A 72,089-nucleotide genomic window follows, 5' to 3' on the forward strand; every position below is an offset into this window, starting at 1 on the left:
TCGGCGTCGAGGAAGGAGCTCCACTCCGGCGAACTCCCATGGCGGCGGTGGTTCCTGTAGGGCGGCGTCACTGATGAAGAGCAGAGAGAGGAAGAAATGGAGGGAGAAGAAACAAGCGAGGAAGAGGAGCGACCGGGAGCGCTTGACCTGGCGGGGAATTGGCAAGGCTCGTCGGCGGTGCGAGCTTCGGTGGCCGGGGCTCCTCTCCTGTTGGGTTCGAGCGAGGCAACGAGGAGGAGGCAGGTGCGAGGCCTCCTGTTTGTCTGCTGCGGCTGGAAGGACGAGGAGGAGGGCACGCAAGGTGGAGCTCAGGCGCGCTGGATCGGGGAAAAGGAGGAGGTTGGTTGGGTGGATCAGACAGGGGAGATCCCGAGGAGGATTTGGAAAACGACAGCGGGCGACGGGACACATCTCCTAGATTTTAGGGTTTGTCCAAAATGACTAAGGGAGACTATATATACCTCACAGATTAGGTTAGGGGCTACCTCGTCCCTCCGATCGTAATCGGACGGTCGCGAATAAATAGCTAGGGAGTCTAATTAACAAAACGGAGATGTTTTGTAGATGTTTGGGGATGATCCGGACACAACGGTGGCGACAGTCCGGGTCGGGTTCGGGACAACTTTCGGACGCGCGCGCGAGGAGGGCCGCGGGCTGACGAGAGAGGTTAGGTAGGGCCTGAAGGTGTGTGGTAGTGGGCTGTGCAGAAGGCCTCAGGCTGAGAGAAGAGAAAAGAGAGAGGCCCGGCGGCTGTTTCCGGAGACCGAAAACGTCCGACGTTAGACCGACTATATTGTCGCTATAGTTAACCGTTGAGGCGTCAAATGGACTCCGAACGCAATGAAATTTGACAGGCGGTCTACCTACACTAAAATAATACCGCACGCCAACTTTCAACCCATTCCGAGAACATTTTCCGGCCACTTATAAAATAATATTTCGGACGTGCCGCGGGCGCGTGCAAGTGAGGTTGGGCTCAGAACGAACAACAGACGGAACGAGGAGGCAGGGACGGATGCAAGTTTTGAAAACATGATGATGCAATGCACATGATGACATGACAAGATGCAACATGCAAGCGAATGACAAGACAACAACAACAAATAACCGGAAGACACCTGGCGCATCGGTCTCGGGGCGTCACACAAACTTAGCAGGAGGGATTTCAGCTTTATCATATCTATAGAGAGAATTTACCTTTACTACCTGTGTCGGGTTATCGAGACCATGTGTTTCTTCAACAGGCGACAAATTATGACCATGTATTTCTTCTATAGGAGGTAAATTCTTAACATCTTTAGCTTTAATACCTTTTTCTTTCATAGATTTCTTTGCCTCTTGCATATCTTCAGGACCGAGGAATAGAATACCCCTTTTCTTCGGAGTTGGCTCAGGAGTTGGTTCAGGAAGTGTCCAATTATTTTAATTAGTCAACATATTATTCAATAGAATTTCAGCTTGATCAATAGTTCTTTCCCTGAAAACACAACCAGCACAACTATCCAAGTAATCTCTGGAAGCATCGGTTAGTCCATTATAAAAGATATCAAGTATTTCATTTTTCTTGAGAGGATGATCAGGCAAAGCATTAAGTAATTGGAGAAGCCTCCCCCAAGCTTGTGGGAGACTCTCTTCTTCAATTTGCACAAAATTATATATTTCCCTTAAAGCAGCTTGTTTCTTATGAGCCGGGAAATATTTAGCAGAAAAGTAGTAAATCATATCCTGGGGACTACGCACACAACCAGGATCAAGAGAATTAAACCATATCTTAGCATGACCCTTTAATGAGAACGGAAATATTTTAAGGATATAGTAGTAGTGAGTTTTCTCATCATTAGGTGAACAGGGTGGCTATATCATTTAATTTAGTAAGATGTGCCACAACATTTTCAGATTCATAGCCATAAAAAGGATCATATTCAACCAAAGTAATTAACTCAGGATCAACAGAGAAATCATAATCCTTATCAGTAATAAAGATAGGTGAAGTAGCATAAGCAGGATCATATTTCATTCTAGCATTCAGAGTTTTTTCTTTAAGCTTAGCTAATAGTTTCTTAAGATCACTTCTATCATTGCAGGCAAGAAAGTCTCTAGCAGTTTCTTCATCCATAACTTAACCGTCAGGAACAAAAGGCAATTCATATCTAGGGGGAGACTTCATCATCACTTTCATCAATATTATTAGTTTCAATAATTTCAGTCTCTCTAGCCCTAGCAAGTTGTTCATCAAGAAATTCACCAAGTGGCACAGTAGTATCAAGCATAGAAGTAGTTTCATCATAGGTATCATGCATAGCAGAAGTGGCATCATCAATAACAAGCGACATATCAGAATTAATAGCAGAAGCAGGTTTAGGTGTCACAAGCTTACTCAAAACAAAAGGTGAATCAAGTGCAGAGCTAGATGGAAGTTCCTTACCTCCCCTCGTAGTTGAGTGAAAAATCCTGGTTCTTTGATCTTTCAAGTTCTTCATAATGATAAGCACATATAAATCCCAAGTGACTCAAAGAATAGAGCTATGCTCCCCGACAACTGAGGGAGTCCTGTATTAGGGGGTCTCCGGACAGCCAGACTATCTCCATTAGCCGGACTGTTAGACTATGAAGATACAAGATTGAAGACTTCGTCTCATGTCCGGATGGGACTCTACTTGGCGTGGAAGGCAAGCTAGGCAATACGTATATGGATATCTCCTCCTTTGAAACCGACCTTGTGTAAACCTAACCCTCTCCGGTGTCTATATAAACCGGAGGGTTTTAGTCTGTAGGAAAACAGCCATAACATACAATCATACCATAGGCTAGCTTCTAGGGTTTAGCCTCTCCGATCTCATGGTAGATCTACTCTTGTACTACCCATATCATCAATATTAATCAAGCAGGACGTAGGGTTTTACCTCCATCGAGAGGGCCCGAACCTGGGTAAAACATCGTATCCCCTGCCTCCTGTTACCATCCGGCCTAGACGCACAGTTCGGGACCCCCTACCCGAGATCCGCCGGTTTTGACACCGACATTGGTGCTTTCATTGAGAGTTCCTCTGTGTCGTCGCTGTTAGGCTTGATGGCTCCTACTATCATCGATAGCGATGCGGTCCAGGGTGAGACTTTTCTCCCCGGACAGATCTTCGTATTCGGCGGCTTTGCACTATGGGCTAATTCGCTTGGCCATCTGGAGCAGACTGAAAGCTACGCCCCTGGCCATCATGTCAGATTTGGAAGTTTGAATTACACGGCCGACATCCGCGGAGACTTGATCTTCGATGAATTCGAGCCACAGCCAGGCGCGCCGCACTATCGTGATGGGTATGACCTAGCTCTGCCGCCAAACAGTACCCAGAGGCCGCGCCCGCATCAGCTCCGACCCTTAGCTCGGAGCCAACTATGCCAGTCGAGGACGGGTGGTTAGACACCGCCTCAGGGGCTGCAGTCTCAACGGCGATCAAGCCGAACACCAGCCTAACAGTCTGCGCAGCCCGTGAGTCCAAGGTGCCAGACTCTTTTCCGGACTCTGAACCATCCGCGCCCCTGCCAATCGAATCCGATTGGGCGCCAATCATGGATTTCACCGCCACGGATATCTTTCAGCACTCGCCCTTCGGCGACATTCTGAATTCACTAAGGTCTCTCTCTTTGTCAGGAGAGCCCTGGCCGGATTATGGCCAACAGGATTGGGATGCGGACGACGAAGAAATTCGATGTCCACCCACCACCCACTTAATAGCCAATGTCGATGACTCAACCGACATGCTCGACTTCGACTCCGAAGACATTGACGGTATGGACGACGATGCGGGAGGCGAAGAGGAACCACCGCCCACAGGGCGCTGGACGTCCACCTCATCATATGACGTATACACGGTGGACACACCAAAAGAAGACGACGGCGAGGAACGGAAAGACACGCCGAAGGCTCGTTCCCTCGAGAAGTAGTCAAAGCGGCGGCGCAAGCGCCGCCCCAAATCCCGCCTCGGCAGAAATAACGATCATACAGACCCAGCGTTGGAGCAGGGCGAACCACTGCCGGACTACGGCAATACGGAAAATCAAACCAAACAAACTAATTCTGTCAAAGATAATAGTCCGGACGATATAACGCCGGCAGGCACCCGGAGCAGCATAATGCACGTCAAAGGCTTGTTGCCACCATGAGGAGTCTGAAAAAGCAGAAGCGAAGGCTCAAGGCTGCGCAGGACACACTCCAAATCAGATGGAGTAAAGTACTCAACACAGCAGCAAAGTACGGCGACAATCGCCCCACCAAGAGCTACCCAAAGCGGAAATTGCTACCTAAATTCGATGAGGAGGCCTCAGACCCCCCACAACCAAAAATCAAAACAGCCACCTGGCCGGATAGACGACCTCACGGCTAACGTCGAGCAGCAAACAACGCCACTCACAAGCCAATACACGATCCACGCGAGGGCTCGCACCAAAACGACGGCGCAACCAGATCCATCTATGGACCACGCAAGCGCGCCCCAGCATACAATGCAACACAACAAACATCCGAACAACGCGATACACCCAGATATAGGGGTGCCGCACACCCCGTATGTTTCACCGATGAGGTGCTGGACCATGAATTTCCAGAGGGATTCAAACCCGTAAACATAGAGGCATACGACGGAACAACATACCCTGGGGTCTGGATTGAGGACTATATCCTCCATATCCATATGGCTCGAGGAGATGATCTCCATGCCATCAAGTACTTACCCCTCAAACTCAAAGGGCCAGCTCGTCACTGCCTTAAAAGCCTCCCCGAAAACTCCATTGAAAGCTAGGAAGAGCTCAAAGACGCTTTTCGGGCAAATTTTCAAGGGACTTATGTCAGACCTTTGGACGTGGACGATTTGAGTCATATAACTCAACAGCCCGGAGAGTCAGACCAAAAACTTTGTAACAGGTTTCTTACTAAAAAGAACCAAATTGTCGACTGTCCGGACACCGAAGCCTTGGCAGCTTTTAAGCATAGCGTCTGTGACGAATGGCTCGCCAGACACCTCGGCCAAGAAAAGCCGAGAACAATGGCAGCATTAACAAGCCTCATGACTCGCTTTTGCGCGGGTGAGGATAGCTGGCTAGCCAGATGCAGCACCAGCGACCCCAGTACATCAGAAGTTAGAGATGGAAACGGGAAATCACGGCGCAACAACAATAACAAACGCCGGAATAAAGAAGACAGCACGAAGAGCACGGCAGTAAACGCCGGATTCAAAGGCTCTCGGCCAGGTCAGCAAAAACCGCCCTCTAAAGGCGCCAGAGACAAACTGACCAGCCTAAACAAAATTCTGGACCAAATATGTCAGACCCATAGCACCCTTGGTAAACCCGCTAATCATACCCACAGAGAATGTTGGGTCTTCAAGCAGTCCGGCAAGCTCAACACCGTACACAAGGGGGAGGATACACCAAGCGAAGACGAGGATGAGCCTCTCAAGCAAGACACGGGGGAACAAAAGAACTTTCCACCAGAAGTCAAAATAGTAAACGTGTTACACGTGATCAAAGGAAGAAACAAAATGGCACTCCCAGAAAAATATGCCCAAGGGCCTATCACCGTGGAGTCCTGCCACTGGTCGTGTCAACCGATCACTTTCGACCATCGTGATTACTCAGCAAGTATCCGGCGTGCAGGATGGGCTGCCCTGGTATTAGACCCAATAATTGACGGATACCACTTCACACGAGTCCTGATGGACGGTGGCAACAGTCTAAACCTGATATATCAGGATACAATCCGCGAAATGGGGATAGACCCAACAAAAATTTGTCATAGCAATACTACCTTTAAAGGAGTAACGCCAGGCCTAGGGGCTCATTGCACGGGCTCCCTGCTACTAAAAGTTATATTCGGCTCCCCCGATAACTTCCGTAGCGAACATTTAACCTTCCACATCGCTCCGTTCCAAAGTGGCTATCACGCACTACTCAGATGCGAAGCTTTTGCTCGCTTTAATGCAATACCTCACACTCAACATGCCCGGCCCACGTGGCATCATTACAGTAAACGGAAGTATTAAGTGATCTTTGCGCGCCGAAGAGAGTGCGGCTGCCTTGGCAGCCGCACACTAAAAACGGCCTCACCAACTAAAGCATTTAACAGGTCGTCAAGACCTCGGACATGGTTAGTCGAGTCCGGCGCAGCTATATGTAATTTATACCGGATCAATGGTCACACCCCTATTACAAATACAAGGGGCTCAATGCACGCAGACAAGTGGCAATTTTTACTCATCTTGAATTATATATGGTTTCTTTAAAAACTATCTTTTCGCACGACAACTTTTTCACCTAAGTTCCTCTCTTTTACAGATGATCATCGTGCTACACCCGTCCAGGATACGGCACAATGGAGACACAGGCGCAGACGTGCAGCAAGGACCCGCTCCAAGGATTCTTTTTAGATTAAGACCCTGCGTAAACCTTTTTTACCGTCTCTTGTTGATACATATCCACCGCATTCTCAGCGCAGTTGAGAAGGATGCTGACGTCTTGGCATGTGGCCACGTCAGAATAATGCACGTACCTGGACACAAGGGGCTTCTTACGAAGGGCATTATTTAGGCCCGGTTTATACCATAAAGAACGAGTACCTTAGGGAGTGTTCGGCGTCGCGAGTTTGGCCTTATATGCATCAGCTCCGAATCACTGTCTTTGGCCAAATGTTGGGTTTGCCCGGCTCCTGTGTTTTGGTGCCTTACGTTCCGCTTTAGTGGCTAAGGTAGCACCAGGAGAACTACTGTGATTGTGCCCTGGTTCATCCGGATGAGCACCTCAGTAGAGAAAGCCGAAAACTGACTGTCATGATATAGCGTGAGACTGGTCAACCACTCGATGACCTATCGGAATGGTAGAATTCCTCCGCCTTAACGAAGGGCCATTTTTCGGCCAGGCATGTACGCACCCTGCGATCGGGAGAGTGCGGAGCCACTAGGGGCTATCTAGTAGCCCCACTGTCAAACTCCTATGGCTAAGTGAAAGTGTTAAAGCATTATAGTCCGGTTGCCTCGCTTGCTACACTATCACCTCCTTAATAGGACCAAGACGTTGGGTTAAGTGTGAACACGTGTTTTTTGCGAGCACCTCCGCATTATATGCGTGGGGGTTGAAGCCAACGGCTGCAATCTTTCAGGTTATACACATGTATACATAAACGGCCACACAGGAGGCATCATACTACTTTCAGGCAAAAGTATAAACATAGCCTTATAAAAACTTCATAAAAGCATTGTGTTTACAATGAGAATACATATCACTCAAACATAATATTCTTCGAGCACTGGGCCTCTATCAAACGAGCACCCTTGAGAACCTCCTCGAAATAGTGCTCGGCAGCCACTCGGCCTATGGCCGAACCCTGCGCCACAACAGTGGTAGCGTCCATCTCCGCCCAGTATGCTTTAACACGGGCAAGGGCCATCCACGACCCTTCTATGCACGCCGACCTCTTCATTGCATTAATGCGCGGCACCGGACCAAGGAACTGCTGCACTAAGCTGAAATAGCTGTTCGGCTTTGGCTTTTTCGGCCATAGCCGATCCACAACAGACCTCATGGCGAGTCCGGACAACCTATTCAGTTCGGCTCATTCGGCTAGCTGGTCAGTCAATGAAAGCGGGCGCTCTAGAACGTGGAATTGCGACCAGAACAGCTTGTCCACTTCACGATCTGTCTGACCTTGGAAGTACTTGGCCGCGTCGGCACCGCTCGCCGCCAAATCCATATACGCATCTGCCGAACTCCAGAGTCGATCCATAGGGGCATACCGTGGATCTCCGAACTTCCTCCGTAACATGAAGGGTTTCCCAGCCGCAATATCCCCGGCTTCCCGCAACTCCTCTTTCTTCGCTCTCATAGCAGAACGGGTGTCTTTGTCCGCCGCCGTGGCCTTCTCAAGGTCCGTTGCCTTCGCTCAGTTTTCTTTTTCAAGGACCCGGCAACGGTCGGCAGTGTCTTTTAATTCTATGCCCATCTTGGCCATCTTCTCTTGGCTCTCGCAATGTGCGGCCTTCTCGGCTTTCAACTCTTTGGCCGCCTTTAAAGCAGCGGCATTACTAATCCTCGCTTGTTCCTTGGCTCGGGCAAGTTCTGCCCGCAAGGTTTCCACGGTGGCAGCTCCATCTGCAGTCACACCATATTAAAGATACTGGCATCATGCTGCTCTTACTATGTGGCGTTCACCAAGATAATAATACTTACCATGTGCCTCGTCAAGCCTCTTGTTAACAAGCTCGATGTCGGCGTCTGCCGCATCCAGTTGCCGTTTTAATTTGGCAAACTCACTAGTCCGGCTAGCCACCGGAGCTTCCACCACCTGCACATAGGGGCAGTCTGGTTATTGCCTGGGAATATGATCCTCTGTTCGCCGCCATTCTCGACGACAACCAGAGTCTCAGGGGCTACTATCTACACAGGGCACACCTAACATGTGCAGTACTATCACATATTATCTCACGTACCTCAAAGCCTGTCAGTAGACTCATAAAGGCTTCATGTAATCCGCTTTCGACGGACGAGATTCTCTCCATCACCATACCCATCAGCATACGGTGTTCTTCTGAGATGGCCGCTCGCCCCACCAACTCGCTTAGAATGTCCGACCGCACACCAGACGGTGCCGGACTCTTTTGTCTGCTCTCTTCAGGAGCCGGACACAGCTGGGGACTTGGGGGTTCTATGGGATTATCTTCTAGCCTCACCGGATCCGGAGAGGCCCTCCGTGACGACACTTCGGGGTCGCTCGCTTCTGGAGCGGAGGAGTCCGGGGGAGGCGTTTCGCTCTCCATCATCTCTGGAAGAAGATCCCCCGAAGACGAGCTCATCTGAGAGGGGCTAAGGCCCGAACTGCAAGATATATGCGGTGGTTATTTTCTCAGAGAAAAAAGATAGCATACCTTTAATATTAAAGTATTTTGGATCACTTACGACTTGTTGGAGGGCTGATCCCCCCATGGACTTTGTGTGGCAAAAGCACCCCCCGAGGCAGGACCCTCTGTGGGAGACTTCTTCTCCTGTTTGGAGGCTTCGGCTTCCGGATCCTCGGAAGCAGTCCTTTTCCTCCCCCGGTCGTCCTCCTTCATGGAGACGCTCGTTCCCTCGGTTGGAACGGGCAGCGATGGGGGCCCGCGTCCGCCCGTATTACCCCCCCGGTATCTTCCTTCAAGGGCTCCAGGCAAGGTGCGACCTCGAGCATCTTTTCCAATACCGGATTTTCCAAACCCTTAGGGAGGGGGGCCAAACACCGAATCTGTTGGGGAACGTTGCAGAAAATTAAAATTTTTCCTACGGTTTCACCAAGATCCATCTATGAGTTCATCTAAGCAACGAGTCTAGGGAGAGAGTTTGCATCTACATACCACTTGTAGATCGCGTGCGGAAGCTTGCAAGGTGATGATGTAGTCGTACTCGACGTGATCCAAATCACCGATGACCTGCGCCGAACGGACGGCACCTCCGCGTTCAACACACGTACGGATCAGCCACGTCTCCTCCTTCTTGATCCAGCAAGGAAGGGAGGAGAGGTTGAGGGAGATGGCACCAGCAGCAGCACGACGGCGTGGTGTTGGTGGAGCTGCAGTACTCCGGCAGAGCTTCGCTAAGCGCTATGGAGTTGGAGGAGGTGTTGGGGAGAGAGAAGGAGGCAACCAAAGGCCAGGGCACAAGGTATGAAGTCCCTCCTCTCCCCCCACTATATATAGGGGTGCCAAGGGGGGGTGGCCGGCCCTAGGAGATCCAATCTCCTAGGGGGTGCGGCGGCCTAGGGAGGTTTCCCTCCCCCCCAAGGCACCTAGGAGGTGCCTTCCACTAGTAGGACTCCTCCCCCTTGGAAACCCTAGGCGCATGGGCCTTGTGGGGCTGGTGCCCTTGGCCCATGTAGGCCAAGGCGCACCCCCTACAGCCCATGTGGCCCCCGGGGATGGGTGGCCCACCCGGTGGGCCCCCGGGACCCCTCCGGTGGTCCCGGTACAATACCGATAACCCCGAAACTTGTCCCGATGCCCGAAACAGGACTTCCCATATATAAATCTTTACCTCCGGACCATTCCGGAACTCCTCGTGACGTCCGGGATCTCATCCGGGACTCCGAACAACATTCGGGTTACTGCATATACATATCCCTACAACCCTAGCGTGACTGAACCTTAAGTGTGTAGACCCTACGGGTTCGGGAGACATGTAGACATGACCGAGACTCTCTTAGTCAATAACCATCAGCGGGATCTGGATACCCATGATGGCTCCCACATGCTCCTCGATGTTGTCATCGGATGAACCACTATGTCGAGGATTCGATCAAAACCCTGTATGCAATTCCCTTTGTCAATCGGTACGTTACTTGCCCGAGACTTGATCGTCGGTATCCCAATACCTTGTTCAGTCTCGTTACCGGCAAGTCACTTTACTCATACCGTAATGCATGATCCCGTGTCCAACACCTTGGTCACATTGAGCTCATTATGATGATGCATTACCGAGTGGGCCCAGAGATACCTCTCCGTCATACGGAGTGACAAATCCCAGTCTCGATCCGTGTCAACCCAACAGCTACTTTCGGAGATACCTGTAATGTACCTTTATAGTCACCCAGTTACGTTGTGACGTTTGGTACACCCAAGGCATTCTTACGGTATCCGGGAGTTACACGATCTCATGGTCGAAGGAAGAGATACTTGACACTTGCAAAGCTCTAGCAAAACAAACTACACGATCTTTTATGCTATGCTTAGGATTGGGTCTTGTCCATCACATCATTCTCCTAATGATGTGATCCCGTTATCAACGACATCCAATGTCCATAGTCAGGAAACCATGACTATCTGTTGATCACAACGAGCTGGTCAACTAGAGGCTTACCAGGGACATAGTGTGGTCTAAGTATTCACACGTGTATTACGATTTCCGGATAATACAGTTATAGCATGAATACAAGACAATTATCATGAACAATGAAATATAATAATACTTTTATTATTGCCTCTAGGGCATATTTCCAACAGAATCATCTTCGCCTTTGTTACCCAGTCCTGGTCAAAAAGCAAACTCTCAGAAATAACTTCGAATAAAAGACAATGTGTTCAGCTAGAAGATTTCTTACTTGTCCAGCGGCGCGGTTACTGCTCAGGCCCACGTCCTCGGTAATATCTGGACATTCTACTTGAGGTCCGAAGAATGACTTGTACATCTCCTCGTGCGTCAGGACGAGGAAACTTTGAATGGCACGTGGTCCCTCTGGGTTGAACTCCCACAAGCGAAGGGGCCGGCGTTTGCAAGGCTGGACTTGACGAACCAGCATAACTTGTATTACCGCAACCAAATTAAAATCTCCCTCGAAGAGATCTCGGATACGGCTTTGCAGTATAGGCACGTCCTTGGCTGGACCCCAGCTCAGACCTCTGCTAATCCACGACATCAGTTGTGGTGGGGGCCCGAGCGGAAAGCGGGGGCAGCCGCCCACTTGGCACTTGTGGGAGCCGTGACGTAAAACCACTCCCGTTGCCATAATTCGGACACCTCTGGAAAGGAACCTTTCGGCCATGGAGCTCCTGCCATCTTGCCTATTGATGCACCTCCGCACGCTGCATGTTGCCCTTCGACCATCTTCGGCTTTACTTCAAAGGTCTTGAGCAACAGGCCGAAGTGAGGGGTAACGCGGAGGAAGGCCTCACACACGACAATAAATGTCGAGATGTGGAGAAAGGAGTCCGGAGCTAGATCATGGAAATCTAGCTCGTAATAGAACATCGAACCCCTGAAGAAGGGATCCAGAGTGAGGCCTAGACCTCGGAGGAAGTGGGAGACGAAAACGGCATTCTCGTTGGGTTCGGGAGTAGGGACGATCTGCCCTCGAGCAGGCAGCCGATGCGAAACCTTGGCGGTCAGGTATCTGGCCTCTCTCAACTTCTTGATGTCCTCTTCCGGAACAGAGGAGGGCATCCATCGGCCTTGAAGGCTGGATCCGGACATGATTGAAGATCCGGAGCGCCTAACCTGGGCTTTGGGTGTTAGAACTCGAGGCGGGGGAAGGGTTCGATTGAGCACGAGAGGGAAAAAGCGAAAACCTTGTCCCCTTATAAAGAGGGTGAATATCAAGTGTCCTCTCCGTAGCCGTTTGGGACTTGCCTATAATCTAGGAGTCCTAGACACGGTTGGGTTACCCACGACCGCATTAATGAGAATCCCGTAATTGGGGGAACACGGTCTCCGCTTCGACAAGACGTGTCAAGAAACCGCCCCGCGTTATGTGTGAAGCTGGTTAAAAGAAACGGTTCGAATAATCACCGGGCCATGACATAACGTCATGCTGCCAAAACAAGCCATCAAATTAGATCTGCGAAAATATTATTCTCTCTACGGTGGAATGTGGAACTTATTTTGCAGGGTCGGACACTATCCTCGTATTCAAATTCTTCTGTGATGTATTCGGAGAAGGAACCCGCCTTGCAATGCCGAAGATAATACTGCACGCCGGACTCATCGTTATTGAAGCCTGGTTCAGGGGCTACTGAGGGAGTCCTATATTAGGGGGTCTACGGACAGCCGGACTATCTCCATTAGCCGGACTGTTAGACTATGAAGATACAAGATTGAAGACTTCGTCTCGTGTCCGGATGGGACTCTACTTGGCGTGGAAGGCAAGCTAGGCGATACGTATATGGATATCTCCTCCTTTGTAACCGACCTTGTGTAAACCTAACCCTCTCCGGTGTCTATATAAACCAGAGGGTTTTAGTCCGTAGGACAACAGCCATAACATACAATCATACCATAGGCTAGTTTCTAGGGTTTAGCCTCTCCGATCTCGTGGTAGATCTACTCTTGTACTACCCATATCATGAATATTAATCAAGCAGGACGTAGGGTTTTACCTCCATCGAGAGGGCCCGAACTTGGGTAAAACATCGTGTCCCCTGCCTCCTGTTACTATCCGACCTAGACACACAGTTCGGGACCCACTATCCGAGATCCGCCGGTTTTGACACCAACAACAATGGTGCCAGAAAGTAGTCTTGATAACCCACAAGTATAGGGGATCGCAACAGTTTTCGAGGGTAGAGTATTCAACCCAAATTTATTGATTCGACACAAGGGGAGCCAAAGAATATTCTCAAGTATTAGCAGCTGAGTTGTCAATTCAACCACACCTGGAAACTTAATATCTGCAGCAAAGTGTTTAGTAGCAAGTAATATGATAGTAGTGTGCTACCTCTTGAGCACTGCATTGGTTTTCTCCAAAGAGGAAGGGATGATGCAGCAAAGTAGTGTAAGTATTTCCCTCAGTTTTTGAGAACCAAGGTATCAATCCAGTAGGAGGCTACGCGCAAGTCCCTCGTACCTGCACAAAACAAATAAATCCTCGCAACCAACGCAAATAGGGGTTGTCAATCCCTATGAGGCCACTTACGAGAGTGAGATCTGATAGATATGATAAAGATAATATTTTTTGGTATTTTTATGATAAAGATGCAAAGTAAAATAAAGGCAAAGTAAATAGCAAAGTAGTAGGCGAACAATATGATAAAGATAGACCCGGGGGCCATAGGTTTCACTAGTGTCTTCTCTCGAGAGCATAAGTATTCTACGGTGGGTGAACAAATTACTGTTGAGCAATTGACAGAATTGAGCATAATTATGAGAATATCTAGGCATGATCATGTATATAGGCAGCACGTCTGAGACAAGTAGACTGACTCCTGCCTGCATCTACTACTATTACTCCACTCATCGACTGCTATCCAGCATGCATCTAGAGTATTAAGTTAAAAGGGACAATTGCAAGTTTGCCCCTAGTTGGAACCCACCCACGGGGTTTGCCCTTAATTTTCCACCTTACTCAGTTTTGCCCTTAGATTTGTCCCAGGGCTCGCTCGAATGCCCTTCCGTGACGCCCCTATGTGGTCAGCGCCGTTTGACCACGGTTTTGCGCCGTTTTGGACAGCACATGCCCCTGACCTTTCCTTACAGGTGGGACCCGCGTATGTATCGCATCTCATTTCCCCTCTCTACCAAATCTGTCTCTAGAACCCTAGCACAGCGGCGACCCAGGCGAACCCTAACCCTAGCTTTTGGCGGCGCGCATCCGAGCCTGGCCCGTGGTTTGGTCGATGTCGTGAGAGATCCAGACCACATCTTCATCGGCTACGATGGTGAAGAGCCGTAGCTCACGCGGCGACGAAGGCGAAATGGAGGGCGCGGCATCAAGACAGAGGACTCCAATGTCGACGGAGGAGACGAGCCAACAGATCCCAGATGGGTAAGTTCATCTGCTTTTTATCACTAGTTCTTACTTTATTTTTAGGTAGATCTTCCGTGCGTGATGTTTTCCGGACATTTTCTTGCATTCGTAGGATGGATCCAGAGCGCGCATTTTCTCTGTCCATTAGAATGGAAATGACTCTTTTAGCAAGGTTTGGTACTAAGGATCAAGGCATAGGCTTCACTTTTCCTCTTGCGATCGATGCTACAAGCACATTCACCTCTTTCAGGGGTGCAGTATACAGAAAATATCCGTGGGGTTTGTACGATGCTGTTGAGTTTAGATTTTGGGACCAGGATAAATTTGCATGGATCCCTCTGCAGTGTGATGATGAGCGAGCCCAGATGTTTGCAGCCAATGCACTATTGAAAAGTGGCAAAATTGAAGCCACTGTCATACAGAGAGCCAGACCAGATGCAGCTCCTAGTACAGCAAAGCCCCCTGTCCCAGGAAACAAATCAAAAACTGCCAGCAACTGTAATCAAATTGAAGAACCAGATCATCCAGAAATTGTAATGCCTTCTCCAGATCATCCAGCAACTGTGCAGCCTTCTCCAGAGCAGCCAACAACTATGCAGCCTTCACCAGAGCAGCCAGCAACTGTGCAGCCTTCTCCAGAGCAGCCAGCAACTGTGCAGCCTTCTCCAGAGCAGCCAGCTAGTGAAGATGATGTATCACAAGAACCTGCTACACAAGCTTCTACTGTTGCCAGTGCAGATCTATGGTTTGTACTATTTGCAATGTTTCTCCTTTTACTTATTTGACTGCAACTAACTAACTTTATTCCTTTTTCCAGCACTCCTAAGAAGAATTGGAAAAGGCCAGCTATGAGAGGACCATCTCCCTGCAAGAAGAGGAAGATGAGCACTACTTCTACAGTAGCAGGCACACATGGGTCAGTGACTGGCAGCAATATGCATGAGAAAACTGCTGCAACTCAAGAGGAAGTGCAGGCTGATGTGCCCCAAATCCCAGCAAAAGTGACTAGAAGCAGATCTAAGGAGATGCCAAACCCAGCAGGAAACACTAGGAGCAAAAGGGCCAAATCATGAGTGTTGTCATGTGTGGAACTATCAGTTTGGGATGATCTCTTATGTCATGTTTGAACTATCTGTAGTTGATATCTATCTGCACTGTGTTGGGTTTCGTAGTAATTTCAAAAAATTTCCTACGCACACACAAGATCATGTGATGCATAGCAACGAGAGGGGAGAGTGTTGTCTACGTACCCACGCAGACCGACTGCGGAAGCATTGACACAACATAGAGGAAGTAGTCGTACGTCTTCACGATCCAACCGATCTAGCACCGAAACTACGGCACCTCCGAGTTCGAGCACACGTTCAGCTCGATGACGATCCCCGGACTCCGATCCAGCAAAGTGTCGGGGAAGAGTTCCGTCAGCACAACGGCGTGGTGACGATCTTGATGTACTACAGCAGCAGGGCTTCGCCTAAACTCCACTACAGTATTATCGAGGACTATGGTAGCTGGGGGCACCGCACACGGCTAAGGAATAGATCACGTGGATCAACTTGTGTGTTTCTGGGGTGCCTCTGCCTCAGTATATAAAGGAGCCAAGGGGGAGGGGGCCGCCGGCCAGGAGGAGGGCGCAGGAGGAGTCCTACTCCTCCCGGGAGTAGGACTCCTCCCCCAATCCTAGTTGGACTAGGATTCCCCGAGGGGCAGAGAGAGAGAGAGGGAGGCCGGCCACCTCTCCTAGTCCTAATAGGACTAGGGGAGGGGGGAGGCGCGCGGCCACCTTGGGCTGCCCCTTTCTCCTTTCCACTAAAGCCCATTAAGGCCCATATGGCTCCCGGGGGGTTCCGGTAACCTCCCGGTACTCCGGTAAAATCCCGATTTCACCCGGAACACTTCCGATGTCCAAATATAGGCTTCCAATATATCAATCTTTATGTCTCGACCATTTCGAGACTCCTTGTCATGTCCGTGATCACATCCGGGACTCCGAACAACCTTCGGTACATCAAAATGCATAAACTCATAATATAACTGTCATCGTAACCTTAAACGTGCGGACCCTACGGGTTCAAGAACAATGTAGACATGACCGAGACATGTCTCCGGTCAATAACCAATAGCGGGACCTGGATGCCCATATTGGCTCCTACATATTCTACGAAGATCTTTATCGGTCAGACCGCATAACAACATACGTTGTTCCCTTTGTCATCGGTATGTTACTTGCCCGAGATTCGATCGTCGGTATTCCAATACCTAGTTCAATCTCGTTATCGGCAAGTCTCTTTACTCGTTTTGTAATACATCATCCCGCAACTAACTCATTTAGTTGCAATCCTTGCAAGGCTTAAGTGATATGCATTACCGAGAGGGCCCAGAGATACCTAATCTCGAAATATGCCAACCCAACATGTACCTTTGGAGACACCTGTAGTACTCCTTTATAATCACCCAGTTACATTGTGACGTTTGGTAGTACCCAAAGTGTTCCTCCGGTAAACAGGAGTTGCATAATCTCATAGTTATAGGAACATGTATAAGTCATGAAGAAAGCAATAGCAACATACTAAACGATCGGGCGCTAAGCTAATGGAATGGGTCATGTCAATCAGATCATTCTCTTAATGATGTGATCCCGTTAATCAAATAACAACTCATTGTTCATGGTTAGGAAACATAACCATCTTTGATTAACGAGCTAGTCAAGTAGAGGCATACTAGTGACACTTTGTTTGTCTATGTATTCACACATGTATTATGTTTCCGGTTAATACAATTCTAGCATGAATAATAAACATTTATCATGATTATAAGGAAATAAATAATAACTTTATTATTGCCTCTAGGGCATATTTCCTTCACACTGTGCACTCTAGTTGTATGAAGTACTATGTTGTCATGTGTGAAACTATCAGTTTGTGAACCTGAATTTAGTACTATGTTGTATAAGTACTATGCAACTGAATTTGGTAGTTTGTTGTGTGAAGTAGTATGCAACTGGAGTGGGTGGTTTGCTACTGAATTTGAAACTATGTTGTCTCCTAACATCTTCACATAGAACATATCAGTGCATAACTTATGAGGCATTCATACATCACTGCATTCATGGATCACAAACTGCAAATAGATCATAAACTTCATAGATCATAAACTGCAAATACATCAGTGCATTCATACATGATTGCACTCATACATCAGTGCATTCATGAGCTAGCATACAAACTTTAGTGTGCATTTTGTGCACACACAGACATTGCGATAGCTAGTATACAAATTGTAACTATAGGGAAAAACATTGTCCAAACGCGCATCATTTCCTTTCTTTCCTTCAATTCTTTGATCAGCGCACGATTTATCTTCGCCAGATCAACTGCTTGCTTCTCCAACTTATGACTTTTGATCGAGCTAGCTTCAAGCATTGCATGCAAATCTTCTAAAGCTAGTCCAACTCTTGCTGGAGGTGCAGGGTCAACCCAAACCACCCACTCACATTCATCTGGCAACTGCATGAACAATTTTCGATTAGATCTGATGTCGACTGCTTCGTCATGGATTCAAACCCAAGAATATAAAATGCAGTTCAAATACTTACATCCATGGGGCAACCCAAAAATCGACGACCGGTGCTAGCTCCACCCCATGAGACACGACGAGCAGGGATTAGGCCATGCCCTGGACAACGATGCTTCGAGCGATACTCTAGGCCGGAGAAAGTGGAGTCTGGCAAGTAAAACTCCGAGCTATGCTGCACAATTCCTACCCCATCCACCTAATTTGACCAGAACCACATAAATCACCCAAAATTTGAGCTAACCCTAGAAAATGGGGAAATTTTACTCTACCTATTACAAATTACCTCTTCAGCGGGGGCCGGCGACGAGCTCTCCGACGACATACCCGACATCTCCATGGCCGTGGGCGAGCCTGCACGACGCCCCCTCCAACAGCTCCTTCCTTCCGCCCCCTTTTCCTTCCGCCCCTTCCGCCCCCTTTCCTCTGTCTAGCGCGAGGTAGCAGACGACTAAAAGTCTAGGGATATCGACTCAGGGGTAAAAATGTCCAAAACGACGCAAAATCGTGGTCAAACGGCGCTGACCACACGGGGCAGTCACGGAAGGGCATTCGAGCGAGCCCTGGGACAAATCCAAGGGCAAAACTGAGCAAGGTGGAAAATTAAGGGCAAACCCTGTGGGTGGGTTCCAACTAGGGGCATAAACTTATTTGTCCCAAGTTAAAAACAGAGTAACGCCTTAAGCAAGATGACATGATGTAGAGGGATAGACTCATGCAATATGTAGAAAACCCCATCTTGTTATTCTCGATGGCAACAATACAATACGTGCCTTGCTGCCCTTACTATCACCAGGAAAGGACACCGCAAGATTGAACCCAAAGCTAAGCACTTCTCCCATTGCAAGAAAGATCAATCTAGTAGGCCAAACCAAACTGATAATTCGAAGAGACTTGCAAATATAACCAATCATACATAAAAGAATTCAGAGAAGATTCAAATATTGTTCATAGATAGACTTGATCATAAACCCACAATTCGTCGGTCTCAGCAAACACACCGCAAAAAGAAGATTACATCGAATAGATCTCCACAAGAGAGGGGAGAACATTGTATTAAGATCAAAAAGAGAGAAGAAGCCATCTAGCTACTAACTATGGACCCGTAGGTCTGAGATGAACTACTCACACTTCATCGGAGGGGCTATGGTGTTGATGTAGAAACCCTCCATGATCGATGCCCCCTCCGGTGGAGCTCCGGAATAGGCCCCAAGATGGGATCTCGTGGATACAGAAAGTTATGGCGATGGAATTAGGGTTTTGGTTCATGTTCTGATCGTTTGGGGGTACGTGGATATATATAGGAGGAAGAAGTACGTCGATGGAGCAACAGGGGGCCCACGAGGGTGGGGGGAGCGCCTAGTAGGGTAGGGCGCGCCCCCCTTCCTCGTGGCCTCCTGTTACCTGCCTTGGCGTAGGGTCCAAGTCTCCCGGGTCTTATTTGCTGAGAAAATCACGTTCCCGAAGGTTTCATTCCATTTGGACTCCGTTTGATATTCCTTTTCTTCGAAACCCTAAAACAGGTAAAAAACAGCAATTCCGGGCTGGGCCTCCGGTCAATAGGTTAGTCCCAAAAATAATATAAAAGTGGATAATAAAGCCCAATAATCTCTATAACAGTAGATAATATAGCATGGAGCAATCAAAAATTATAGATACGTTGGAGACGTATCAAGCATCCACAAGCTTAATTCCTGCTCGTCCTCGAGAGGTAAATGATAAAAACAGATTTTTTGATGCGGAGTGCTACTTGGCGTAATATTATTGTAATTCTTCTTAATTGTGGTATGAATATTCAGATCCGAAAGATTCAAGACAAAAGTTCATATTGACATAAAAATAATAATACTTCAAGCATACTAACTAAGCAATTATGTCTTCTCAAAATAACATGGTCAAAGAAAGTTCATCCCTACAAAATCATATGGTTTAGTCATGTTTCATTTTCGTCACACAAGAATGCTCTCATCATGCACAACCCCGATGACAGGCCAAGCAATCGTTTCATACTTTAGTAATCTCAAACCTATAAAATTTCACGCAATATATGAGCGCGAGCCATGGACATATCACTATAGGTGGAACAGAATATAATGAGGGGGGTTATGTGGAGAAGACAAAAGAGGAGAAAGTCTCGCATCAACAAGGCTAATCAATGGGCTATGGATATGCCCACCGATTGATGTTAATGCAAGGAGTAGGGATTGCCATGCAACGGATGCACTAGAGCTATAAATGTATGAAAGCTCAACAAAAGAAACTAGTGGGTGCGCATCCAACTTGCTTGCTCACAAAGACCTAGGGCACTTGAGGAGGCCCATTGTTGGATTATACAAGCCAAGTTCTATAATGAAAATTCCCACTAGTATATGAAAGTGACAAAACAAGAGACTCTCTACCATGAAGATTATGGTGCTACTTTGAAGCACACGTGTGGCAAAGGATAGTAACATTGTCCCTTCTCTCTTTTTCTCTCATTTTTTATATATGGCCTTTTTATGGCCTTTCTCTCTTTTTTTATATTCCTCACTTGGGACAATGCTCTAGAAAATGATGATCATCACAGTTCTATTTATTTACAACTCAATGATTACAACTCGATACTAGAACAAAAGATGACTCTATATGAATGCCTCCGGCGGTGTACCGGGATATGCAATGGACCAAGAGTGACATGTATGAAAGAATTATGAACGGTGGCTTTGCCACAAATACTATGTCAACTAAATGATCATGCTAAGCAATATGACAATGATGAATGTGTCATGATGAACGGAATGATGGAAAGTTGCATGGCAATATATCTCGGAATGGCTATGGAAATGCCATAATAGGTAGGTATGGTGGCTGTTTTGAGGAAGATATAAGGAGGTTTATGTGTGAAAGAGTGTATCATATCACGGGATTTGGATGCACCAGCGAAGTTTGCGCCAACTCTCAATGTGAGAAAGGGTAATGCACGGTACCGAAGAGGCTAGCAAGGATGGAAGGGTGAGAGTGCGTATAATCCATGGACTCAACATTAGTCATAAAGAACTCACATACTTATTGCAAAAATCTACAAGTCATCAAAAACATCGGTACTACGCGCATGCTCCTAGGGGGATAGATTGGTAGGAAAAGACCATCGCTCGTCCCCGACCGCCACTCATAAGGAGGACAATCAAATAACACCTTATGTTTCAAATTTGTTACATAACGTTTACCATACGTGCATGCTACGGGACTTGCAAACCTCAACACAAGTATTTCTCAATTTCACAACTACTCAACTAGCACGACTTTGATATTATTACCTCCATATCTCAAAACAATTATCAAGCATCAAACTTCTCTTAGTATTCAAAACACTCTTAAGAAAATTTTACTGATCTTGAATACCTAGCATATTATGATTTTAAGCAAATTACCATGCTATTAAGACTCTCAAAATAATCTAAGTGAAGCATGAGAGATCAATAGTTTCTATAAAACAAATCCACCACCGTGCTCTAAAAGATATAAGTGAAGTACTAGAGCAAAACTATGTAACTCAAAAGATATAAGCGAAGCACATAGAGTATTCTAACAAATTCCAAATTATGTATGGCTCTCTCAAAAGGTGTGTAAAACAAGGATGATTGTGGTAAACTAACAAGCAAATACTCAAATCATACAAGACGCTCCAAGCAAAACACATATCATGTGGCGAATAAAAATATAGCTCCAAGTAAAGTTACCGATAGAAGCAGATGAAAGAGGGGATGCCTTCCGGGGCATCCCCAAGCTTTGGCTTTTAGGTGTCCTTATATTATATTAGGGGTGCCATGGGCATCCCCAAGCTTAGGCTCTTTCCACTCCTTGTTCCATAATCCATCAAATCTTTACCCAAAACTTGAAAACTTCACAACACAAAACTTAAAGTAGAAAATCTCGTGAGCTCCGTTAGCGAAAGAAAACAAAAGACCACTTCAAGGTACTGTAATGAACTCATTCTTTATTTATATTTGTGTTATACCTACTGTATTCCAACTTCTCTATGGTTTATAAACTATTTTACTAGCCATAGATTCATCAAAATAAGCAAACAACACACGAAGAACAGAATCTGTCAAAAACAGAATAGTCTGTAGTAATCTGTAGCTAGCGCAAGATCGGGAACCCCAAAAATTCTAAAATAAATTTATGGACGTGAGTAATTTATATATTAATCATCTGAAAAATAATTAACTAAATATCACTCTCCAAATAAAAATAGAAGCAGTTCTTGTGAGCGTTAAAGTTTCTGTTTTTTACAGCAAGTTCAACAAGACTTTCCCCAAGTCTTCCCAACGGTTCTACTTGGCACAAACACTAATTAAACACAAAAAGACACTACCAAAACATAGGCTAGATAATTTATTTATTAATAAACAGTAGCAAAAATCAAGTAATAAAAATAAAATTGGGTTGCCTTCCAACAAGCGCTATCGTTTAACGCCCTAGCTAGTCATAACAAGCAAGAATAGATCTAGGTATTGCCATCTTTGGTTGGCAATCCATAAGTGGCTCTCATAATAGATTCATAAGGTAATTTAATATTCTTTCTAGGAAAGTTTTCCATGCCTTTCCTTAATGGAAATTGGAATCTAATATTTCCTTCCTTCATATCAATAATTGCACCAATCGTTCTAAGGAAAGGTCTACCAAGAATAATAGGACATGAAGGATTGCAATCTATGTCAAGAACAATAAAATCTACGGGCACATAATTCCTATTTGAAACAATAAGAACATCATTAACTCTTCCCATAGGTTTCTTAATAGTGGAATCTGCAAGGTGCAAGTTTAGAGAGCAATCATCAAAATCACGGAAACCTAACAAATCACACAAAGTCTTTGGAATCGTGGAAACACTAGCACCCAAATCACATAAAGCATAGCATTCATGATCTTTAATTTTAATTCTAATAGTTGGTTCCCACTCATCATAAAGTTTTCTAGGGATAGAAACTTCCAATTCAAGTTTTTCTTCATAAGATTGCATCAAGGCATCAACGATATGTTTAGTAAACGCTTTATTTTGACTATAAGCGTGAGGAGAATTTAGCACGGATTGCAACAAGGAAATACACTCAATCAAAGAGCAATTTTCATAGTTAAATTCCTTGAAATCCATAATAGTGGGTTTAGCAACATCTAGGGTTTTAATTTCTTCAATCCCACTTTATCAATTTTAGCATGAAGATCAACAAATTCCGAATTCTTGGAACGCCTTCTAGGTAAAGGTGGATCATATTCAGTCCCATCATTATAAAGATTCATATTGCAAAACAAAGATTTAATAGGGGACACATCAATAACTTTTAGATCTTCATCATTATTTTCATAGGAACTAGAAGAACACACTCTTACAAAGGCATCTTTCTTAGCACGCATCCTAGCGGTTCCTTCTTTGCACTCACCAATGGAAATTCTCATGGCTTTGAGAGTCTCATTGGTATCATGCTTAGGTGGAATAGATCTAAGTTTCAAAGAATCAACATCAAGAGAAATTCCATCAACGTTCCTAGCCAACTCATCAATCTTAAGCAATTTTTCTTCAATCATAGCATGAAAATTCTTTTGCGAAGTAATAAATTCTTTAATATTAGATTCAAAATCAGAGGGCATCTTATTATAATTTCCATAAGAATTGTTGTAGGAATTACCATAATTATTAGAGGAATTACTAGGATAAGGCCTAGGATTAAAATTTCCTCTATGCGCGTTGTTACCAAAATTGTTCCTACCAACAAAATTCACATCCATAGATTCATTATTATTCTCAATCAAAGTAGACAAGGGCATATCATTAGGATCATAAGAAACACTCTTATTAGCAAATAATTTCATAAGTTCATCCATCTTTCCACTCAAAACATTAATTTCTTCTATCGCATGCACCTTTTTATTAGTAGATCTTTCAGTGTGCCATTGAGAATAATTAACCATAATATTATCTAGGAGATTAGTAGCTTCTCCTAAAGTGATTTCCATAAAAGTGCCTCCCGCGGCCGAATCTAAAAGATTTCTAGAAGCAAAATTCAATCCGGCATAAATTTTTTGAACAATCATCCACAAATTTAAACCATGAGTAGGGCAATTACGTATCATTAATTTCATTCTCTCCCAAGCTTGTGCAACATGTTCATGATCAAGTTGCTTAAAGTTCATAATATCATTTCTAAGAGAGATGATCTTAGCGGGAGGAAAATACTTGAGATAAAAGCATCTTTACACTTGTTCCCTGAATCAATACTATTTTTAGGCAAAGACAAAAACCAAGCTTTAGCACGATCTCTAAGCGAAAAAGGAAATAGCTTCAATTTAACAATATCATTATCCACATCTTTCTTCTTTTGCATGTCACACAAATCAACGAAGCTATTAAGATGGGTAGCGGCATCTTCACTAGGAAAGCCGGAAAACGGATCTTTCATGACAAGATTCAGCAAAGCAGTATTAATTTCACAAGATTCAGCATCGGTAAGAGGAGCAATCGGAGTGCTAATAAAATCATTGTTGTTGGTATTGGTGAAGTCACACAATTTAGTATTATCTTGAGCCATCATGACAAGCAAACAAACTAACACACAAGCAAACAGAGAGGCAAACGGGTAAAAAGAGGCAAATAGAGAAAGAGAGGGAGGATAGAGAGAGAGAGGGCGAATAAAACAGCAAGGGTGAAGTGGGGGAGAGGAAAACGAGAGGAAAATGGCAAATAATGTAATGCGGGAGATAAGGGTATGTGATGGGTACTTGGTATGTTGACTTTTGCGAAGACCTACCCGGCAACGACGCCAGAAATCCTTCTTGCTACCTCTTGAGAACTACGTTGGTTTTCCCCGAAGAGGAAGGGATGATGCAGCAAAGTAGCGTAAGTATTTCCCTCGGTTATTGAGAACCAAGGTATCAATCCAGTAGGAGGCTACGCGCAAGTCCCTCGTACCTACATAAAACAAATAAATACTCGCAACCAATGCAAATAGGGGTTGTCAATCCCTATGAGGCCACTTACGAGAGTGAGATCTGATAGATATGATAAAGATAATATTTTTGGTATTTTTATGATAAAGATGCAAAGTAAAATAAAGGCAAAGTAAATTGCAAAGTAGTAGGAGAATAATATGATAAAGATAGACCCGGGGGCCATAGGTTTCACTAGTGGCTTCTCTCGGGAGCATAAGTATTCTATTCTACGGTGGGTGAACAAATTATTGTTGAGAAATTGACAGAATTGAGCATAATTATGAGAATATCTAGGCATGATCATGTATATAGGCATCACGTCCGAGACAAGTAGACGGACTCCTGCCTGCATCTACTACTATTACTCCATTCATCGACCGCTATCCAGCATGCATCTAGAGTATTAAGTTAAAAACAGAGTAACACCTTAAGCAAGATGACATGATGTAGAGGGATAAACTCATGCAATATGAAGAAAACCCCATCTTGTTATCCTCGATGGCAACAATACAATAGGTGCCTTGCTGCCCTTACTGTCACCGGGAAAGGGCACCACAAGATTGAACCCAAAGTTAAGCACTTCTCCCATTGCAAGAAAGATCAATCTAGTAGGCCAAACCAAACTGATAATTCGAAGAGACTTGCAAATATAACCAATCATACATAAAAGAATTCAGAGAAGATTCAAATATTGTTCATAGATAGACTTGATCATAAACCCACAATTTGTCGGTCTCAGCAAACACACCGCAAAAAGAAGATTACATCGAATAGATCTCCACAAGAGAGGGGGAGAACATTGTATTGAGATCCAAAAAGAGAGAAGAAGCCATCTAGCTACTAACTTTGGACACGTAGGTCTGAGATGAACTACTCACACTTCATCGGAGGGTCTATGGTGTTGATGTAGAAGCCCTCCGTGATCGATGCCCCGTCCGGCGGAGCTCCGGAACAGGCCCCAAGATGGGATCTCCTGGATACAGAAAGTTATGGCGCTGGAATTAGGGTTTTGGCTCCTGTTCTGATCGTTTGGGGGTATATGGATATATATAGGAGGAAGAAGTACGTCGGTGGAGCAACAGGGGTCCCACGAGGGTGGGGGCGCGCCTGGTAGGGTAGGGCGCGCCCCCTACCTCGTGGCCTCCTGTTATGTGCCTTGGCATAGGGTCCAAGTCTCCCGGGTCTTATCTGTTTGGAAAATCACGTTCCCGAAGGTTTCATTCCGTTTGGACTCCGTTTGATATTCCTTTTCTTCGAAACCCTAAACAGGCAAAAAACAACAATTCTGGGCTGGGCCTCCGGTTAATAGGTTAGTCCCAAAAATAATATAAAAGTGGATAATAAAGCCCAATAATGTCTAAAACAGTAGATAATATAGCATGGAGCAATCAAAAATTATAGATACGTTGGAGATGTATCATAGTGGTAACGGTAGCAAAAGGTAACGGTAGCAAAAGTAATATTTTGGGGTTTTATAGTGATGATAACAATAGCAGCGGAAAAGTAAATAAGCGAAGAACAATATAGGAAAAGCTCGTAGGCATTGGATCGGTGGTGGAGAATTATGCCGGATGCGATCGATCATGTAACAGTCATAACCTAGGGTGACATAGAACTAGCTCCAGTTCATCAATGTAATGTAGGCACGTATTCCGAATATAGTCATACGTGCTTATGGAAAAAACTTGCATGACATCTTTTGTCCTACCCTCCCATGGCAGCGGGGTCCTATTGGAAACTAAGGGATATTAAGGCCTCCTTTTAATAGAGTACCGGGCCAAAGCATTAACACATAGTGAATACATGAACTCCTCAAACTATGGCCATCACCGGGAGTGGTCCCGATTATTGTCACTTCGGGGTTGCCGTATCATAACACATAGTAGTTTACTATAGACTTGCAAGATAGGATCAAGAACTCTCATATATTGATGAAAACATAATAGGTTCAGATCTGAAATCATGGCACTCGGGCCCTAGTGACAAGCATTAAGCATAGCAAAGTCATAGCAACATCAATCTCAGAACATAGTGGATACTAGGGATCAAACCCTAACAAAACTAACTTGATTACATGATAAATCTCATCCAACCCATCACCGTCCGGCAAGCCTACAATGGAATTACTCACGCACGGCGGTGAGCATCATGAAATTGGTGATGGAGGAAGGTTGATGATGACGATGGCGACGGATTCCCCTCTCCGGAGCCCCGAACGGACTCCAGATCAGCCCTCCCGAGAGAGTTTAGGGCTTGGCGGCGGCTCCGTATCATAAAACGCGATGAATCCTTCTCTCTGATTTTTTTTCTTCCCGAAAGTGAATATATGGAGTCAAGGTTGAGGTCGGTGGACCGTTAGGGGGCCCACGAGGCAGGGGGCGCGCCTAGGGGGGGTAGGGCGCGCCCCCACCCTCGTGGACAGGTGGTGGCCTCCCTGACGTAGATCTTTCTTCCAGTATTTTTTATATATTCCTAAATAATTCTTCGTTGATTTTCAGGTCATTCTGAGAACTTTTATTTCTGCACAAAAATAACACCATGGCAATTCTGCTGAAAACAACGTCAGTCTGGGTTAGTTCCATTCAAATCATGCAAGTTAGAGTCCAAATCAAGGGCAAAAGTGTTTGGAAAAGTAGATACGACGGAGACGTATCAACTCCCCCAAGCTTAAACCTTTGCTTGTCCTCAAGCAATTCAGTTGATAAACTGAAAGTGATAAAGAAATTTTTTTACAAACTCTGTTTGCTCTTGTTGTTGTAAATATGTAAAGCCAGCATTCAGGTTTTCAGCAAAGATTATGAACTAACCATTTTCACAATAACACTTAAGTCTCGTGTTTACTCATGCCAATGGCATAACCAACTAGTGAGCAATAATAATAAATCTTGGATGACAACACTTTCTCAAAACAATCATGATATGATATGACAAGATGGTATCTCGCTAGCCCTTTCTGAGACCGCAAAACATAAATGCGGAGCACCTTTAAATATCAAGGACTGACTAGACATTGTAATTCATGGTAAAAGAGATCCAGTCATAGTCATACTCAATGTAAACTAATAGTAATAGATGCAAATGATAGAGGTGCTCTCCAACTGGTGCTTTTTAATAAGAGGATGATGACTCCACATAAAAGTAAATAGATAGGCCCTTCGCAGAGGGAAGCAGAGATTTGTAGAGGTGCCAGAGCTCGGTTTTGAAATAGATATGGATAATATTTTGAGCGGTATACTTTCATTGTCAATATAACAACCGAGAGATCTCGATATCTTCCATGCTACACACATTATAGGCGGTTCCCAAACAGAATGGTAAAGTTTATACTCTTCCTCCACCAACAAGCATCAATCCATGGCTTGCTCGAAACAACGAGTGCCTCCAACTAACAAGAGTCCCGAGAGAGTTTTGTTTGCAGTTCATGCACGCATGGGCCATTATGTCACTTCTCAATGAAATAGGTGGAACTTATGCGAAGTTATTTGTTGTTGGACACAGGAAGCAAGCTTGATCGTGCTGACCTTCCGACAGTGCTAGCTGGTTTCGGCTAGGTGTATGTATCCTTAACCTTAAACATGGTTGATCCCTCGAGAAGATCAGTTAATGGTCCATTTTAACACCAACCTTAAAGATAGGAAATGTTTAGCCGCCAGTACTTTTGTGAGTAGTGTTACAATTGGTTTTCATATAGTACTCAAGATAAGAGCATTTGCATTCTTTTCTGTGTCGTCCCTCGGCCAACTTCAACACGACCATTTTTAGAGATATAGCAAAATTAAGCAAATGCTAGAGCCCCACTAAAGATAGTAAACACATGAAGTTGTAGTAGTATCTATCTCGCGAGAGATGAACCACATCATCAGGAGAACATGCTTAGCTAGAAAATGGACCATGGACCGATATTCTCGAGAGATCAACCATGTTTTAGGTTGAGCATACACCTGGCCGAAAGCCCGAAACCAGCACCGGCGGAAGTTCAGCTCGAGCACGCTTGCCTTCTGCTTTCAACAACAAAGAATATCACAAAAGTTTCATCTGTTTCATTGAAGTGATATGAAGGCCCATGTGTGCATGAGAACCACCCTAAAATTTCTGAAATTCCAAAACGATTCCCAACATAAGGTTCAGTCACACATTGCTAAAGCAAGGAGGTAGAGATCAACTTATAAGCTAGGTGGCCAGGTGGGTCTCATATCATGTTGTAAAATACTAAAAACACATGTTTCAAAAAATAATAGTACAAACCCACATAGCATTGAACCACGTACACATAGTGTGTGTGCTCGCCTGAATTGCAACATGTATAGTCATTATGTTTTTGGCGTGCATGCACGTGTCCTACCCAATAACATTGAGAAAGTCATCAGTAACGTCTCCAATCTTTGGTTCCAGCTTGCCTTGCATCCATCCTATCGTCCTTCAAGGTTTGTGATGGTCAGCTCGACGTTGCCGGATGTTTCCTCCTGCACGTTGAGAAGGTCCGCAAGAGTGCTCACGGGCATGCAGACCACCGGTCGAAGTGGCCGTTCCAATGCCTTTTGGTGCGACATCATGGGTATTATGGCAGCCATTTGCGGTCGTTGGCTCGGGCTCTCCTGAACGCACAGTAGACCTACTTGGATGCACGTCGCCGCCTGCTCTAGCTCCGCTAGGCTGCAGCCATCACGCACGACTGGGTCAAGGAGCTCGAGGCTCTTGTTTTCCTCGAATAGCATCCATGCCTGCAAAAGGATTATTGTGCTTGTGCTTGTCAATGCGATTTGTGGGGTTCAATGTGATTCTATCATGGTGTATTTCTTGGTTCAAACAAATTGGTTGGGACTTTGGCCGTCTAGGCACGCTATTTCGAGTTTGTGTTAAATTTATAAAATCACACAAAACTCATTTTGGCTGTTTGAATTCAGTTGCAGGAGGTAATTCACTTACGTGAGCTATGAGGTTGGAACTTCGTTGGTTCCTCCTCCCATTGATGATCTCTAGCAACAGCACACCGAAGCTGTACACATCTTGCATGAACGAAACCATTCCGTCCATGGCGTACTCTGGTGACATGTAACCGCTGCGCCACACATGGGCATCATGCAAAATCAGTCAAGAAATCGGGAGAGGATACACTTGAAAAGAAAAGGAAAAAGTCAAGGTAACTATATAGTACTTCTCCACCGTTTGTGTTATGCAAGGTTTGCAGTTCTTACTATGTCACAACAATCCTTTCTGTGACCTGATGGTCGCCGATGCTGCTGAACAACTTGGCGATTCCAAAATCCGATATCTTGGCCACCATCTCCCTATCGAGGAGAACGTTAGCCGCCTTGAGATCTCGGTGGATCATCGTGTGCCTCGAGTCCTGGTGAAGGTAGAGAAGCCCTCTTGCAACACCGAAGATGATGTCCATCCTAGTTCTCCAGCTCAAGCCAGTGTGCCTCCTTGGATTTGTTGGCAAATTTACACAATTCAATTTCTCGTCATAAATGGTACTCCCTCCATTCCACAATGTAGTGCTTCCTCTATCCTCGTGCTTCAACTTTGACCGTAAATTTAACTACCAAGACCGATTGCGGCGGGAGCAAAAGTTATGTCAGTGAATTCGTATTCGAAAGAAGTTTTCAATTATTCAATTTTTTCTCCCGCCGCAGTCGGTCTCGTTGGTTAAATTTATGGTCAAAGTTGGACCTCGAGAAGCGCGGGCGCACTATATTTTGGAATGGATGGAGTAGTAACTGGTATATTGCAGTTAGCCAGACACGTCATACATACCAAAAATGAAAGTGTCCAAGCTCTTGTTGCTCATGTACTCATAGACCAGTATCCTCTCGGAGCAGCAGTGGATGCAGCAACCGAGCAGGCGTACGAGGTTACGGTGTTGCAGCTTGGCGATCAGGTCCACCTCATTCTTGAACTCCTTCAGACCTTGCACACTGTTTCCTGCTGATAGCTTCTTCACTGCGACTTCCTGGCCATCTTCCATTTGACCCTGTCAAAGAAAATTCAGGTAATTAATTAGACATTTGTCATATAAGTACAACATGGCGAGCACTACCCGCATGTTGTCCATACGAGCATAGGAAATTTTCAGTCTGATTTCACATGAATTTTACAAGCATTATCACCTTGTAAACAATGCCAAAGCCGCCGCGCCCTATTTCATTTTTGGGGCAGAATCCGTCGATGGCGTCTCTAAGGGTTTCGAGATGGTACGTCGGACACTCACCTCAAACCATGTCATCAAACTTGATAACTAAAAAATGGAGAAGGAAGCAACAAATACATGAGCAGCTGATAGAGCAAGTAGTAGTTTCAGGTTATCCTCCTGAAACAAACTCACCAAGGAAGGCGACTCACCTTGCTTACTGCGTTGCCGGATCTTTATCCAGATCACAAGGCCAAGCGATAGCAGAGGCAATGAAAATTATGTTACCACCGTGGCGATGATCACGACGAGCTTGCTGGTCTTTGTTGTCTCTAATATTAAGATGCATGTGCAGTGTAAACGCACAAAAATTGTGTATTCCTTAAGCCATTATACTAGTATAAGGTGCATCGTAATGTGTGAGCTTGGCATGTTTGCCATGGCATAGGATTGACAAGGTCCTTACCTCCAGGAACTAAAAATATCATTCTGTTAATGAACAAAAAGTCTGATCTCTTGACTTCAACCAAAAGTTACAACATGAATTGTTTTTGTGTAACTGGTAACTCCAAAAGTCTGATTTCATGACTTCAATCGAAAGTTACAACATGAATTATTTTTGTCTAACTGGTAACTCAAAAAGTCTGATTTCATGACTCAATTGAAAGTTACAACATAAATTATTTTTGTCTAATTGGTAACTGAAGTCAAGCTAAAGGAGTCATAATATCTTATTAGTAGTCGATGATGGTATGTCTGGCATCCATCTTTTTTGTCTTTCTGGCCATCATATCTATATCTAGCGTATGCAGAATAAGTTGTGCCATTTTTGTAACTCCATATTTGAAAAAAAAATTAAACCTTAGTCTATCCAGACGTGCCCATCCTTCCCCTACCTCATCCAAACAGATAAGATGAATTCATCATGTAAAAAAAAGGGATTTTGTGAATACAAATTGGGTGAAACATAACATAAGCAATAGTGATATATACGGAAATTAAGGTGATCTTGTTTCAAGTTTGTGATTATCCATACGAATCTCTGCGTAAAATCAATGACTTAGGACTTAGATGTGCAATACTTATGACACATCTAAAAAATGTGCTTTAGCAAAACTGTAGTTTTATTTTGGATTTTGGATCCGAAGCAAAGAGAGTGTAATGTGTTTATAATTACCTAGGTGAAGGTCAGACATTGCCAGCCTGATGAATAGATCCTGGCCGTGGTCGACGAAGCGCGTGTCCATGAGCTCGCCGAACCATTGTATGCACCCGGTCCCGCCCCCACGTACGGATGTCCGACGCGGCGTACGCCGTGCAGGAGCAGTTGGACGAGCACCTCCGGCCGCACTCCAAGAGCGATGCGCCGGCGTCCACGCTGCTGCCGTGCGTCTCCGGCAGTTTCACGCCGCGCAGGGTATAGAACCCGTCGCCGCCACTGCACTGCAGCACCGTGCTGCGGGCGCACCCGCCGGACGCGTTTCGCATGCGCCACTCCGCCGGCGAACTCGGGATGAACCCCCTGATGCAGCCGCACATCACGGCGCCGACCGCGTTGCACACACCGAACGGGCCGCACGCGCCGTAGAAGTCGCACTGGTCCCTCGGCCCCGACCTGAAGACCCTCCACACGAGCGCCGCGCGGTCCCAGACCATGCTTTGCATCGCGCCGGACTCGTTCAGGACCAGCCGGGACACCGGCGAGCCGACGCGGTCGCTGTACACGAAGGAGACCTCGTCGGCGGTGTGGGTGAACCGGAACTCCACCAGATCCTCGAAGGTGGTCATGTCCGGGCAGCCGCTGAACCGCAGCCCGTTCCACGGGCCCGTCCGGTACCTCTTGCGTCCGTTCCTCCAGACGTGCAGCTCCGGCGAGCCCCGCGTGTCCATCACGTACCGGAAGTCGCCGGGCGACGGGTCGTCGGCGCTGCGCCACGACGAGGCGAACGTGCTGGTCGGGTGGTCGAAGCTTTGCCACACCGCGACGCCGGCCGCGTCCGCGAGCACCAGGTTGCCGTCGTCGTGGAGCTGCGCCACCGACGCCGCCGAGGAGCTGGACGAGGACCAGATGGTTTCGTTACCACTGGCGGCGTCGAGGAGCACGAGGTCCCCTCGGCTGCTGAGCACGACTACGCCGGAGGATGAGGCGTTGAGCGGGCGGTCACGGTTGGCGACCCAGACGACGGCGCCCGGGGAGGCGGTGAGCCATATGCCGAGAAACCACTTGGTGTTGTTGGCGACGGAGAAGAGGCCGTCCGCTGCGTCAAGGTGCTGTCGGCGACGGCCGAGGCCGTGAGAAGCAGCCGAGACAAAAAAAGCGAGCAAGCACCGGTGGCGGCTCTGGCTGGGCCTCATGATCTTGCGCGCGCGGGGCTTCGCCGAGAGTAGAGGAATGCAGCAATCAAGAAATCGCTCAGGGAGGAGCTTATCGGAACTTATCTGGACCCGCACCGCTCGATCCCCTCCTCGCCTCGCGTACCGCATCGCCCCACGCCGCTCGTTCGCCTCGTACCGCATCGCCCCCTCGGTTCCCCTCGTCGCCTCGCTCGCGTCGCACTAATCGCCGCCGCCGCCGGCAGCTTCAACAGCCGCCGCCATGGCCGACGAGGAAGACGAGATCCCCTTCTTCTCTCAATTCCCCTCGTCTCAGGAGGCACCCGAAGGCTCATCCGCCGATGGAAATCTCGGGAGGGGAATGGGTTTCTTGGATCTCAACAACAACACGGACGTCTTCCCGGAGTTGGGCTCGTACCAGCAACTTCTCTTTCACCAGTCGGCCGGTCATGGCCTTCCTCCGGTTGGACGTGGACGTGGTCATACCAGCAACTTCTCAATTCCCCTCTGTAATTCGTTTGTATGAAAAATGATTATCAACTTATAAGTCCCTGTAAACAAACAGGCAGGGACTCGGAATTTATAAGTCGATGTAAACAAACAGGCAGGGACTTATGACTTATAAATTGAGACTTAAAAAAGTCCTGGGACTTATGAAACAAACAGGCCCTGAAGCTTGGTGATATTGTGATTTGACCATTTCACGCTGGTACTGGTCCGGCTGCCAACTTCCACACACGATCGTAAATAGTCATCCATTTTATTCGGATTCTGTTCATTTACATTGGTAAAAGGAACAAAAGTGTCTGTTTGCGGTCGTCCACGGTTATCACATTAAATTCACGCCGAACTGTCCATATGCATTAAACTTAAAACATTAAAAAAAGCAGACTTAAACTCCAAAGGAAACCTTAGAACGGTTGTCACCGCCGTTCTGGCCCCCGTCTTCACTGGATGCCGTCGCTGCCGTCTTCCTCGTCCGCGCTGAGGTCGATGAAGGGAGGCGGCTGCCATAGGTGGGCTGGTGGCGCCTGCAGCGGCTGCACTGCAGAGGGCGTTGGTGGCACGCGGGTGATGACCATGTATCTGTCTCAACCCACACGGGCGTACACAAAGCCATATAGATAAACTATAATTTTTAAAACAATTGTGGCGGATAACTGGTCTTAACCGCCACAGCTAAAGGCGGTCTAATGGCGGCCGCGGGCTTGCACTCGTCACAAGTGGGATCTTCCAAATAAGCCCACGGAATGAAATGTGTAGTGGTGAGCGGAAGTTAGAGCCTGCCACTGCTCTCTCATAAGTCAGTGGCGGACATTGTCATATGCCCGCCACAACTACATTTTGGCAAGCCAAGCCAAATAAATCCAAATTTTGAAAGAAAAAAATACAGTGGCAACAAGGTGCCCTGCCAGCGCCTTGCAATTTTGCCCACCTTAGGTGCTTAGGCGTCAGGGCGGTGCATGCTGGCCTTTCTGCCTTAAGAATAACAAGTTTAAACCCAATCATCCAAATCAAGTGCTCCAGCAAAATTGTAAACTTAGACATGGGGATTCCATGTTGTGACCATTTTATGAAAAATGGTTTAGCTACACCAAAAATTAGCAACAAGCTGGGACATATAGTTGTAGACAGAAGTGCTGATCCCACATGATATCATGGCTCACAACTAATCACTTTCAGTGTTAGGCGCTGTGTAAAATTATGAGGTCGTATACAGTTTTATTTGGCCACTTCTTATGGTCTTGACTCTTAATTATTGGAACAGCTCTAACATTTTTTTTCCGTTTCCATATACGTATATCCTATTATTGACTACTTTATGATGAAATGGTACAGGTGTACCCAAAGATTCAGGAGTCAGATGAGGTATTGTTTCTTCTATAGTCTTAATATCTGCAATGCTGTCATGTTCACTTAAATTTGGTATTTCTCGACATTGGTAGGAGGATTACCTTTAAATGTAAACCGACGCGCCATCATGCCGCCGTGCCGCCGAGGAGCGCCGGGCTACCGCGGCGTCCGCCAGCGCCCCAACGGCTGGTACTCCGCTGAGATTCGGTCCGGTGACGTCCGGCTCGGCCTCGGTACGTTCCGGACCTCGCACGAGGCCGCACGCGCCTACGACGCGGCAGCGTGGCGCCTGGACAGGCCGCGCCAGCAGATGAACTTCCAAGATGTCCAAACACGCCAGCAGGCGCAGGACGTCGCCCCTCCGCCTCGTCTTATCACGGACCAGGACCGTGTGGAGCACGCTCGGCGGCAGCGCCCCCTCCTCGTCGCCGAGGAGGACGAGCGGGCCATGGCGGAGTGGCGCCGGCGCCACCCGGAGGACGTCGTCAACGAGGAAGCCTTCTGGGCAAGGCGTCGCGAGGAGACGGCAAGGCGCCGCGCGGAGCGGTTGGCCAGACGTCAGCGGAAGGCCCTTGCGTTATCGCAGTGCGAAATCGTTGAAAATGGTGGGCAGTCGATCTTTTTGTCTAATGATGACCGTTGGGAAGACATGTGGCTCGATACCTCGGACCAGACCAGCGAGGATGGCGATGATGATAATGATGATGACTGGGAGTACGCTGTAGTTGCACTATCTAGTAGTTTTTTAAAAAAATCGTTGCACCGTAGTTTTTTATCTATCTATGCTATGGAACTATATAAAATATCTATGTATCGTTTTGATCTATGAATTTTATTTATCGTTTTATTAAAAGAATGTACGCAATGTTTAGCGCGCGCTGCATTTTAGCGCGGCCGCTGGTGCTACGCGCGCGCGCTCAGTTTTAGCGCGGCTGCTGGAACTAGCGCTGCCGGCCGCGCCAAACCAGGCGAAGGGCGTGCGGCAAATGAGTTTTTAGCGCGTGGCGCGTTGCGCGGCTGTTGTAGATGCTCTTAGTAGCTAAGCTTGACTGGCACAATTGAAGACCGGGAGAATTCTTTTTTCTTCGGAGCCGACACCACAAGATAGAACACCCCGTTTTACCCACGATTTTTCTAGAAACATCGAATACAACTACACACGCATACAGTAACACCATCACACGAATGCACTCACACAACGCCTAGTGAAGACCTAGTGATACACGGTTATGCCGACGAACCCAGAAACAACTCCATCACCTACACTTCATTGCTAGGGAATTCGACGAGAAAACCACAATTTAGTCCATCTTAGGATGATGGTGGAGAAACCCGTTCCCCGGGTGCCTCCCATCCTTAAGCTACCATGAGCAAATGAAGACGATGGAAACATTAGGTGATGTGACTCTCGTCTCTCTTATTGCGATCATCATTTTTTTTTCTTTAGTTGTGTTTCGCTTTTGCTCTCCTTTTCTTATTGTTCTGCTGCTGCATGTTTGGATGCGTTATATAGTGAAGATGGGGATATATAGAGGTAGGAAAGTGGAAAATTAGGTGCCAAGCAATCAATACTGTATTGACATTAGTCGTACACATAGTAGACGGTATTATTGCTTAGCTATAGCACCAGCAGGTGTTCCTGACGACGAGGTGGCCGATGAGCCGCGATGGCAAGACCTCTTCGATCTCGAAGTCAAGGGCATGGAGCAGTGGGTCCAGCTCCGCCATCTTGGTGCTCGCCAAGGCCGAGGTCATGGCAACCCCCCAGGCTGACTAGCTGAGGCGTGGTAGGGGGAAGCTTAGGTGCGCGTTCCGCACACGGACCGTGTGCGTGTGGTCGCTGGTGGGAATGGACCAGCGCCGTTTTTTGGAAGTTATTGGTATAGCTGAGTGTGACTGGCACAATAGAGCGGGGAATTTGGCGAGAGACGTGAAGCAATAAGGGGTTGTTTGGTTCCTAGTCATGTCTTGACACACTATGTCACATTTTAAGTTAGGTACTTTCATCAACTTAGCTAGTAGTATGTGTTTGATTTTAACCGTATTTAAGCGAAGATTCTTTTTGTGAGACATAAGCCAATATGTCATACACATAAAAGGTGTGGCAAAATTCCCTTAAGAAAGCAATAGTGTGGCTAAGATTCTAAACAATTAAGGTAAGACAAGTAAAGCAAAAATAGTATGGTAAACAATGTAAAATTTAGTCACCAACCAAATAAGTCCTTACTACTTATTTTATATTTTGGAGCCAATGCCACCAGATAGTCAGAGAACACCCGGATGTACCTACAATTCAGTGATTCTTTGCTGTAAAGTCGAATCCAATAAACACAAAAAACTATATCGACTATGTTGCATTGCTACCCGCGAAAAAGAAAACCACAATACTGCATTGCTAGGGAATCTGGTGTCTATTTTCTCTTAGAGAAAACCACAAGTTAGTCTAGCTTAGGATAACAATGCAAGAATCATTTCCTTGATGCCTTTCATCCTTAAGCCGGCCTGGATAAATGAAGACAACAGAAACATTAGGTGATGCTACTCGGGTCTCTCTTATTGTGATCGTCGATTTTTCTCTATGTGTGTTTCTCTCCTGTTCTCTTTTTCTTATAGGTCTGATGCTTCATCTTTGGACACTTTATATAGCAAAGGTGGGACTATATAGGCATAGAAAATAGGAAAAATAGGTGCCAAGCAAGAAATATTGTATTCGTACATAGTAGGTGGTATTATTGCTTAGGGATGGCATGTGAGTTAATGCAAATAAAAAGAAAAGAAATAAAACAAAATAATACGTGACTTGAAAAATATTTATTGACTTCCGCTTTATAGTGTTATAGGACCTCTTTGGACCACATGCTTGAGAAACGTGGGATTATACAATCACATGAATCTGACAAAGTTTGCAAGTGCAAAACAAGAAATTGTGAAAGAGCAATATTTTGCAATATTTGTCGTTTCGATGGATCACCAAGGAAAAGAAACACATAAAAATGTGTCGATCCTACGTTAACATGTTAAAGAATTTTGGGTGGATGTTTAAATTCCTATGCAATTGAGGCATACAAAACCAGTCCACAGAAGAAAACATATGCATGGGAGGAGGAAGAAGGGAAAACTGACCGGAAAGAATTGGCGAGTCGGCGATGACAACGAGAGTGCAATCCATAGATTTTATTAGACAGACAACTCATATTTGTGAATATTAACAAGCCAAATATTACTAGTTTTGAGAACATTCACAGTGCTTAGAGGCTTGCTTGCCTCTATGCCGAGCCCCACAGCCAGCCTCTAAGTTTATCCCAAAACTCTGCGATATGCCATTCCTCTATTATGGACTTCATAAGAACCTAAAAACGTTTCTAATGCTTCTCTTTCATCACTTTTCCTGGTACACTTGATTAGGCACGCGCTAAAATGCGGTATCAGAAGTTGCAAATTTAAGACGTTGGATTGCACGCTTTTCATAATTTACACTGCATGTTTTTTGGACGTGGATTTTTGGGCATCTGCTAAACTAATGTTGAGTCTAGCGTGCTAAAAGTGCTATAATAACGCGCTAAAACTATTTTAGCGCGTGAAACTTTTATAAGGGTGAAGGAGACGATGCAAGAGCGATCCTAATCTATAAGCCCAGCCCATAACTGCTCTTTGTATAAAACGTGAGCACAGATCAACTCCACCATTGCTGCAATCCCCTACTCTCGGTGAAGCGGCGGTATTCAATTCACCGGGCGCGCGCTCAAGATCATGAGCCAGAGCCTCAGCCACCACCGGCTCTTGCTCGCTTTTCTGTCTGTGCTGCTGCTCACAGCCTCGGCCGTCACCGACAGCACGTTGACGCAGAGGAGGGCCATCGGCGGCGACCAGAGGCTGGCCTCGCCCGGCGGCGCCTTCCTGCTCGGCCTCTTCTCCGTCGCCAACAACACCAAATGGTTTCTCGGCATCTGGTTCACCGCCTCCCCGGACGCCGTCGTCTGGGTGGCCAACCGCGATCGCCCGCTCGACACCTCGTCCTCCGGCGTAGTCACGCTCAGCAGCCGAGGGGACCTCGTACTCCTCGACGTCGCCAGCAATAACGAGACCATCTGGTGGTCCAACTCCTCGGCCGCGGTGGTAGCGCAGCTCCGCGACGACGGCAACCTGGTGCTCGCGGACGCGGCCGGCGTCGTGGTGTGGCAAAGCTTCGACCACCCGACCAACACGTTCCTCTCAGGGTTGTGGGCCGGGCAGGACCTCCGGACCGGCGCGGTGTGGTCCGCCTCGTCGTGGCGCGGCGCCGATGACCCGTCGACCGGCGACTTCCGTTACGTGATGGACACGCGGGGCTCGCCGGAGCTGCACGTCTGGAGGAAGGGGCGCAAGACGTACCGGACGGGCCCGTGGAACGGGGTGCGGTTCAGCGGCTGCCCAGGCATGACCACCTTCGAGGACCTTGTCGAATTCCAGTTCACCCACACCGCCGACGAGGTGTCGTACGTGTACCGCGACCGCGTCGGCTCGCCGGTGTCCCGCATGGTCCTGACCGAGTCCGGCGAGGTGCAGCGCATGGTCTGGAACCCCGCGACGCTCGCGTGGAGCGTTTTCTGGTCGGTGCCGAGGGACCAGTGCGACGTCTACGGCGCGTGCGGCCCGTTCGGCGTGTGCAACGCCGTCGGCGCCGTGGTGTGCGGATGCATCAGGGGGTTCCTGCCGAGGTCGCCGGCGGAGTGGCGCATGCGGAACTCGTCCGGCGGGTGCGCCCGCAGCACGCCGCTTCAGTGCGGCGATGACGGTTTCTACGTTCTGCGCGGTGTGAAGCTGCCGGAGACGCACAACAGCAGCGTGGACGCCGGCGCCTCGCTCGCGGAGTGCGGCCGGAGGTGCCTGTCCAACTGCTACTGCACGGCGTACGCCGCGTCGGACATCCGTGGCGGCGGGACCGGGTGCATACAGTGGTTCGGCGAGCTCATGGACACGCGCTTAGGCGACGACGGCCAGGATCTGTTCGTCAAGCTGGCAATGTCTGAACTTGGCCTAGGTAATTAAACACTCTACACTCCTCAGCATGGATCGCTAGAACCAGATCAATTTCATCCAAATTTTATTCACCTTATCTGTTTTTTTTTTCAACAATTTACCTGTTCTGATGAGGTAGGGGAGTGGTTGGGTGCCTTTTTATAAAAGAAATGCAATAGCTTATTTCACATGCTCAGAATGATGGATGACAGACACACTATCAGCACAAACTGCTAGGATTAGAGACAACTTCTTCTTTACCTTGACTTGAGTTACCAATTAGACAAAACAAAACATGTTGTATCTTTCAGTTGAAGTCAAGAAATCAGACTTTTTGAGCTACCAGTTAAACAAAAAACAATTCATCTCATAACTATTGGTTGAAATCATGAAATCTGGCTTTTTTGTTCATGAACGGAATGTTATTTTGTAAGTGTTGATTCGAGTTCCAGAATCATGGCATTCGCATTATCTTTTTTTTTACATCAATTTATATTATCTATCAGGATGAGGTGGGGTTAGACTTAGGGGTTTTCTGCAAATGTGGAGTGGAGTGGAGTGGGGTCTTTCTATAAAGATGGCACAACTTATTTCACATACATTTGGTCAGAAACGACGGATAATACCATCACCACGAACTGGTCGGAGTAGGGATATTCTAACTCCTTTGGCGCGACTTCAGATACCAATTAGACAAAAATAATTCATGCTGTAACTTTCAATTGAAGTCATGAAATCAGACTTTTTGAGTCACCAGTTAAACAAAAAAAATCATGTTGTAATTTTTGGTTGAAGTCAAGAAATCAGACTTTTTGTTCATTAACATATTGATATTTCTGTCCCTGGAGGTAAGGACCTTGTCAAGCCTATACCAAGACAAACATGTTAAGCTCACACATTATGATGCACCATACACTAGTACAATGGCTTAAGGAGTACACAATTTTCGCGCGTTTACACTACTCCTGCATCTTAATTCAGGGACAACCAAGACCAACAAGCTCGTCATGGTCGTCGCCGCGGTGATAACAACATTTGCATTGCTTCTGCTATCACTTGGCCTCCTGATCTGGAGAAAGATCCGGCAGCGCAATAAGCAAAGTGAGTCAAGAGTCCATGGTGAATTCGTTTCAGGAGGATAACCTGAAACTACTACTTGCTCGATCTACTGCTCATGCGTTATGGCTTCTTGCTCCATTTTCCAGTCACCGAGTTTGATCACATCGTGAGAGGCGAGTGTCCAGCGTACCATCTCGAAACCTTTAAAGCCGCCACCGACGGATTCTGCGCCAAAAATGAAATAGGGTGTGGTGGCTTCGGCACTGTATACAAGGTGATAATGCTTGTAAAACCCATGTGAAATCAGACTGAAAATTTCCTATGCTCGCATAGACAACATGTGGATTGATTAACTGGATTTCTTTATCAGGGTCAAATGGTAGATGGCCAAGAAGTTGCAGTGAAGAAGCTGTCAGCAGGGAATAGAGTGCAAGGTCTGAAGGAGTTCAGGAACGAGGTGAACCTGATCGCCAAGCTACAGCACCGCAACCTCGTACGCCTGCTCGGCTACTGCATCCACCAGTCTGAGAGGATACTGGTCTACGAGTACATGAGCAACAAGAGCTTGGACACCTTCATTTTTGGTACGTATGACATGTCTTGACTGGCTGTAGTATACCAGTTACTACCATTTATGATGATAAATACAATTGTGTGAATTCGCCAACAGATCCAAGGAGACACGCCACCTTGAGCTAGAAGACTAGGATGGACATCATCTTCGGCATTGCCAGAGGGCTTCTCTACCTTCACCAGGACTCGAGGCACACGATGATCCACCGAGATCTCAAGGCGGCCAACGTTCTCCTCGACCGGGAGATGGTGGCCAAGATATCGGATTTTGGAATCGCCAAGCTGTTCAGCAGCATCAGCGACCATCAGGTCACGGAAAGGATTGTTGGGACATAGTAAGAACTGCAAACTTTATATAACACAAACAGTGGACAAGTATTTATAGTTACATCGACTCTTTGTTTCTTTTCTAGTGTACCCACGATGGGTTCCTTAACTGATTTTGTATGCTGCCCATGTGTGGCTGCAGTGGTTACATGTCACCTGAGTATGCGATGGACGGCATGGTATCGTTCATGCAGGACGTGTATAGCTTCGGTGTGCTGTTGCTGGAGATCATTAGTAGCAGGAGGAACCAACGAAGTTTCAACCTCATTGCTCATGTAAGAAGTCAATTGCCTCTTGCAACTGTACAAAATAGTAAAAGTGAGTTTTGTGTGATTTTATAAATTTCATCCGAACTCAAAATACCATGCCAAGACGGCCAAAGTCCCAACCACGTTTGTTTGAATCCCACAATGGCATTGACAAGCATAATAATCTTTTTGCAGGCATGGGGGCTATTTGAAGAAAACAAGAGCCTCGAGCTCCTTGACCCAGCCGTGCGGGGCGGTTGTAGCCCGACCGAGCTAGAGCAGGCCGCGACGTGCATCCAGGTAGGGCTACTGTGCGTTCAGGAGAGCCCGACCTAACGACCGCAAATGGTTGCCATAATATCCATGTTGTCGCACCAACAACTGCCGGGACGGCCGCTTCGGCCGGTGGTTTGCATGCCTGTGAGCTCTCTGACGGACCTTCTGGACGTGCAGGAGGACACATCCGGCAACGCCGAGCTGACCATCACAAACCCTGAAGGTCGGTAGGATGGCTACTGGGCAAGGTAGAACCAAAGATTGGAGACGTTACTCTTACCAAAAACATAACGTGCATGCACACCAAAAACATAATGATTGTACAAGTCGCAGTTCACGCGAGCACACACGCTATGTGTATATATTTCAATGTTATGTGGCTTTGTAACTTTTTTTAAACCTGTGTTTGTAGTACTTCACAACATCACATGAGACCTGCCTGGCCACCTTATAAGTTGATCTCTACTGTAAGATTGAATAGAACTATGTTTATTGATAATTGCAGCCACATACATGAGATTATACTAGCAAAAGAGCCCGTGTGTTGCAACGGGAGAGAAAACATAACACACACTCTTAATTCAACAACCATCATTCAAGACCACAATAGGTCCATCTCCTTTATTTTTGCGAGGCATCATATTTGTGTTGCCGCTTATCCTCCTTCTCACCCTCGCCGGCGATGGCCTCGGTGTCCACACAAAACAACAAAAAACGTGTGTTGAATATGGTTAATCCTAAGGCGTCTCTCTCTCCCTCTCTCCTCCCTCTCCCTCTCGCTCGCTTTCTCTCACTCTCGCGATGAGAAATCTGTTGTTTTTCCCTGCGACATTTTTCAGAGGTATGCATGTGTAGTTATCGATGTTCTCTTTTCTGTATATGGTTATAGTTGGGTGTTTATTTACAATCCAGATCGCCACCGGTATGAAAAAAACGAATCTTGCGCTATAAATTATAAGTTTGCTTTCATAATAATATTTAAAAAATATTTAACAGGTAAAATTAACATCATATTTAGATTCCACACATTTTTCTAATAAAATTTCATATATAATATGTTAAAATCGAAGTTACGGTTTAAAAGATACAGATAATTTAGAAAATCATTTTGTTTGACTCAAATATATTTCAAAATAATATTTAAAAATAATTAACAGGTAAAAATAATCTCATATTCATATTCTACATATTTTTCTAATCAAATTTCGTATATAACATGTTCAAATCGGAGTTACGGTTTAAAAGATATGGATGATTTTAAAAAGCATTTGGTTGACTTAAATATGATCCGCGGGTTGATTTCAAGAAAAGAAAGAGACTTTTGTGTAAAATACAAAATAACTATGCGTTTTAACTTAAAATAGGACTGCGGGTTGAATTCTCTGAAATAGAAGGACTTTTCAAAAAAAATGCCATGACGAACGAAAGAAACCCAATTTGCTTTATTATTAGGTAAAGATAGGAGGGTACAACCGACTAAGGCTATTACAAAACGACTAGGACTGCTATTACAAAACGACTAGGACTCCTAATTAAGTTGAGATCCAAGTAATAGTCTAACATCCCCCACGGGATCAACGGGAGGCTCGACAATGTTGAGACTAAATCGAATGTTTTGAAACTGTGTAGTAGCCATGCCTTTTGTAAAATATGTCAGCAAATTGAGCTGTAGTAGGAATGTGAAGGACCTGAACCTGTCCGAGAGCCACCTTCTCGCGAACAAAATGAATGTTAATCTCGATGTGTTTAGTCCGTCGATGTTGAACAGGATTCCCAGACATGTAGACAGCTGATATGTTATCACAATAAACAATGGTAGCCTGTTCAATTGGTTGATGTAACTCTAAGAGCAACTGACGGAGCCAAATAATATCAGCAATAGCATGTGCCACTGCACGGTACTCAGCTTCAGCGGACGAGCGGGAGACCATTACCTGTCTTTTTGAGGACCAACAAATCAAATTGTTACCAAGAAAAACACAGAAACCAGATGTAGATCGTTGAGTGTCTGGACAACAAGCCTAGTGTGCATCAGAATATGCGGTGAGAGAAGTAGGAGAAGAATTATTGATGTGGAGACCATGATCAAGAGTACCTTTCAAATACCGAAGAATACATTTGACGTGATTATAGTGAGGAAGACGAAGATCATGCATGTAGAGACAGGCTCACTGGACAGCAAAAGAGATTTTAGGGCGAGTGATGGCTAGATATTGGAGAGCACCAGTGAGGCTACGATAAAGAGTAGTGTCGGGAAAAGGTTCACCAGCAGCAGAGAGTTTGAAACTGGTGTCAATAGGGGTGTGAGAAGATTGACAGTCAAGCATACCAGCACGATTGAGAAGATCAAGAATGTATTGCCGTTGGGAAAGAAAAAGACCAGAAGAATCCTGAAGAATAGTAATACCCAAGAAGTCATGAAGAAGACCAAGATCGGTCATAGAGAACTCAGCACGAAGTTGAGTAATACGGTCCAAAAAGTATTGAGAAGATGCAGTGAGAATGATATCATCAACGTAGAGGAGTAAGTAGGCAATTTCAGAATTGTGATGGTAGACAAAGAGAGATGTGTCCGAAAGAGAAGGAAGAAAGCCTATTGTTTGAATGAAGGAGGAGAAACGCTGAAACCATGCTCTAGGAGCTTGTTTGAGACCGTAGAAAGATTTTTGGAGAAGACATACGTGGTTGGGATAAGAGGGATTTTCAAAACCAAGAGGTTGTTGATGAGCTGCCGGTCTTCAACTGGATCACCAATTCACGAAGTTCATCGAAGATGGCCTTGAGGCGTTGGTAGCAGACGCTGAGAGAAGTATCTCCTTGCACCGTGTTCCTGAGCTCGGTGTGGAGGATGTTGCTGCGAGCATCAATGTTGTCCTGGAAGAGCTGTCGGAGGGCCGCCCAGAGATCAGCGGCGGTGGTAGCATCACGTAAGACAAGATTGAAAATCTCGGTGCAGACGCGCATGTAAATCCATTGGATGATGGCGAGATCATCCTTGACCCATTGTGGATCGTGTGAGGCTGCGGAACTGAGCCGGCGCCGACGTGGGAACGGAGATTGCATCGCCCAAGGTGGACGTCGAATAGGTGGCGCCAATGGTAGTAGTTGTGGGAATTGAGATCAAGGGTTATAGGTATATAGGGGCTAACATCGGCGACTGTATCGGTAAAGGAAAGTGCGGGAGGCAGCGGTGGTGCTAGAGGAGGGGTGGCAGCGGCAGCTTTGGCGAGGATGGCGGCCCGGCGGTCGAAGTAGCCAGGCAGCGGCGGCAGCCGCGGAGGTTTGGGCGGTGGAGCCATACCCTAGGACCGAATATCTGATACCATGTAAGATTGAATAGAACTATATTTATTGATAATTGCAGCCGCATTCATGAGATTATATAGGAGGGTACAAACCGACTAAGGCTATTACAAACGACTAGGACTGCTATTACAAAATGACTAGGACTCCTAATTAACTTGAGATCCAAGTAGTAGTCTAATATCTACGTCTTTGCCTTAGCAATGTGGGACTGAACCTTGAATTGGGCATTGTTTTGGAATTTCGGAATTTTTAGAGTGGGACTCATGCACACATGGGCCACCCTATCACTTCAATGAAACAGCTGGAACTTGTGTGAAGTTCTTTGTTGTTGGACACAGAAAGCAAGCTTGCTTGAGCTGAACTTCCGCCAGTACTAGCTGGTTTCGGCTAGGTGTATGTATGCTCAACCATAAATATGGTTGATTTCTCGAGAAGATTGGTCAATGGTCCATTTTAACACCAACCTTAAAGAAAGGAAACGCGCGTTCAGCCGACAGTACTTTGTGAGTAGTGTTACTATTGGTTTTCTTGTACTCCCTCCGTTCTAAAATAGATGAACCAATTTTATACTAAAATTAGTATAAAGTTGAGTCATCTATTTTGGAACGGATAGATGAACCAATTTTATACTAAAATTAGTATAAAGTTGAGTCATCTATTTTGAAACGTAGGGAGTAGTACTCAAGATTCAAGAGCGTTTGCATTCTTTTCTATATCCTCCCTCGTCCAACTTCAGCGTGACCTTTTTTTTGAGATATAACAAAATTAAGCAAATGCTAGAGCCCCACTATAAATAGTAAACACATGAAGTTGTAGTAGTATCTATCTACCGAGAGATCAACCACATCATCAGGAGAACAAGCTTAGCTAGAAAATGGACCATGGACCGATATTCTGGAGAGATCAACCACGTTTTAGGCAGAGCATACACCTGGCCGAAACCAGCACCGACATAAGTTCATCTCGAGCACGCTTGCCTTCTGCGTCCAACAACAAAGAATATCACAAAAGTTTCATCTATTTTATTGAAGTGATATGATGGCCCATGTGTGCATGAGAACCACTCGAAATTTTCTGAAATTCCAAAACGATTCCCAACATAAGGTTGGGTCACACATTGCTAAAGCAAGGAGGTAGAGATCAACTTATAAGGTGGCGTGGGTCTCATGTGATGTTGTAAAATACTAGAAACACATGTTTCAAGAAACTAATAGTACAAACCCACATAGCATTGAACCACGTACACATAGGGCGTGGTTGGTTGCCCGCATGCAGCCCAACCAGGCCCGCGCGGGATGTGCGCGGCCTGTTTGGTTGGCTGGGCTGCATGCGGTTTGTGGCCTGCACGGAGCTTAAAGCAGCCCGCAGCCTGACCCGGCGAAAACTGCCGAATCGGCAGTTTCTCGCGAGCCTGGCTGGGAGCGGCCATGCGTGCGAGGCAATTGCATGCCTCGGGCAGTGCGGGAGACGGAGGGGACGTCTCATAACTCGCCCCCCACTCTGCTGTCACCGCCCAGACGCACTGTTCCCACCGCTCTCTCTCTCCCTCACCGCCCTCCCTCTCCTCTCCTCCGCTGGCTCTGCCACGCCCACCGCCGCGCCGCCCTCTAACCCCCGTCGATGAGCGCATTGCCAGCATCCATGAGCGCTGGCTAGCCGGGCTCCAGAACTCGGGCCGTGACCTGGCGTCGGCGCCGCGAGCGCTGTCCCCCATCTGCTGCCGGCCACCACGAGCGCCGGCTAATGCGATGTCGGCCACTCCTGCTCCGCCGCCAATTCCGGACCTCGTGGTCCTTGGCTCGGCGCCGGCGCCGTCTACGAAGCTTCCCCTTCTTGGGACCCCATTGGGCACGGGGGTTTTCTTGACCCCCGTCCAAGGGTTTTCTCCTGTCGGCAGGCCATCCTCCTCGACCTCCGGCGTGGCTGTGAGCACGGGGTCGATGCCGCAGGCCATCGCCAAGGCCGGCTCCTCCTCTGCTCCGCCACCTCTCTCCTTCCCGCCGGGGTTTTCACCCCGGCCTCGGTTCGCCACGGCTACGCGTGCTCCGGTGAGTCAAACCCCCTCAATGCTTGCTCGTAGATGTAGATTAGGGGTATATTTCTTAGGCATGTGCTAGTAGTTAGTGGATTCGATAGGATTAGATAGGATTCTTGCAGATTCGATTGGATGCGATCCCAATCGAATCCAATCGGACTGATTTGTTCTTGTTTTGTAAAGTGTGTGTGCTAGGATAATTTTCTTGTGCTACTGCTAGTGTGTCCTATGATCTGTGTTCATGATGTAGCTGTGTTAATGCTAGAATCATGTTCATGTTGACTGATGAATGTTATACTGATGGCATGTTCATGTTGACTGATGAATGCTAGAATCATGTTGACTGATGGCATGTTCATGTTCAATCTAGGACCATGTTCATGTTTCATGTTGCTAACATACATGTTCAAGCTAGGGTTTGTGTTGAATGTTATACATGCATGTAGTAGGACAATTTTAGGATGGTGCCAAATCTGCATGGCTGCACAGGGGTGCTATTGCACTTGTTGTTGCTATTTTTAGATGTTTCCATGGTTAGGATAGTGCAGTGATGAGTTCCAGTTGCAGCAAAGCAAATGCCACTGATCAGTGGACTTGCCCAACAGCAAGTCAACTCATCAGTGCCACTGATCAGTGGCATTTTCCCAACAATAAGTGTCATTGATAAGTGGCATTTTCCCATAGGCAAATGCCCATAGGAAAATGCCACTTATCAATGGCGCTTGCTGTTGGGCAAAATGCCACTTATCAATGGCGCTTGCTATTGGGCAAGTCTACTGATCAGTGCCATTTCCTAACAGCAAGTGCCATTGATAAGTGGCATTTGCTCAAAGAGTTTGTGCACTGATCAGTGGAATTTGCTCTTGGGCAAATGTCTCTGATCAGTGCCATTTTGCAAAGAGTTTGTGCACTAATACTTGTCATCTTACCTGACAAGATATTGAAGACTGACTGGGATGTGCCGGGAGGAGGAGCTCAGGTGGTGGCCGGAGCTGAGCGCGCCGAGGATTTCATCCCCACGAACAGGTGGCTCAGGACGGTGGACCTATCTAGCCGGATCGCCTTCATGAGCGTGCCTCGTTCTAGGGGACGATCTCCGAGGCAGGGCCACGAGGAGGGGGCCAGGGAGCCGCTGCGCTTCTACCAGCATATCAAGGACAATGAGGACCTCGCCATGCTTGTCGTCCCTCCCAAGTTCGTGGAGGTGATGAACACCTTGCTGGTCATCAAGCGGCTCCCGCACGTGGTCAGACTGTCGCGAACAAGCGGTGCATGTTCTGGGTGCAGGTCTAGAACTTCGAGGGGCACATGGTGCTTGGCCGGGGCTGAAACTACTTCTGCCGCCGCCACCGGATCGTCCCCGGCAACCTCATCGTTGTGCGCATCTCAGGACTCCGACTGAAGGTTCAGATCTACAACCACGACTCCTCGGTCATGTGCAGGTTTCGTTGCAGCAGGCACAATTGCGTTGGTAACATCGAGCAGGCTACGTAGTTAAGTTAAGTAAGGTGTTAGTGGAGAACTTTTATGGTGTGTGGCGAGACTTGTGCTGGGAACTTGTTCATATTTTGGCCAGGAGCAGCACCCTGGCATGCATCAGGGAAGGAGGATGCCCCTGCTGTTAATCTAGACTTATGTTATGTAGTTAAGTAGTTTGATGTCATTTCCTTGCTTGCTGTTTTTGATTTCATTTGGTTGCCTGCTGTTGTGCTGATCATGTGGTGGTAAGGCCACCACATTTGAATGGGGTGAGTAGAACACAAACGCTGTTTGCAACCAAACAGCTGAAGTTTGCATCTGCTCACACCCTAAGCACAAAAACGACAACCAAACAGCAGGGGGGTAAGTGCCTCTCCATGCGATGCAGGCAACCAAACAGGTTGCATCTGCTGCATATGAGGCTGCATTTCATAAATCAGGCTGGCTGGAGATGGACATGCAATGCAACTATTGTTGCAAACTGCAACCAAACACGCCCATAGTGTGTGTGCTCGCTGAGAGAGTCCTGGATTAGTGCGTCTCCGGACAGCCGGACTATATCCTTTGGCCGGACTATTGGACTATGAAGATACAAGATTGAAGACTCAGTCTCGTGTCCGGATGGGACTTTACTTGGCGTAGAAGGCAAGCTAGGCAATAGGGATATGTATATCTCCTCCTTTGTAACCGACCTTGTGTAACCCTAGCCCCCTCCAGTGTCTATATAAACCGGAGGGTTTTAGTCCGTAGGAAAACAGACAATCATAACATAGGCTAGCTTTAGGGTTTAGCCTCTCTGATCTCGTGGTAGATCAACTCTTGTAATAGTCATATCATCAAGAACAATCAAGAAGGACGTAGGGTTTTACCTCCATCAAGAGGGCCCGAACCTGGGTAAACATCGTGTCCCCTGCCTCCTGTTACCATCCGCCTTAGACGCACAGTTCGGGACCCCCTACCCGAGATCCGCCGGTTTTCACACCGACACTGGTGCTTTCATTGAGAGTTCCACTATGTCGTCATCATAAGGAAAATGGCTCGCCTCGTTGTCAAGGACAACATCACCTCTGGGGGAGCCCTGGCTGTAGGCTAAACTCTCTGACTAGGCGGCTTCGTCATGACCGCTCGCTCGGGCGCTGCGCCGACAATGACCTCTCGGGTCATCGAAAATAGCCTCCACATCAGCTCAAAATTTGCCGAGCAGATGGATCCAATGGAGCTCTTGTCTTTGAACGAGCTCTTGGATCGCATTGCCGCTCTAGGAGTCACTACGGACTACGGTCGGATCGGGCTTAAACCCGACCAAAGGGATATTAACTCTCCGCCGGTCACCCATCAGATAGCGGTGGTGGAGGAGCAATGTGGCGATTCTCCCTCTATCCTGAGGACGAACTACGTCTGGATTCCCGAGCTCTCCGAACAGGATACTCGCTCACGGGAGGACGCCGCCCTAACACTGAATCCAGAATCAGGCCGCATACCGAACCCGCAGGGCAACATCCCGGAGCCCAAACATCCAAGATCAGAAACCTCACTGCCCTGGGATCACAGATTGGGTCAAGGTCTAGACTTAAATCCACCCACCCATGGAGGATTTTCTAGAGAGAATTTCTAGCACGCATGGGCAGGCACACAGATTGTGGGCCGCCGATCTACGTCAAGATTTGGAAAGTCGTTTGTGTATTTCATGTATTCATAGTCCAATATCCGTACGCACATATCTATAATCACATCATAAAAGGGGAGTAGTATACCTTTCTGTGGGATCAAGGGACCGTTCCTCAAGTGATAGATATTTTGATCAACAGTCGGTGCAAGAAGTGTGTAGTAAAACCGTAGAGTTGTGCTGAAACCATTCACTCTGTTCTTCTTCTTGAAGTCCCTTATTTTTTTTGTTAGAACTCCTGTGTTGCTAGGTTCTTAATTCTACCGTAGGTCTCGCTATCGCGGGTCACCGGCCGCCTCATCGTCATGGACACCTGCTGCTAGGTTCTTAATTCTTCCAACTAGTGCCATCTCTAAGCAATAATACCACCTACTATGTATGACTAATGTCAATGCAATATTGATTGCTTGGCACCTAATTTTCCACTTTCCTATGTCTATATATCCCATCTTTGCTATATAACGCGTCCAAACATGCAGCACCAAAACAATAAGAAAAGGAGAACAAAAGAGAAACACAATTAGGGAAAAAAAATCAATGATCGCAGTAAGAGAGACGAGGGTCACATCACCTAATGTTTCCATCGTCTTCATTTGCTGATGGTAGCTTAAGGATGGGAGGCATCGGGGAACGGGTTTCTCCACCATCATCCTAAGATGGACTAAATTGTGGTTTTCTCGTCGAATTCCCTAGCAATGCGGTGTAGGTGATGGAGTTGTTTCTGGGTTCGTCAGACCAACAGAGTATCACTAGGTCTTCAATAGGCGTTGTGTGAGTGCATTCACATGATGGTGTTATTGTGTGCATGCGTGTGTACTTGTATTCGGTGTTTCTAAAAGAAGTCGTAGATGAAGGAAATATGCCCTAGAGGCAATAATAAAGTTATTATATATTTCCTTATAATCATGATAAATGTTTATTATTCATGCTAGAATTGTATTAACCGGAAACATAATACATGTGTGAATACATAGACAAAAAAAGTGTCACTAGTATGCCTCTACTTGCCTAGCTCGTTAATCAAAGATGGTTATGTTTCCTAACCATGAACAATGAGTTGTTATTTGATTAATGGGATCACATCATTGAGAGAATGATCTGATTGACATGACCCATTCCATTAGCTTAGCACCCGATCGTTTAGTATGTTGCTATTGCTTTCTTCATGACTTATACATGTTCCTATAACTATGAGATTATGCAACTCCCATTTACCGGAGGAACACTTTGGGTACTACCAAACGTCACAACGTAACTGGGTGATTATAAAGGAGTACTACAGGTGTCTCCAAAGGTACATGTTGGGTTGGCGTATTTCGAGATTAGGTTTTGTCACTCCGATTGTCGGAGAGGTATCTCTGGGCCCTCTCGGTAATGCACATCACTTAAGCCTTGCAAGCATTGCAACTAAATGGGTTAGTTGCAGGATGATGTATTACAGAACGAGTAAAGAGACTTGCCGATGACGAGATTGAACTAGGTATTGGAATACCGACGATCGAATCTCGGGCAAGTAACATACCGATGACAAAGGGAACAACGTATGTTGTTATGCGGTCTGACCGATAAAGATCTTCGTAGAATATGTAGGAGCCAATATGGGCATCCAGGTCCCGCTATTGGTTATTGACCGGAGACATGTCTCGGTCATGTCTACATTGTTCTCGAACCCGTAGGGTCCGCACGCTTAAGGTTACGATGACAGTTATATTATGAGTTTATGCATTTTGATGTACCCAAGGTTGTTCGGAGTCCCGGATGTGATCACGGACATGATGAGGAGTCTCAAAATGGTCGAGACATAAAGATTGATATATTGGAAGCCTATGTTTGGATATCGGAAGTGTTCCGGGTGAAATCGGGATTTTACCGGAGTACCGGGAGGTTACCGGAACCCCCCGGGAGTCATATGGGCCTTAATGGGCCTTAGTGGAAAGGAGAAAGGGACAGCCGAAGGTGGCCGCGCGCCTCCCCCCTCCCATAGTCCTATTAGGACTAGGAGAGGTAGCCGGCCACCCTCTCTCTCTTTCCCCCTTGGGGAATCCTAGTCCAACTAGGATTGGGGGGGGGAGTCCTACTCCCGGTAGGAGTAGAACTCCTTCTGCGCCCTCCTCCTGGCCGGCCGGCCCCCTCCCCCTTGGCTCCTTTATATACTGAGGCAGAGGCACCCCAAAAACACACAAGTTGATCCACGTGATCTATTCCATAGCCGTGTGCGGTGCCCCCAGCCACCATAGTCCTCGATAATACTGTAGCGGAGTTTAGGCGATGCCCTGCTACTGTAGTACATCAAGATCGTCACCACGCCGTCGTGCTGACGGAACTCTTCCCCGACACTTTGCTGGATCGGAGTCCGGGGATCGTCATCGAGCTGAACGTGTGCTCGAACTCAGAGGTGCCGTAGTTTCGGTGCTTGATCGGTTGGATCGTGAAGACGTACGACTACTTCCTCTACGTTGTGTCAACGCTTCCGCAGTCGGTCTGCATGGGTACGTAGACAACACTCTCCCCTCGTTGCTATGCATCTCATGATCTTGCGTGTGCGTAGGAAATTTTTTGAAATTACTACGAAACCCAACAGTGGCATCTGAGCCTAGGTTATTTATGTTGATGTTATATGCACGAGTAGAACACAAGTGAGTTGTGGGCGATATAAGTCATACTGCCTACCAGCATGTCATACTTTGGTTCGGCGGCATTGTTGGACGAGACGACCAGGACCAACATTACGCGTACTCTTACGCGAGACCGGTTCCCCCGACGTGCTTTGCACATAGGTGGCTTGCGGGCGACTGTCTCTCCAACTTTAGTTGAACCGAGTATGGCTACGCCCGGTCCTTGCGAAGGTTAAAACGGAGTCAAATTGACAAACTATCGTTGTGGTTTTGATGCGTAGGTAAGATTGGTTCTTGCTTAAGCCCGTAGCAGCCACGTAAAACTTGCAACAACAAAGTAGAGGACGTCTAACTTGTTTTTGCAGGGCATGTTGTGATGTGATATGGTCAAGACATGATGCTGAATTTTATTGTATGAGATGATCATGTTTTGTAACCGAGTTATCGGCAACTGGCGGGAGCCTTATGGTTGTCGTTTTATTGTATGCAATGCAATCGCGATGTAATGCTTTACTTTTATCACTAAGCGGTAGCGATAGTCGTAGAAGCACAAGCTTGGCGAGACGACAACAATGCTATGATGGAGATCAAGGTGTCACGCCGGTGACGATGGTGATCACGACGGTGCTTCGGAGATGGAGATCACAAGCACAAGATGATTATGGCCATATCATATCACTTATATTGATTGCATGTGATGTTTATCCTTTTATGCATCTTATCTTGCTTTGATTGACGGTAGCATTATAAGATGATCTCTCACTAAATTATCAAGAAGTGTTCTCCCTGAGTATGCACCGTTGCGAAAGTTCTTCGTGCTGAGACACCACGTGATGATCGGGTGTGATAGGTTCTACGTTCAAATACAACGGGTGCAAAACAGTTGCACACGCGGAATACTCAGGTTATACTTGACGAGCCAAGCATATACAGATATGGCCTCGGAACACGGAGACCGAAAGGTCGAGCGTGAATCATATAGTAGATATGATCAACATAACGATGTTCACCATTGAAAACTACTCCATCTCACGTGATGATCGGTTATGGTTTGGTTGATTTGGATCACGTAATCACTTAGAGGATTAGAGGGATGTCTATCTAAGTGGGAGTTCTTTAATTAATTTGATTAACTGAACTTAAATTTATCATGAAACTTAGTACATGATTAGTATCTTGCTTGTTTATGTTTGATTGTAGATAGATGGCTCGTGTTGTTATTCCGTTGAATTTTAATGCGTTCCTTGAGAAAGCAAAGTTGAAAGATGATGGTAGCAATTACACGGACTGGGTCCGTAACTTGAGGATTATCCTCATTGCTGCACAGAAGAATTACGTCCTGGAAGCACCGCTGGGTGCCAGGCCTGCTGCAGGAGCAACGCCGGATGTTATGAACGTCTGGCAGAGCGAAGCTGATGACTACTCGATAGTTCAGTGTGCCATGCTTTACGGCTTAGAATCGGGACTTCAACGACGTTTTGAACGTCATGGAGCATATGAGATGTTCCAGGAGTTGAAGTTAATATTTCAAGCAAATGCCCGGATTGAGAGATATGAAGTCTCCAATAAGTTCTATAGCCGCAAGATGGAGGAGAACAGTTCTGTCAGTGAGCATATACTCAAAATGTCTGGGTATAATAATCACTTGATTCAATTGGGAGTTAATCTTCCAAATGATTGCGTCATTGACAGAATTCTTCAATCACTGCCACCAAGCTACAAGAGCTTCGTGATGAACTATAATATGCAAGGGATGAACAAGACTATTCCCGAGCTCTTCGCGATGCTGAAAGCTGCGGAGGTAGAAATCAAGAAGGAGCATCAAGTGTTTATGGTCAACAAGACCACTAGTTTCAAGAAAAAGGGCAAAGGGAAGAAGAAGGGGAACTTCAAAAAGAACGGCAAGTAAGTTGCTACTCAAGAGAAGAAACCCAAACCTGGACCTAAGCCTGAAACTGAGTGCTTCTATTGCAAGCAGACTGGTCACTGAAAGCGGAACTGCCCCAAGTATTTGGCGGATAAGAAGGATGGCAAGGTGAACAAAGGTATATGTGATATACATGTTATTGATGTGTACCTTACTAATGCTCGTAGTAGCACTTGGGTATTTGATATTAGTTGTGTTGCTAATATTTGCAACTCGAAACAGGGACTACGGATCAAGCGAAGATTGGTTAAGGACGAGGTGACAATGCGCGTGGGAAACGGTTCCAAAGTCGATGTGATCGCAGTCGGCACGCTACCTCTACATCTACCTTCGGGATTAGTATTAGACCTAAATAATTGTTATTTGGTGCCAGCGTTAAGCATGAACATTATATTTGGATCTTGTTTGATGCGAGACGGTTATTCATTTAAATCAGAGAATAATGGTTGTTCTATTTATATGAGTAATATCTTTTATGGTCATGCACCCTTGAAGAGTGGTCTATTTTTGTTGAATCTCGATAGTAGTAACACACATATTCATAATGTTGAAGCCAAAAGATGCAGAGTTGATAATAAGAGTGCAACTTATTTGTGGCACTGCCGTTTAGGTCATATCGGTGTAAAGCGCATGAAGAAACTCCATTCTGATGGACTTTTGGAACCACTTGATTATGAATCACTTGGTACTTGCGAACCGTGCCTCATGGGCGAGATGACCAAAACACCGTTCTCCGGTACTATGGAGAGAGCAACAGACTTGTTGGAAATCATACATACAGATGTATGTGGTCCGATGAATATTGAGGCTCGTGGCGGATATCGTTATTTTCTCACCTTCACAGATGATTTAAGCAGATATGGGTATATCTACTTAATGAAACATAAGTCTGAAACATTTTAAAAGTTCAAGGAATTTCAGAGTGAAGTTGAAAATCATCGTAACAAGAAAATAAAGTTTCTACGATCTGATCGTGGAGGAGAATATTTGAGTTACGAGTTTGGTGTACATTTGAAAAATTGTGGAATAGTTTCGCAACTCACGCCACCCGGAACACCTCAGCGTAATGGTGTGTCCGAACGTCGTAATCGTACTTTACTGGATATGGTGCGATCTATGATGTCTCTTACTGATTTACCGCTATCGTTTTGGGGATATGCTCTAGAGACGGCCGCATTCACGTTAAATAGGGCACCATCAAAATTCGTTGAGACGACGCCTTATGAACTGTGGTTTGGCAAGAAACCAAAGTTGTCGTTTCTGAAAGTTTGGGGCTGCGATGCTTATGTGAAAAAGCTTCAACCTGATAAGCTCGAACCCAAATCGGAGAAATGTGTCTTCATAGGATATCCAAAGGAAACTATTGGATACACCTTCTATCACAGATCCGAAGGCAAGACTTTTGTTGCTAAATTCGGAAACTTTCTGGAGAAGGAGTTTCTCCCGAAGGAAGTGAGTGGGAGGAAAGTAGAACTTGACGAGGTAACTGTACCTGCTCCCTTATTGAAAAGTAGTACATCACAAAAAACTGTTTCTATGACACATACACCAGTTAGTGAGGAAGCTAATGATAATGATCATGAAACTTCAGAACAAGATACTACTAAACCTCGTAGATCAACCAGAGTAAGATCCGCACCGGAGTGGTACGGTAATCCCGTTCTGGAAGTCATGCTACTAGATCATGATGAACCTACGAACTATGAAGAAGCGATGGTGAGCCCAGATTCCGCAAAGTGGCTTGAAGCCATGAAATCTAAGATGGGATCCATGTATGAGAACAAAGTATGGACTTTGGTTGACTTGCCCGATGATCGGCAAGCAATTGAGAATAAATGGATCTTCAAGAAGAAGACTGACGCTGACAGTAATATTACTGTCTACAAAGCTCGACTTGTCGCGAAAGGTTTTCGGCAAGTTCAAGGGATTGACTACGATGAGACTTTCTCACCCGTAGCGATGCTTAAGTCTGTCCGAATCATGTTAGCAATTGCCGCATTTTATGATTATGAAATTTGGCAGATGGACGTCAAAACTACATTCCTGAATGGATTTCTGGAAGAAGAGTTGTATATGATGCAACCAGAAGGTTTTGTCGATCCAAAGAGAGCTAACAAAGTGTGCAAGCTCCAGCGATCCATTTATGGACTGGTGCAAGCCTCTCGGAGTTGGAATAAACATTTTGATAGTGTGATCAAAGCATTTGGTTTTATATAGACTTTTGGAGAAGCCTGTATTTACAAGAAAGTGAGTGGGAGCTCTGTAGCATTTCTGATATTATATGTGGATGACATATTATTAATTGGAAATGATATAGAATTTCTGGATAGCATAAAGGGATACTTGAATAAGAGTTTTTTAATGAAAGACCTCGGTGAAGCTGCTAACATATTAGGCATTAAGATCTATAGAGACAGATCAAGATGCTTAATTGGACTTTCACAAACAACATACCTTGACAAAATTTTGAAGAAGTTTAAAATGGATCAAGCAAAGAAAGGATTTTTGCCTGTGTTACAAGGTGTGAAATTGAGTAAGACTCAATGCCCGCCACTGCAGAAGATAGAGAGAATATGAAAGATGTTCCCTATGCATCAGCGATAGGATCTATCATGTATGCAATGTTGTGTACCAGACCTGATGTGTGCATTGCTATAAGTCTAGCAGGGAGGTACCAAAGTAATCCAGGAGTGGATCACTGGACAGCGGTCAAGAACATCCTGAAATACCTGAAAAGGACTAAGGATATGCTTCTCGTATATGGAGGTGACAAAGAGCTCGTCGTAAAAGGTTACGTTGATGCAAGCTTTGACACTGATCCGGACGATTCTAAATCGCAAACCGGATACGTGTTTACATTAAATGGTGGAGCTGTCAGTTGGTGCAGTTCTAAACAAAGCGTAGTAGCGGGATCTACATGTGAAGCGGAGTACATAGCTGCTTCGGAAGCAGCAAATGAAGGAGTCTGGATGAAGGAGTTCATATCCGATCTAGGTGTCATACCTAGTGCATCGGGTCCAATGAAAATCTTTTTGTGACAATACTGGTGCAATTGCCTTGGCAAAGGAATCCAGATTTCACAAGAGAACCAAGCACATCAAGAGACGCTTCAATTCCATCCGGGATCTAGTCCAGGTGGGAGACATAGAGATTTGCAAGATACATACGGATCTGAATGTTGCAGACCCATTGACTAAGCCTCTTCCACGAGCAAAACATGATCAGCACCAAGGCTCCATGGGTGTTAGAATCATTACGGTGTAATCTAGATTATTGACTCTAGTGCAAGTGGGAGACTGAAGGAAATATGCCCTAGAGGCAATAATAAAGTTATTATATATTTCCTTATAATCATGATAAATGTTTATTATTCATGCTAGAATTGTATTAACCGAAACATAATACATGTGTGAATACATAGACAAACAAAGTGTCACTAGTATGCCTCTACTTGACTAGCTCATTAATCAAAGATGGTTATGTTTCCTAACCATGAACAATGAGTTGTTATTTGATTAACGGGATCACATCATTGAGAGAATGATCTGATTGACATGACCCGTTCCATTAGCTTAGCACCCGATCGTTTAGTATGTTGCTATTGCTTTCTTCATGACTTATACATGTTCCTATAACTATGAGATTATGCAACTCCCGTTTACCGGTGGAACACTTTGGGTACTACCAAACGTCACAACGTAACTGGGTGATTATAAAGGAGTACTACAGGTGTCTCCAAAGGTACATGTTGGGTTGGCGTATTTCAATATTAGGTTTTGTCACTCCGATTGTCGGAGAGGTATCTCTGGGCCCTCTCGGTAATGCACATCACTTAAGCCTTGCAAGCATTGCAACTAAATGGGCTAGTTGCGGGATGATATATTACAGAACGAGTAAAGAGACTTGCCGGTAACGAGTTTGAACTAGGTATTGGAATACCGACGATCGAATCTCGGGCAAGTAACATACCGATGACAAAGGGAACAACGTATGTTGTTATGCGGTCTGACCGATAAAGATCTTCGTAGAATATGTAGGAGCCAATATGGGCATCCAGGTCCCGCTATTGGTTATTGACCGGAGACATGTCTCGGTCATGTCTACATTGTTCTCGAACCCGTAGGGTCCGCACGCTTAAGGTTACGATGACAGTTATATTATGAGTTTATGCATTTTGATGTACCGAAGGTTGTTCGGAGTCCCGGATGTGATCACGGACATGACGAGGAGTCTCGAAATGGTCGAGACATAAAGATTGATATATTGGAAGCCTATGTTTGGATATCGGAAGTGTTCCGGGTGAAATCGGGATTTTACCGGAGTACCGGGAGGTTACCGGAACCCCCCGGGAGCCATATGGGCCTTAATGGGCCTTAGTGGAAAGGAGAAAGGGACAGCCCAAGGTGGCCGCGCGCCTCCCCCCTCCCCTAGTCCTATTAGGACTAGGAGAGGTAGCCGGCCCCCCCCCCTCTCTCTCTTCCCCCCTTGGGGAATCCTAGTCCAACTAGGATTGGGGGGGGAGTCCTACTCCAGGTAGGAGTAGAACTCCTCCTGCGCCCTCCTCCTAGCCGGCCGGCCCCCTCCCCCTTGGCTCCTTTATATACTGAGGCAGAGGCACCCCAGAAACACACAAGTTGATCCACGTGATCTATTCCTTAGCCGTGTGCGGTGCCCCCAGCCAGCATAGTCCTCGATAATATTGTAGCGGAGTTTAGGCGAAGCCCTGCTACTACTGTAGTACATCAAGATCGTCACTACGCCGTCGTGCTGACGGAACTCTTCCCCGACACTTTGCTGGATCGGAGTCCGGGGATCGTCATCGAGCTGAACGTGTGCTCGAACTCGGAGGTGCCGTAGTTTCGGTGCTTGATCGGTTGGATCGTGAAGACGTACGACTACTTTCTCTATGTTGTGTCAACGCTTCCGCTGTCGATCTGCGTGGGTACGTAGACAACACTCTCCCCTCGTTGCTATGCATCTCATGATCTTGCGTGTGCGTAGGAAATTTTTTGAAATTACTACGGAACCCAACAGTAGATGATTGGGTGTTCTATCTGGTGAGGTCGGCTCTAAAAAATTCCCCGCAAAAAAAGCTCTGAATTTTTTTTCTCCCGGTCTTGATCGTGCAAGTCACTCAGCTAAACTTTCCGAAGGCCATACATCTTCTATATCTAAATAGGAGCCCCCCACTAGCTGATTTTCCTGGCCTCACAATCCTCCACGTCACTACAAATGTGTTCATCCGTTTGATTGACTATGGGTGGCTAGATCTACAACTCACGAGTTGACCCTCCTCCCGCAATCCATCCACCTTTCTCTACCCTCCTCGGCTCCTCACATCCCAAAAAACGTGCACCAACACAGCCTGATGCGCCTTCCCGTTCCACTTCCACTGCTCCTTTAATTCCCATCGAGTCCGGCCACCCCGCTCCGTCTTCTTGGCTTGCTTAACAAATCTGCCTCCACTGCGAGACGCCTCCTCCAGTGCTCGCCAGTCGACGCCAAATAGGCCGCCGCAACCACATGTAGCTGCGTCCAGCCACCGCGGGCGGCTGCCGCTGCTCGACCACCATCGATTTGGGTTGGTTTCGGTGCTCTCGATTCCCGCTCGCGTCGCGGCCTCGCAAAGTCGCAGGAACTAAAGCGGCCACTGGAAGAAATCTGGTGAGGACCGCCCTGTTCTCCTTCTGGCTGTTCCCCTCCACAAAATCCCATCTGAAATTTGTCGTTGCCTGTGGTCCGCAGGTGTAGTTTTGCAGCCCTGATGGAGCCATACCGATGCCAAGTACTGACAAGGCTGCCTGATCCCAATCGAAATAGTGCCTCTATCACAAAGTACGTATGAGCAGGAAGATGAGGTTGGTCCTCTTATTTATTTGTCCAGATCTCCATGCCCACGCCTGAGTTGTTCGCCTGAAGGCGTATGTGTTTTGTAGTGTAAGAGATGAATATGTGTATTACTTACATGACGTTACTGTTTCATTTTTTCTAGCTATTGGTATATTGATCGGGGTCACGTACAAGTTCTAGAATGTATGGATGTGGTGATGCTGGATTTGTTTCATGGTGAATCTCAGGCAACCCTTCATCAAGCTTATCTGTTACTCCTCACATTCCAACATCTTTGGCTAACTTTTGGGGTAAGAGGAGGCCATGGGTTTGCTTTGCTTTCTTTCCCATCCAGTATAGCTTTTACCAAATGGATTTGTTAATACTGAACATGTGTTGTGTGATGTATCTTCCATGTAAGAATTATGTGCTTCCTAATACCGATGGGGATTTCAACATCTTAAAATTTGTGATGTAGGCAAATAGTTATTATGGCTTGCAAGGTTAACTTCTTGATTAATGAATACGGTTCGGCTTCTATAATGAAATCATAAGGTATACTTTTGCTTCACATTTGTTATGCCTAGGTACTATTTCTCATATGCTGCCAACCATAGGTATTTCGCTTACGCATGCATCAGACTGCAGTTGTTGGTATAAATCACAACGTTCGAATTATATTTGTTTGTGATATTTAATTATTTTCTGAAGTTTTAGCTGTCACCAATTACCTCTATTTGAGAAATTATTGCACCTTGGTTGGGCTGCAGGGATGCATGCCATCCAGGGAGGCGATGAATTGGCTACCGAGCGACCATACGACGCCTACTCTCTCTGCTGCATCTGCGATTCAGCATGAGTGTCTTCGGCTAGAATGAGAACATCACATAGTGTAATTGCAGCCAATCCCTTCCTTATTTTTTCTCAGCATGATGTGCTCCAATTTAGTGTAGTGGATTTGAGGGGCTCCAGAGGTGATATGTCTTCAAATGCTACCTCATCATTTTTCATTTGTGGTGTTTCTTATAGTTGTTTCAGTAAGAGATCAATGGGAAACGACAATGTGTTTGGATAAGTTATTTATGTGAAAAGTTATCTACTAGGTACTTTATTTCAGCCTGTACCCTAGATCAACACATTTCACATTTGTTGCCAACAGGAAAATTAGTTCTCATGTTTGTCTTTAAGTTTCATTGTGCATTCATAGATCTTCAAGTGCAGTACTAAGACATTTCTTGCTTATGATACTTCTTTACATTCAGAAATGTCAAACTCGATAGCCTAACAATATGTACTTTTCAGATTCTTGCAATGATGAATTTTTATCTTCAAATGTTCAATGATTTGTAGACTCTGGTGTTAAACGTCTCCTACTTAATATTCTGTTCGCAATTTAGTGTGCTGAAAATGCAGACTTGAAGCAGCGCAAGAAGATCATGAAAATGTTGGTGTATAATTGTTGTACATATTCAAGGTGTTGCAATTTGTTCGTTTCATTTTTCATATCTTATAGATAGCTGTCAGTCTAGAGTGCCCATCATTTCTTTTAAGCTATCTGTCTCACTAATGTCCCGCAGCAACGCGCGGGGCATCACCTAGTTACAAAAACAGCAATGCTACATCTACGTAATTAGTCTTACGTAATTAACGTAATAGGTCAGGTGGCATCTTTTTGTTGGGCGAAATTAGAGGAGGGAGGCCCACCCAGTTGAAGTCAGGGGGGTGGAGAGATTAGTTAGGCTTTGTTCGGTTAGCCCCTCCCCGCCGGGATTGGCGTCCAATCCCCGCCGAACCCCGTGGTTTCGCCCCGATCGGGATTCGACCCCAACATACTTTATGAACGTGTTCGGTTAAACCCGGCTGGGGCTACACCCCCGTCCAATCCCCCTCAAACCCCGTGGAACTACCCGGAATAAAATCCTCTCCACTCTACCCGTGGAACCAATCCCTCCCGAGCGACGAAACGATACACCAGAAAACAATCGAGTCCCCGAGCTCTCTCTCTCTCCTGCGATTCAGCGGCGGCGGCGGCCGCGGTGGTGGCGCGGCCATCCGGAGGCGACGATGGTGGCATACTTCCCCACTCCTTCCTCCTCTCCCATCCAGTGAGCTTCTCCTCCTCTTCCTTCCCCTCTACTTCTCCCACAACTTCTAGGGTTCTTGAGTTTGACCTGAGGTTGACCAGCGGCAACGATTCATAGATGTGGATTAGAAAGGGAATAACCGAACAGGTTATGTATACAGGGATTCATGTGGACGGAGAATAGAGGGGTTTGGGTGACAATTCGGGGATCACCCAATCCCTAGGAGGTTAGAAACCACTCGTGGAATCGCCCCACTTCAACCGAACAAAGCCTTAGGAAGTTTTACGCAAGGTGGGAATGTAAGTGTACGTAGGTGTAGCATTTTTGTTACAAAAAAGTAAAACAGAGCTACGCAGTCTGCTGCTCCTCGGACCGGCCTGTTTACGACCGAGGCCAATGTAACCGGGCTGCTGCTCCTCGGACCGACCTGTGAGCACTGTGATTAATCAGGCCGAGACGCCTTGGGCTACGCAGTCACGAGGGGATGACTCATTTAGCGGGCCTTCCGTACGTAGCCGAAGTGTCTCGCTCCATGCCGCCGCCGCCGCCGCCGGCGGCGGCGGCGAACTGATAGCGATGGAGCTCCTGGTTCGACCGTTTCTCCCTCTTTCGCCTCCCTTCATGTGTTGTGGTAGCGGAGATGATTACTTCTCCGTTTATCTTCCTTCAAGTTTTAATCGTGTTCCCCTCCGCGGCTTCACCTTCCCGACGTTCTGGATCAGCGGCACGGTGACGCCCTCCCCTTTCAGGGCAGAGGCTCGATGATGGAAGAGAAGTACGAGGAGGACACGCACGCACACGTGCACCGCACCCGCACCCTCCCTTCCCCCCACCACGCCTCGGCTCGGCCAGTCAACCCAACGAACCTCGGCCGCGTCATGGGCGACGCCACGGGCCCGGCGAGCACCAAGCCGGCGGAGCTGGACGTGCCGCTCAGCGCCCTAGGCTTCGAGATGGAGGAGGTCTCGCCGTCGCGGCTCACCGACCGCCTCCTCGTCACGGACACCTGCTGCCAGGTCCGTCCTTCTCCCTTGCAGCCACCTACCTGACCCCGGCCATCGATCAGCGAGTCGCAAACCTGTCGCCTCGCGACCTTTCGTTTTGCGTGTGTACTGAAAGAAGCCGCGTGTGTTTGCGCTCGTGGCCGGCCGGCAGCCGTTCAAGGTGCTGCACGGCGGCGTGTCGGCGCTGATCGCGGAGGGCCTGGCGAGCATGGGCGCGCACATGGCCTCGGGATACCGCCGCGTCGCCGGCATGCAGCCCAGCATCAACCACTTCCGGAGCGCCGCCACCGGCGACACCGTCCTCGTGCGCGCCGTCCCCGTCCACATCGGCCGCTTCACCCAGGTTATATTAATTTTCCCCTGCTATTTCGCTTTTTTTACCTGAATTGTCAACCTCTTCTCTAGCAGTAGTCGATAGTGCAGAGCTTAAACAAACCACAAACCAGAGATGGCTTTTTTTTTACTGAAGCATGCTGTATTGCTACAGAAGTACAGATATTACATTTCATCGATACTCTGAAACAACTGCTTGAGTTCCACTTCATGTTAGTATCAAGTCCAGATGCAGAGGTCGAAGGTCCTCCTCCATTTCTAAAAAAAAATGTTAGTATCAAGTCTGGTAGTTTGGTAGAGTAATTAACGTGGCTGGCATAAACAACCCGCAACTTGTTCCGTGCTTAAGAGGAGAATAATGCGACATGTCCTGATCACACTGACATTGAAGGAATTGTTAAAGCTATCTTCCATAGATGCGTGTCGCTATCAAATCTGAATGATGGAAGGATGCTAGAAACTAATCGAAATTAATAGTTGATGCTAAAATGGGTTTGAAGGTATGGGAGGTGAAGCTATGGAAGATGGATGCACCCACACAGGGGGAAGGGCCTCAAATCGCCGAGGCAAGGGTCACGCTCCTCTGTAATTTACCGGTGCCGGATGAGATGAAAAGTGCGGGAGAATCCCTTAGAAAATACTCTAAACTGTAAAACCCGGGACAAATTAAACTTGACATGGGATTATCCATTGATGTGCGGTTATCTTTCTTTTTTCGAAAAGGAGGATGGTCCCCAGCCTCTGCATCTGGACAATGCATGCAATCATTTTATTAATTATTCACAAAGACCTTACAAAATAATACTTCAGTAAGTTTGAAGCCACCTTCTTGTCAACATCTGTCGCTACTCCTATCCACTGGATGAAGGGGTGCCGAATGTTCGAACCAAATACCAAACAGACATTGTACTAAATCCTAACATCTAAAGCCGGAGGCCCCAAGTAAGCCGCATTGTCGGGTCTGGGACACACACCGGTCCGGCGCACTCTCAGAGGCCGTCGCCGCCATCTTTCACAGGTCCATCTTCAGAGTAGAAACAAGCTTTGTGTGTGTGGTTGATGAACCTTACTATGCAGCAACTAAATTGGCATGTGCTTCAATTTTGTATGTATTCATTATTCTAGTATATATATGCAGTAACTCTGATCTGTGAGCAAATATTAAAGGGCCTACTATGTAAAAGGCTATCATAAATACCATGTTCCCTTCTCCTTGTCTTCCCAGTCTTGGTTATGTGGTCTTGTAAAGGAATATAAGGCTGGTTGTAATGGGGAGTATCATATACTAGTATCATGCATATGATACTAGTGTATAATACTACATCCCTAATGCATAGTATCATATATTAATATCATGTAGTACTCTATTTATTGCCATGCATGACACAAAGTAGCATATCATTTATTATGATACGGTATCATGATATGATACTATACTCTTTCTTTCTTCATTTAATGCTATGACACCTCATTAAAATTGCCTAGTTGGCATGTATGATACTAGCTATGATACTACCATTACAACCAGCCTAAGACATCAACAATCATGAAGAAAAGATATCAAGTGAAGCGCAGACATATTTCAAGTTTCATGGTATTTTAATTTCCTTTGAATCTGTCTACATAAGGATGGGAGGTATCAGGAAAAGGATACCCCAATGTGCCAAATAGCAAACGCGTGCAAAAATCTGTATTGCTTTTCTTTGTTTCAAAAAATCAGGATTTCAATAATAGATAAATGATGTAAGCATTAACCAAAATAGTTGTGCTGAAATGGATCTCAAGGTATGGGAGGTAATGCTCTGGAAGAAGGATCCATCCACACATGAGAAATGCATGACCTCAAATCGGTCGAGGCAATGGTCACACCCATTGTAATTTACATGTGTCGTATGAGATGAAAAGTGCAGGGGAAAATCTTAGAAAATACCCAAATTGTATAAAGCTCAAAGGGACAATCTTCACATGGGATTATCGATTGATATGTGATGATGATGTAAAGTGTTGTTTGCAAGCTTCATAGTTTCTTAATTTCCAACAGAAACGGCCTTCATAATTCACATGGATAATTGATGCCTTGAATTACCCAGGAATGATTAGGTCATACGATGTTGGTGTGTCCTTTTAGAACGTTAAAACCATTGCTGATATTAAGAAGCCGTATTCGGCAGTAACACGAAAGTGTAAGGAAAAGAGAAATAATAATCATATATACATTTTGGTCATCTTTCTTCGATTTCCTTCTTTTTATTTTTGCTTTTGGTTTTATTTGTTTCTTCATGGTTTTCTTTGGTATTTCTATTTTATCAGTTTTCTTTGTTTTTCTTGATTTTCACTGATTTTTTCCTTTTCTTGTTTCTTTGATTATTTTCTTTATTTTCATTGGTTTTTTTCTTTTCTTTTTCTATTATCTTTATTTTTCTTCCATTTTCTTTGTTTCTTTCTTTGTTTTCATTCATCATCTTTGTTTTTCTTTTTTTTATCGGTTTTCATTGTTTCTGGTTTTTGCACTGTTTCTTCATTTTTTTTGTTCCTTTGCCGGTTTTTATTAGTTTTTTCTTTCCCTTTTCTAGAGAACAAGAAAAAGGTTTTCCAATACACGTTTAACATTTTTTTATTACATGTAACTTCCTTCTGTAGACGTTGAATTGTTTTTTTAGTAATCCCTTTGTCCCAAAATATGTGTCACTGATTTAGTATAAAGTTGTACTAAATAAGCGTCACTTATTTTGGGGTGGAGGGAGTACATGATTAACATTTCTTCCAAACATATATTTTGATGTTAACTTTTTTCATGCACATTTTACATTTTTCATATACATCAGGAACATTTCTTTATACTAGTAATCGTGCACGTGCAATGCACATCTTGTTAAATTTAATTTTTGGATATGCAAATCACGTCTTAACTATTATTACTTCCATCGTCCTCTCCTCTATCACCATGTTGCTCCACAACATATCGCACATCTTATCCTTGTCACATCCTCTCGCTTCTTTTCTACTACCTCCGTTTCTACTTCCTTCGTCTTATAATGTAAGGCGTTTTTTTGACACTATGCACTCATCTTCAAGTGAAAATTCACCTCACACTTTGGACAAGTAGTGACCTAAAACATCTTATATTATTTGCTTACAGAGGGAGTACATAATATGAAAATATTGTAAGCGTACTATATAAATACACAGAGTATGTGAGGTAAACTCAACATTTAAAATAATCAAACTATACTTTATTAAGTTTCCCTAATTTTCCCCACCGGTGACATGCAAGCGATCCATCACATGAGCGTCGGTGGTACCCCTCAGCAGCAGCGGTAGCTAGCGAGGATAGCAGGCGACTGCCACGATGACGAGCGAGCATGAACATATGGCGTGATGTACTTCTCGATGACCCGCAACATCTCCTCGGCGCTGGTTCTCACGATCACCCAATAAAACTATAATGCACAAACCTTCTGCATTTCAAGATAGATCTCATTTTGTCTATATGGATAACATAACTTCCATTTGCCCCTAGATGTCATCCATGTCAAGTCTTGAAGAACAAAAAAATAATACCAAGGTGACAAGAGTTGAAAAGAAAATATATCCACTTGTAGACTTATAGTAAGTAGATCATCACTTGTCACCTACATGACCAACCAAGCAATGGAATGTATGATAGTTTGGCGCAAACCAAATAATAAAAGGGTAGATAATCTTATTGAGTGTGCCTTCAGGTACCAACAATGTGGTTCCTTCTACACATCCATAGTACAAATCTATGCACAAAGTCTAGCTACAAACATTGTCCTAAAACATTCTTTATCAGCAACAAGAAAACGAATTAGCTGATTTCTCGCCCATTGTACTAACTTTGCTAAAAAAATTGGTTCCTTAAAAAGAAAATTAGATGAAAGACCAGTTCAATACCGTCCTCTTCGTTTTGATGCAGAGGCCGGGGGCTGCCCTCCTTTTCAAAAAAACCCGTCCTCTTGATCTAAGATCCAACAATATACTTCCAACAGAAAAGGATTGTCCGATCTAGTATGTACAAGAAACTACTTTGTCCACTGATTCTAAAGATTTGAACGTTCGATGTTGCACAACATCAATACCAGTTAGCTTCAGATTGAAATTCTCAGCAAGAGCCATACTGTTGTATTGCACTGAACATTGAAAATTAAAAGCAACATCAAATGAAGAACACTACTCTATGGTGCATCCACATCAAATAAACATTTCAAATATTGGTGATATGGAAGATTAAGAAAGTGCGACATTCGTCAGCAAGCCTAGAATATGTAAATATTGGTACCCTTTTTCTGTACCTATGGATGAGAGCAACCTCAAATCTTACCAATGCATTAAGGTCATCTTCCTGACAACAGAAACTAACCTGGCAAGCACAATTGTTAGGTGACGCCTCCAGGGCCAAATCATAGTTTCACTACTTCCCATAAGATTCCTAGTGAAGCAAGAAAAAAAATGCTTTTCAGATCTGCTAGTTGCAGCCTCAAATCCTACAGACAAATCTGTTTATAGTAAACAAAATTCATGTCAACAAAAGAAAAGATTACCCGAAACAAATGTGCACCTGACTTAATCTCTCTCAACAGAACTGCAGTGCACATGTTTGTATGTAGTAAATATCTTCCTTGCTGCATTTGTTTCAGTCTGGATCTCCTTGCTTCCAAAGGCACAAACAAGATTACTGCATGCAAAAGTACTGCAAAAAGAAGATTGATACAAGTTAATACAAGATTCTACTTTGCTTCATTGCGTTCTTTACAAAAACACTGTAGGCTGCCCCTTTTTTGGTGAGTGGACCAGGGTGCAAAATGAGATGCAATGAATATTTCATGTAATATGCTATTGGAAGTTAAGAACATAGCAAAGCAAAGCAAAGCTTGAAACAGTTCATGTAGGTGTGTTTATGTTTCCTACCAGTATATCAAGCAATACATTTGGCAAAATTATGCCTTGTACCATGACGACATCAGACAAAAGCTAATTAAATAGACCATATGAAAACTGCACCGAGTAACGCATCGCTTGTCTTTTGCATCAACATCTGAAGGTTGCCATGCTACGAAAACCAACAACTTTGCCCATAAAATGCAAACCAATCTAAAACTGTGCCTTGCATGCACATACTTCGGTAGAGCATTAACCATGTACTTCCTCCGTTCCTAAATATAAGTCCTTTTAGAGATTTCAATATGGACTACACACGGATGAATATAGACATATTTTATAGTGTAGATACTCATTTTGCCCCGTATTAGTCTATATTGGAATATCTAAAAAGACTTACATTAAGGAACAGAGGGAGTATCTCCATAGAAATCGAGCATGCCTGATGTAAGCAAAAAAGTCACTCAGCTCATCTTTCGAAGTTATTAATAGCCACCTTCTCTTCCTTCAAATGCGCCTTCTGGGAGAAGCAATACACAAGAATGAATAGATACAAGTCAAGAACTGAATCAAGCACGCAAGAATATGAGGTCTGTGCAATAATAAAATTAACCTCCACAACTAAATAAAAATACTGAATCCCCACAAAGAAAAATCAAAATTGAATGTCCCGCAGGTACGATTAGGCCAATCACAAGAAGTAAATAAAAACAAAGAAGATGGGACGTCATACATGGCATAACTTGTTCAGTGTGCCATCAGCCTGGACGAAGATTCGAGAAGCATTTCCAACTATTTGATATCAGGCTTAATATTTAGTTGAAATTTCACAAGCTCTCTCCATTATATGGTCACAGTCATCTTCCTACTTAAATTAACATGCAAACGAAAGATTAAAATGAGCTCAATAAATTCTGGGTATGAACATTAGAACTACCTATCAATCAGGATATACTTCAGTCATTGAATAATGCAAATATATCTATAATCAAGATAGTTCAGGTAGTTGTAGCACTTAGTTACGTCCCACTATTCAAGCATCCAGAAAAAACCTGAGAATAGCTAACCTTAAAGACGATTGGCGGTGTAGCTTGAGTGGGATACATTTGAATAGCTAAGCTTAACGGCAATGTTAGACTTGGCTTCAATCAAAGAGTCTCTCAGGTTCTGGGCCGAAACCAAAGAGTCTCTCTTGGTCCTGCTCCGGAACCTACAAAAATACCATCAGAAAACTCTGTTAGAGCACGACATGGCCACCAGACTGAATAGGATAAGTACTAACAACATATGCTACTCTGTTTCTATAGAATGAAAAAACGAATAGTTCACCTTCAGTTTTAGCAGGGATCGATGAATTGGGGATGAACCAATGGACTGGAAACTAAAGTCCAACAGCCAAGATAGTACAGTAAGTTTTCAAACAGATTTATATCCAATGAAACTCGACAGAAACTCACAAAAACAGAGGACTAAACTGTGTCCACGGGTTATAAAGAAAATTCAGAAGGTGGGAAGAGATTACAGAAAACGAATTGCATATTTAGAATTTTGAGGATCTCTGCATGCCGACGCCGCCACGGGCCACGACCTCATATCTGCGAACAAGATGCCCGTAGAGGAAATGGTTAAAATGCACACATCGTCTGACATTTCACTGGAGCGCGACATCCAAAAAAAAAGGCGAACTCCGGGGGAGGGGGAGGAATGGGAGGATGCGGACGTACTCGTGGCCGGCGAGGGAGATCTTCTCCTTGTTGAAGACGGCGATGGTGAACTCGACTGACGGCATGGCGGTGCCGACCTTGGTCGGGGCTGCGACCATGGCAGCGACCGCGCGGTGGCTCGCACCCGCGCATGCGGGGTGGGATGTAGCCGTGGAGAAGGCGACGGAGGAGAATGAGCCGCCGGTGGCAGCTAGGGTTTCGGGATGGGCGAGGGTGGATGTCACGGAGGAGGTGGGCTGTGGCGGTTGGGAGGAGCGTGCGCCGGCGGTCTCTCGTCGGGCATATGGTAGCCGCGAGGAGTGGTGCGTGGACGACGCAGCCGGGCGGCTGGAGCGTGGACGCGGCGATACAGCGGCGCATGGAGAGGCACAGGTCGAGGCAAGCCGGTGGTTCGTGGGACTGGTGGTCCGGCGGCGCGCGGAGAGGCACAGGTCGAGGCGGTCCGGCGGACGGCGGCGCATGGAGATCGAGGCACAGGTGGAGGCGGTAGTTGGCGGTGAGGTTGTAGGGAAAGAGGTGGGGCGAGGCGTTTGGACCGCCTGCCGGTGAGGCATGGGCAGCGGTTTTGGTTTTGTTCCTGCGTGATGAAAGAGGAGAGGATTA

General features: G+C 45.9%; 1 long non-coding RNA gene and 2 pseudogenes across 1 annotated transcript; 1 reads left to right on the forward strand and 2 right to left on the reverse strand.

Moving 5' to 3' along the window:
* Positions 1-29,168: 29,168 nt before the first annotated feature.
* Positions 29,169-33,153, reverse strand: LOC123082405 (receptor-like serine/threonine-protein kinase SD1-8; annotated as a pseudogene).
* A 5,701-nt stretch (positions 33,154-38,854) lies between these two features.
* Positions 38,855-42,816, forward strand: LOC123082406 (receptor-like serine/threonine-protein kinase SD1-7; annotated as a pseudogene).
* A 26,024-nt stretch (positions 42,817-68,840) lies between these two features.
* On the reverse strand, positions 68,841-69,725 carry LOC123082407 (uncharacterized). The gene is made up of 3 exons (XR_006439029.1): positions 69,426-69,725; positions 69,245-69,313; positions 68,841-69,014 (listed from the first exon to the last, which is right to left on the reverse strand). It is a non-coding gene; the product is annotated as an uncharacterized lncRNA (long non-coding RNA).
* Between the last annotated feature and the right edge of the window lie 2,364 nt (positions 69,726-72,089).

Source organism: Triticum aestivum, chromosome 4A (assembly GCF_018294505.1).
Source record: "Triticum aestivum cultivar Chinese Spring chromosome 4A, IWGSC CS RefSeq v2.1, whole genome shotgun sequence".
Taxonomy (NCBI): Eukaryota; Viridiplantae; Streptophyta; class Magnoliopsida; order Poales; family Poaceae; genus Triticum; species Triticum aestivum.